The sequence below is a fragment of the Erythranthe guttata genome, chromosome 2, assembly GCF_056151865.1.
Source record: "Erythranthe guttata isolate IM_541 chromosome 2, IM_541, whole genome shotgun sequence".
NCBI classification, from domain to species: domain Eukaryota; kingdom Viridiplantae; phylum Streptophyta; class Magnoliopsida; order Lamiales; family Phrymaceae; genus Erythranthe; species Erythranthe guttata.
In genome coordinates, this window is record NC_142534.1 from 12,752,167 (window position 1) to 12,810,883 (window position 58,717).

The 58,717-nt window shown below is 33.4% G+C and overlaps 7 protein-coding genes and 1 long non-coding RNA gene across 12 annotated transcripts; 5 read left to right on the plus strand and 3 right to left on the minus strand.

Moving 5' to 3' along the window:
- The first annotated feature begins 2,286 nt into the window (after positions 1-2,286).
- Positions 2,287-5,323, plus strand: LOC105969760 (putative B3 domain-containing protein At5g66980). Its single transcript, XM_088811402.1, has 4 exons — positions 2,287-2,590; positions 3,384-3,789; positions 4,143-4,204; positions 4,783-5,323. The coding sequence occupies exons 1-4, from the start codon at positions 2,498-2,500 to the stop codon at positions 5,056-5,058; spliced, it is 837 nt and encodes a 278-aa protein (XP_088667528.1). The 5' UTR covers positions 2,287-2,497; the 3' UTR covers positions 5,059-5,323.
- Positions 5,324-6,108: 785 nt separating this feature from the next.
- On the plus strand, positions 6,109-6,693 carry LOC105969740 (small polypeptide DEVIL 15-like). The gene has a single exon (XM_012994512.2). The coding sequence runs from the start codon at positions 6,195-6,197 to the stop codon at positions 6,492-6,494; it is 300 nt and encodes a 99-aa protein (XP_012849966.1). The 5' UTR covers positions 6,109-6,194; the 3' UTR covers positions 6,495-6,693.
- A 146-nt stretch (positions 6,694-6,839) lies between these two features.
- On the minus strand, positions 6,840-10,286 carry LOC105969739 (SUN domain-containing protein 1). The gene is made up of 2 exons (XM_012994511.2): positions 9,073-10,286; positions 6,840-7,345 (listed from the first exon to the last, which is right to left on the minus strand). The coding sequence occupies exons 1-2, from the start codon at positions 10,096-10,098 to the stop codon at positions 7,052-7,054; spliced, it is 1,320 nt and encodes a 439-aa protein (XP_012849965.1). The 5' UTR covers positions 10,099-10,286; the 3' UTR covers positions 6,840-7,051.
- A 10,607-nt stretch (positions 10,287-20,893) lies between these two features.
- LOC148772374 (uncharacterized) lies at positions 20,894-21,831 on the plus strand. Its single transcript, XM_088814924.1, has one exon. It carries the CDS (start codon positions 20,920-20,922, stop codon positions 21,829-21,831), a length of 912 nt encoding a protein of 303 aa, XP_088671050.1. The 5' UTR covers positions 20,894-20,919.
- A 15-nt stretch (positions 21,832-21,846) lies between these two features.
- Positions 21,847-22,936, plus strand: LOC105969685 (uncharacterized). Its single transcript, XM_088815011.1, has 3 exons — positions 21,847-22,601; positions 22,670-22,792; positions 22,834-22,936. The coding sequence occupies exons 1-3, from the start codon at positions 21,847-21,849 to the stop codon at positions 22,934-22,936; spliced, it is 981 nt and encodes a 326-aa protein (XP_088671137.1).
- A 7,098-nt stretch (positions 22,937-30,034) lies between these two features.
- Positions 30,035-36,143, plus strand: LOC105969686 (protein ZINC INDUCED FACILITATOR-LIKE 1). 5 transcript variants are annotated; one of them, XM_088811434.1, is made up of 18 exons: positions 30,035-30,359; positions 30,458-30,609; positions 31,615-31,655; positions 32,270-32,330; positions 32,424-32,526; positions 32,616-32,718; positions 32,883-32,936; positions 33,019-33,081; positions 33,327-33,376; positions 33,464-33,539; positions 33,743-33,934; positions 34,485-34,572; positions 34,819-34,904; positions 34,983-35,090; positions 35,292-35,336; positions 35,475-35,563; positions 35,671-35,714; positions 35,845-36,143. In XM_088811434.1, the coding sequence occupies exons 2-18, from the start codon at positions 30,459-30,461 to the stop codon at positions 35,937-35,939; spliced, it is 1,449 nt and encodes a 482-aa protein (XP_088667560.1). In that variant the 5' UTR covers positions 30,035-30,359; position 30,458; the 3' UTR covers positions 35,940-36,143. The 5 variants fall into 5 exon arrangements, with proteins under 5 accessions (XP_088667560.1, XP_088667549.1, XP_088667567.1 ...); XM_088811423.1 differs by having other exon boundaries at positions 30,186-30,380; positions 30,454-30,609; XM_088811441.1 differs by having other exon boundaries at positions 30,186-30,380.
- A 3,211-nt stretch (positions 36,144-39,354) lies between these two features.
- LOC148772375 (uncharacterized) lies at positions 39,355-41,578 on the minus strand. The gene is made up of 2 exons (XR_016028993.1): positions 41,478-41,578; positions 39,355-40,110 (listed from the first exon to the last, which is right to left on the minus strand). It is a non-coding gene; the product is annotated as an uncharacterized LOC148772375 (long non-coding RNA).
- Positions 41,579-46,458: 4,880 nt separating this feature from the next.
- Positions 46,459-49,162, minus strand: LOC105969687 (uncharacterized). The gene is made up of 2 exons (XM_088815012.1): positions 48,620-49,162; positions 46,459-47,046 (listed from the first exon to the last, which is right to left on the minus strand). Exons 1-2 carry the CDS (start codon positions 49,160-49,162, stop codon positions 46,459-46,461), a joined length of 1,131 nt encoding a protein of 376 aa, XP_088671138.1.
- Positions 49,163-58,717: the final 9,555 nt, after the last annotated feature.

A 58,717-nucleotide genomic window follows, 5' to 3' on the forward strand; every position in this document is an offset into this window, starting at 1 on the left:
TTTCAATGATAAATTAAACTCTCATATATTGACGATGAATAATGGTAAATTCTATGAAGCTAAATGCTAATTAATATCTTGCTGATTTATGAAATTTTATTAGTACTTATCTCTCATCTGTTTTTTTTAACCGAAACCATAACTAATATTTTATTTTAGGATAACAGTTTTGGTACGAGGATAAATACATTTTCGAGTATATAATTCAGATATATTACAAGCTAAAATATCGTTCAAGAAAAGGGGGCATGATATCTCTCCTTTGTTGATCACAAGTATAACACATAACAAGTACCATCTATATTTTTTTTCCGATAAATTGATGAACCCTCAGTTACAAAAATATATCGAATTAACTACCATAGATTACACATTTTGATATCTCGTAACCTTTTCTTTAATGACATACCATCGACCAATTGAAGTACCTATTACTCTTATAGAATCATCCTAGTCAACCCACTACCGTCTCTCTCTCTTTATCTTTCACTCTCATATTCGAATTTTCGCCAAAAACCATGTAGTAACATATAGTAACATATGCATGTGATTGTTGGTTATTACGAGTCGACTACACATTACTATGATAACATGTAGTAACATATGCATGTGATTGTGTATTTCGTTATGAATTTGTTGGTTATTACGAGTTGATTTATAACATAAATATTTAAATTATGAATTTTGTTGTTGGTGTTAATGAAGTTTTTGTGTATATAAGTATATAAGCGTTGATATTCATGTATGTGCATAATCGGTCGACCATGACTTTCGGGTAAGAAAAGAGAATATAACTACAAATAACTATAGTCATTTGTAGTCCTTTTCAGTACAATAAACATATCGAAAATTTATATATATATATATATATATATATATATATATATATATATATATATATATATATATATATATGTATATATATATATACATATATATATATATATATATATATATATATATATATATATATATATATATATATATATATATATATATATATATATATATATATATGGATGTGATAAATGTCGTTCGAGCTTTAATAATACCGTTACGACTTCAAACGTGATTTTGATCATTTTTTATTCCAAATTTTGCAAAACCCGAAAAATAGAATTTGTAGTATTCTGAGTTAGTCTTTTAATCCAACTTGAATCACCAAAATTGAATGTCGGACGAGAAAGATATACATGAATCAATGGATATTGCCCACAACTTTGATGTATTGAGGTATCTAAAATTCAAAATGCGACTCATTCATGCATAACTTTGTCATACGACACCCAATTTGGCGAATTTAACTTGGATTAGAAAGCTAACCCAAAGGACTACAGTTTTCGTGTTTCGAATTTTGCCAAAATCAAAATAAAAATATGTCAAACTCAGGTTCGAAGTCAAAACGACATTAGTAAAATTGAAACGACATTTAACATTTCATATATATATATAAAAGCAAAATAAACAAACAGCATTTTATAAATTTAAAAATTAGAAAATTAACAAATCAGTAAAATGATAAATGCAGGTCCAAAAATGTTAAATACAATTGGTGAATATTGCATATAAGAGCAGCATACCACTTTCGAGGTACCACAAAGATTATTTTGGATTGAGTTTTTTTCTAGTTAAGTTCAGCACTCAACATTAAATATAAACCACATCATTACCATAGGATCTAGCATGAGCAATACATCGAAAGTCCGTACCCAACAAGGTTCCTTCGACCCTACACCCGGTGATAAACATCGGGTGGGTCTTCTGCTGCCACGTGTTCTTTTTTTTTTTTTTTTTCTAAAACCCCTAAAGGTAAACCCTAGCGGGAAATCTATTATAAAATACAAAAAAGAGACACGTGGCAGCAGAAGACCCACTCGTTGTTTATCACCGGGTGTAGGGTCGAACAAATCACCCAATTCGAGGAGATTGATTCCTAATTTCTTTAATAATTATTTAAATTCGGAGGGGTGACATTTTAGTAATTTTCAGACTTAGATCAAACGGTTTTAAGGTCAAATGTCTGAAAACCAACGGCGAGGGCCGCATTGAGACAATTTTTCAAGTACAGGGGGGCAAGTCGATGCAATTGAAAGTAGAAGGGGGTAAAGTGATATCGAATACTTATCAAAAAAAAAAAGTGATATCGAGCAAAAGTATAAGGGGGCAGATCGATGAATTGAGAGTAGAAGGGGTAAAGTGATATCGAACTAAAGTACAAGGGGACAAATTGATGCAATTGAGAGTTATATCCAATTCCACTATTTCTTTTGATGCATGATAATATATACACGTCAGCATAATATAGGAAAGAAATACAAAAAGGCGAATCCTAAAATACAGGCTTCCTTACTTAATTGTAGAGAGAGAAAATAGATGCAGTCACCTTCTTCAATCACGAAATTCCCAACCCCCAAAAACAAAAACAAAATCAAGAATCCCTCAAAAAAACAAAAAAAAAAAAAAAAAAACACACAGAGAGTTAGAGAGAGAAATTGAGATGGGGAAACGCGGGCGTAGAAAGAAGATTGTTTCTAGTGAGGATGCTGAGTTCTTCAAAGTGTTTCTTCCCGACCTCCATTCTCAACAACTTGTAAGTTTTCTTTTTACAATTTGATGTAAAAAAATAGGTGCTTGTAATTATTTATTATTCAACTCATGGTTGCCCTAAAGGCGGCTGTCTTTTTACAATCTTATTTGTCTCTCTGGTTATTCACTCGTGCAATTTTCTCTCTGGGTTTTTGTGCTTATATGATAAAATAAATCAAATACAATAAAATATAATATAATTAAAAAAAAACCCCTCTGTTTTTAGCTAATTTAAAAAAAAAAGTGTGATTAGTTTTTTTAATTTTGTTTAATTGATGGAATGTAGTTGCTTTCCCAATTTGGATCTGATGCAAAGGAATTGTTTGGGTGGTCCCAATTTATCTTGATGGTGTTTGATTTCTTTAAGGTTCAAATTTTTTTGACATTGAAATCAAATTCCGATTTGATTGTTTTGTTTTCGGGTGTACATTGAAATTATCTACATCGTTCGGGTTGAGTTCGTTTTCTTGAACTTGATCAATGCTCATTTAAGAATCATCGTATTAAAAAGTATACTCGTTAACGCACCTATTGCTCAATCGGAAATATGGCCCCAAATGCTCGTTTCGTTTGTTTTAATTCAGAAGATGTTCAACATTATATATCCAATCGTATTCAATGCTGTTATAGTATATACATATATATATTGGAAGTTCAAACTCTTGATCAAGAAATTCATTAGAATGAATATTATTTGGGCAAATGCAATTCTCTCTCTCCTTTATGATAAAGTTACGTTTTTTTTCGTGTCACGTATTTCGAAGCCAAATGAAGTATTAATGCTTTCTATTTTACAGATGATACCGCCAGATTTCATCACGTACTTCAGCAGAACAATACGAGAAAGGGTCATACTGAAAGATACAACAGGTGGCAAAATATGGCACGTCTCCGTGGATGAAAATCGAGACGGAGAATTTTTCCTCAAGAACGGATGGCCAAGCTTTGTCAACCATCACCGCTTGACCCTCGGTGAATTCTTGGTTTTCAAGTACGACAAATGCTATTCGTTTCTCGTTAAAATATACGGTATTAACGGATGCAAGAGGGATGTTTTCGCTGCCAATCATGACATCACCATCACACGCGTAAAAGTCGAAGAAGAAAATGACGCCGAAGAAGAGATAAACGCCGCAAAGCAGCAGACTAATTTGGGCAAACGTGCTCGCCCGCCGCGCAACAGAGAAACGGAGGTTTCGTTGGGTACTACTAACGTTTAACGAGTTTATTTCAATTGCAATTACTACCCCTATTTTATATCGAATTACTAAAAATACCCCATGTTATTTTATTGGCACGAACCCCCCTATGATTCTTATTTTTTTGCAATCAGTACCCATGATTAGGGGGTTGCGTGCTAAAAAAATTTGAATCATAGGGGGGATTTTGCCAATAAAATAACACGGGGTGGTTTTTTAGTAATTTGATATAACACGAGGGTGCTAATTGCAATAAACCCTTAATTTTAAGTTTTACATGCAATCGTTTCTGGTCGACTCTTTTCATTCTTATAATATAAAATCCATGGCATTTTGGATCGACACTTAAATGTGCAGACAATAGCTCCGAGTGTCCGTTTTTTATCTCGCATCTCACTCGTCCGAGCCAATATAATTTGGTGAGTGGTTTCCTATCTCATCAATAGAGAATTATAGATTTTATGGTTTTGATCATTGGCGTAAAATTACGAAATACTTTATGGTTATTGCATCCCCGTTTTACTAGAACAAGTTCTCGTGTATATTTGTTTGGTCAAGCTTGTGGACTCGCTATTGAAACATCCTTTGCATTATCTCTCTTCAATAGTGAGTCCACAAGCTTGACCAAAAGTCAACTTATTTCCCCAAAATAATTCCGAAAGTGTCTCTCCTTCAAATATGATTTGACTGTATGCGACGTTAATTTATTTTTCATTGAATAACAAAGAAATGTCAATTTATTATTAATATACTTTCTTCAAAAATATATTTTTTCAATAACTTCAGACATGACTTGGCTGCTACAGCGTCTTATGTTTCCTCTTAAAATATTAACAAAAAGTACTTTCATTCTCAAATTATTTCCCCAAAAACGAAATGAAAACGAGCCCCGAAGCTTTTCCAAACATTTTTTTGTAGTTTCTTTTTTCAGAATTAATTGTGACAAAAAAAAAAAAAAGTTAATAGGTGATGTTGATGAATTCGAAAACAATTGCAGCTTATCCCGGGACTATTGTTCAAGAGGCACAATGTCCATACAGAGCCGGAAATGGTGCTGCGTGATGCAAAGGGGAACGAGTGGGATGTACAAATTGGCACCTCAAAGGATGGACGCGTTCATATAGGAAAGGGTTTCTCCCAATTTCGCGTCGACAATAATTTGGTGCCGCCGAAAGATAGGTGCAAATTCACTTTCGGGGCTGAAAATTCGAGCCGGATTATCCGTGTGGAGGTTTTACGCCATGTACCGCCGCGTAAGAAAAGTAGGTGTTGATTGGATTTTCGGGCAGATTTTACGCGATGGTGTATCGTATATGAAACTAATGTAAGAGGAAAACCAAAATAGTAATTACTAGGGATGGAACTTGTGCAGATGGCATTGGGATTTGTATTTTCTGGAAATTTTCAAATTTTTCGGAAGCCAAAAATTAATTCCAATTCCGTTCTTAAAATTTCGAATATTGGAATGTAAAGACTTGTTCTGTAGTCGGAAATTTTTCAGATCCAAAAATATTTTGGAAATTAACATCGGATCAAAATCTTGAATTTAATATACATCCCAATTTCATTGCAAAAAAGATTTCAAAAATAATTTTGTTCCATAATCGAAAATATTCAGATCGGAACCACATAATGGGTTATTTCTATGCTACACTCGGTGAAGGTTACATTGGGTGAATTTTTAGTGTTGATCTACACACACCATTGTGTGGGTATGGCTGGTTGTGTGCTTATGAATGATAAAGATCAACTCAGTATATTGCACCCGGTGTAGCATAGTATAAACCCGAGATATTAGATGCTACACCTGGCTATTTACACTGAGTGGATTTGAACCGTAGATCTATACATAATCACATACACCCATATGTATGTGTGCTTAGTGAGTAGGTTTTTTAATCAAATCTACGCAAATTCACTCAGTGTAAATAACCAGATGTAGCATCTAATTCCATACAGAATGTGAGAATTATGTTATAAAAGAAATGAGTAATGAATTGAGAAGAAATCTAGGATGGTGTGAAAATTTGAATAGGATGAGCTGACTGAGCATATGATTCATGCAGCAGCAATTACAAGAAAAAATAAATAAATAATAAACTAAAATAATATACTAATGAGCATCAATCAAAGAAAAATGTTGGGGGTCCTATAATAAAACCAGATCCAGCATAAAAATATAAAGTCTGACGATTTTACACAAAACATCCACATGTGATGCTGCTAAAACAACAGTCCTCAACACCACCCACCATTCACCATTTTGTCCCTTCATTCTTTTACTTATATATATTTGTCCCACCTTCTTTAACAAACTCCCCCCTCTCTCTCTCACACACACACACACTCCCCCCCTCTCTCTCTCTCTCACACACACACACACTATCAAGAAAGAAGTAGTAGTCATCAATGGAGTATTACATGGATGAGAAGTGGAAGATACCGAAAGACGAAAACAGCATCAACCGGTATTCGAATTCGTCTACGAAGATATCGAGGAGCGCTTCGCAGAGGAGCTCGACCAAGAATCCGTTCAATCTATCGAGAAGTTGTTCCACTTCGTCAAAGTCGTCCTCTCTCTCTAGGAGTTGCTCGCAAAAGCGCCCTTCGGAGTTCACGCGCAAGTGCAAGGAGCAGAAATCCAAATTCTACATCGTCAAGCGATGCATCACAATGCTCGTCGGCTGGAAAAAGAATCCCGATTCTTGATCGATGGATCTTTGGCCTTCTTTTTCCAATACATCCAAGTTATTCGAAATTGTTAATTATTGCTTGGGAATAATCATTTTGTGTAAGATAGTTGTAGAATTCAAATTCATTGCAGATACAATCCAAAACATGGATCTATTCATTTCTTTATTGTGTGCAATCAATCATTCAATAGATTAAAAACTTTATTTATTTTTTATTTTATTTTTATCATTAATGCAATTTATGGTTTATTATGTCAATTATTTTATGCATAAATAAAAATCAAGATCCAAATAGTTTTAGCCAGGATCTAATTCATAGATAACCTTCACATATATATAGCACAATACAACCAATATTCAATTTACTTCAAACTCACAACATTTTTTTTCGGAATATTCGAATAAACATTTTTACATCAACCTCTCGAATACAAATCACAAATCAGAGGCAATAGTAGTTTGCATCAGCCATTACAAAGTTGACAACAGATAAAGAAACAATATGTCCTAGAGGAATACAAAACGAACTACAAATAAAATAAAATCAAGCTAAAGAAGAAGAAAAAAACGACATCAAGATTGAATTTCGAGCTTTGGTTCGTGACCATGTACCCTCAGGCGGTAGATGCATATGTGAGAAGGACTGCCGTGGTTTGATGTAACATCAAACCTAATAGTGTCGACGAGGCTTTGAGCCGACGGGTCCACTTTAAACGTCTGTGCGTTAGTCTTGTCAAGGTCGTACGTAAACTCGGTTAAGAGCTTCATCTTGTTCATACCGATTTCCAAATCGACTGAATCTGGTCCTTGCATCCATCCAGATACTATGCAGTGTTTTGGAGCACTTGACCTATCATACGCCACGCTCTGTTCCAACACATGGTAATGTTTTTAGTGATAGTTACAAAAAAAAGGGATGGGAGATCAAATTATTACCATCCATCTATACATGTACGAAAAGCGAAAATTACTTAACGCTGCGAAGAAAGTTATTCAAGACTATGAATTCAAAAGGAACAAACCAAATAATACATAATCTCTTGTGGGCTCTTTGTATTCTATAGCACTATGACATTGAATATAATACATGTATGTACACATGTACACATGGCTGAAGAAAGTAACTCGAATCTACTTGGGTGAAAAATACAACTATGCTTATTCGAAGTGTCGGGGTAAGTAAATTAAATGGACTAGTCACTAAAGTTGGCATTGGCATACATCTCTATTTGGATAGAAGGATTTTCATTGGCATTGGCCATTCTTTCTGCCGTTTCATGCAAGGAAAAAAAAATAAGAACACACACAAAAGCAAATGATTTTCTTTTCAAAACCTACTGACAGATATAATTCTTGAACCTAGAATGGTCTGAAACGTGAAAATGCGAATTACCGAGAAACTAAATGGGCTCTAAAGCCAACACTTACTAAATGCTTCTGATAATTGGTAAAATATATAATAGTTACATTTCTACTCTAAAAAACCTAAGAGAGTTTATGTTTTGGAAGTTATCTTAAAAATGGATTTAGATTCTACATAAGCAGCCGGACCCAAATAGAAGTTCATTTGATCAAAGCGAACTACTGAGAAAAAAATTGGCCATTTATTGCTATCTGACACATGTTGAAGATAATAGGAAGCAGTAAAGATATTATCATTTTTTCTATGTTTACGACTTCTTTAGAGGGAACTAATTACTCGAAAGTGTACTCTGCAGACAGAAACAGTTGATGGAGGTTACCATTAGTTATGTACGCATGTCGCCCAATCTTCTTCGAGGCAGAATTAAATCCATTAACCCAACAAGCAAAAAGTTGCTACAAATAACTAACTAATCTAAACATTCAATCAATAGCACGTAAAGTAAAGAGGTTAACCGTCAACTGACAATGCAATGATCGCCCTAAGGTCAAACGAATAATTGTTAATGGCACGACAGACCATTGATCAGGTCACATGGGGCTTACCCCTTCCCTTGAAGCTGCATCGCCTTTTTTTAAGCACTCATAATCATAAAACATTAGACAAGAAAAACATTGATCTTTCCTTTTGTTTTAGCCGTTCATTTGTGTATTTATTTGCCTTTTCATTCCCTTCCTCGAGCACACACATGTATAAAAAGCATCAAAAGTACAGTTAAACCTCTATAAATTAATACAGCCGGGACTAGGGGAATTCTATTAATTTAGCGAATTATTAAATTATCGAGTTAATAATTTAACACGTTTTCACCGAGTCGGAACCAAGCGAAACTATTATTTAATAGAGGTTATTAATTTATCGAGGTTCTACTGTAAAAGCCATGTATAATCAGACGCAAAAGTACAGAGCAAAATCATAAGATGAAAAGGAAGAATTGACCCACAGAAGCTGAAGCCATACTGAGACGCAATCTAATAAAACCAGAGAGTCGAACCCATGCAATATGCCCTTCTCACATTACAATTCACTTCGATAACACAATAAATATACTTACTAGAGACAAAGCACAGTACACAAAACATATCAATCTAACCCCTAATAAGAATCACTTATCCAAGAACACAAAAATAAAAATAATAATATCAGAAATAAAAGATTCGAGAGCATTTACCTTAGCAACATGTTCGAGAGTCACAGCTTCCGGCACAATGGCAGTCCTGAGCTTGATCACAACAAACCCACTTCTCCCTTTAAGAGGAAAGCATTGCCCTGGCTCCCCAAAGCTTGGCATTATCATCTTCTCCGCTGCGAAACTAATCTTGTTTCGATTTCTGAGCCAACTTCCACTCACACTCGTACCATCATGTGGCTCCGAATGCCTCACCACCCTCGCCCCACTCGATACCAGCGCATAATCTGCCATCCCCAATCCATCGGCACTGTGCCTCTCGATTTCCTTTTCGACAATCTGCCTTGCAAAATCCCTTATCTCATCTAAACTAACCTCGCCACCGTCACTTTTACCAGCCTTCTTGAATTCTTCATAGAATTCCGCAAACTCTTCCTTGGAAAGCAGACTCTTGCTCGAAAGCCCATCCATGAACTTCTCGAATGCATCGCTCCTTACGTCCAAAGCCTTCAACTTCAAGTCGGTTTCCTTCCCCTTTGTTTCGATTTTCTCGTCGAACTCCTTCCTCACGGAACTAATCTCATCCCCGAGTTTCTGGTCCATTGCGTTCACCTGAACCTGCATTGCCTTCACCGTGGTTTTGACGAACTTCTCCACTTCCGAAAACTTCCCGTCGAAATCCCCAGAAATTACAGAGAGATTGTCAACGTCGTGGCCTGAGTTCATAACCATCCATCGAATCATCTGCACAAACCCCAATAAAACCACCGCCAACGCTAGATTCTTGGTGATGATGCTGACCACGGTCAGCCAACGTGGCTTCGTTGATTTTCTGGACGATCCGGACTTTTTCGACTGGATCGTCGGCGGCGCCGGGGGGTTTTTCCTCGCATCCCTCAAAATTGCGGCGGCCGCTTCGCTGGCGCTGAGTCTGCCGTGTTTATTTTCGGACTCCGTGACGGCGGCGGCGGCGAAATCTGAACCGCCGTCTTGGGGATTCTTCTCGACGGCTCGGCGGCGAGTGGTGGGCCCTTGATTCCCGGTGATGGAAACTGTAGACGCTGACATTGGAGCTTGAAATCGGAGGGGAATTTTGGTTGATATGATTTTGGAAGTTGAAAAATGGAAAATGAAACCCTAGAAACGAGAGGAAATGCCTAAAATGGAATTGAATTTTCAATTTGGGGGAGAAAAGGTGAAGAGAGAGATTCTTTGGTTAATTTATAGTTCTTTTGAAAAGCCGCTTACTAATTCTCAAGGAGCGGTTCCAAATTCGAATTTTTTATTTTTTATTTTTATTTTTATAGTTCTTGTTTACTCTTTTTATCATAATGGCAAATAGGCCCATGACAAGGGCACTTAATTAAAAGAGGGACATTCAACTTTTTTGTTTTTCAAATAAATCCAGCTCATTCAAACTTATTTGCAAATAAGAAAAATCCATTTATATATACAAAAATTACCCCCAATTCATTAAAACTCAATTCAACTCCAATTTCATGTTTTACACCCCAATTTAGCTCAATTTCATCAATTAACCAATTTTAACCATAATTTCAATTTTGACCCCAATTTTGACCCGCCACCACCGGAGACCGCCGGCCGCCGCCGTTGACCGGCGTTGACTTTTTTATTTTTATTTTTATTTTATTTTTTGAAAAACTTTTTTTTTTCCTGAAATTTTTTTCCGGCCGGTCAACTGCCGTTGACCGCCGAGTCTCCGGCGTTGACTTCTTTTTTTTTTTTTGTTTTTTATAATTATGTTTTTTCTTAAAAAAAATATTTTAATTACTATTACTGTCTTGGCTGCTAAATTACTGTCTCCGGCAGTTATTTAACTGTCGGAGACAGTAATTTAACTATTAATTGACTTTTTTTTTCTTCAAAAATATTTTAATTAATATTACTGTATTCGTTGCTAAATTACTGTCTCCAGCAGTTATTTAACTGTCGGAGACAGTAATTTAACTGTTAATTGACTTTTTATTCTTAAAAAAAATATTTTTAATTAATATTACTGTATTCGTTGCTAAATTACTGTCTCCAGCTGTTATTTAACTGTCGGAGACAGTAATTTAACAGTTAATTGACTTCTTCTTTTTTTAATATTTTTTTAAAAAAAATATTTTAATTAATATTACTGCCATGGCTGCTAAATTACTGTCGCCAACAGTAATTTAACTGTCTTAGACAATAATATTAACAATATTACTGTTCGAGAAAATAATATTCATAATATTACTGTCCCAAATAGTAATATTATTGTCTGAGACAGTAATTTAGTAGTCAAGACAGTAATATTAATTAAAATATTTTTTTTCTAAGTAAAAAAAAATTCAAAAAAAAAAAAAGTCAACGCCGGAGACCGGTGGTTGACCGGCCGGAAAAAAATTTCAGGTAAAAAAAAGTTTTCAAAAAAAAAGAAAACAAAAAAAAAAGTCAACGCCGGAATCTGACCGGAAAAAAAAAACATTTCAGAAAAAAAATTATTTTCTGAAAAAAAATAATTTTAGGGGGTTAATGTGATATATTTGTTTAAATCCGGGGTCAATGTGTAATATTAAGGAAGTAAGAACATAATGGGTGGAATTGATAAGAATTATATTATGGAGGGTATTTTAGACTAAAGACATAGGGATGGGTTTAATTGAGAGACTGTTTTTTTTGTGGACCAAAATGCATTTAAGTCCCATGTGATTGGCTTTTTTGCCATTCGCCCTTAATTTAATTAAATTAAACAAGTAGTTGTGCACATAATCTATATTTTTAAGGGTGAATGGCAAAAAGGCTCATCACATGGGAATTAAATGCATTTTGGTACACAAAAAAAATAGTCTCTCAATTAAACACATCCCCATGTCTTTAGTCTAAAATACCCTCAATAATATAATTCTTATCAATTCCACCCATTATGCTCTAACTTCCTTAATATTACACATTGACCCCGGATTTAAACAAATATATCACATTAACCCCCAAAACTTTTTATTTTCAGAAAATAATTTTTTTTCCGGCTAGTTTCCGGCGTTGATTTTTTTTTTTGTTTTTTTTTTTTGAAATCTTTTTTTTTTCCTGAAATTTTTTTCCGGCCGGTCAACCACCGTTGACCGCCGGTCTCCGACGTTGACTTTTTTTTTTTTTTTGAATTTTTTTTTTCTCAGAAAAAAAAAATATTTTAATTAATATTACTGTTTTGGCTACTAAATTACTGTCTCAGACAGTAATATTACTGTTTGGGACAGTAATATTATGAATATTATTTTCACGAACAGTATTATTATTAATATTATTGTCTAAGACAGTTAAATTACTGTTGGAGACAGTAATTTAGCATCCAAGGCAGTAATATTAATTAAAATATTTTTTTTAAGAAAAAAAATTTATAAAAAAAAAAAAAGTCAATTAACAGTTAAATTACTGTCTCCGACTGTTAAATAACTGCTGGAGACAGTAATTTAGCAACGAATATAGTAATATTAATTAAAAATATTTTTTTTAAGAATAAAAAAGTCAATTAACAGTTAAATTACTGTCTCCAACAGTTAAATAACTGCTGGAGACAGTAATTTAGCAACGAATACAGTAATATTAATTAAAATATTTTTGAAGAAAAAAAAAAGTCAATTAACAGTTAAATTACTGTCTCCGACAGTTAAATAACTGCCGGAGACAGTAATTTAGCAGCCAAGACAGTAATATTAATTAAAATATTTTTTTAAGAAAAAACAAAATTAGAAAAAAAAAAAAAAAAAAGGTCAACGCCGGAGACCGGCGGTCTCCGGTGGTGGCGGGTCAAAATTGAAATTAGGGTTAAAATTGGTTAATTGATGAAATTGGGCTAAATTGGGGTGTAAATCATGAAATTGGAGTTGAATTGGGTTTCAATGAAATGGGGGTAATTTTGGTATATATAAAAGGATTTTCCTTATTTGCAAATAAGTTTGAATGGGCTGGATTTATTTGAAAGACAAAAAAGTTGAATGTCCCTCTTTTAATTAAGTGCCCTTGTCATGGGCCTATTTGCCATTACCCCTATTTTTAAACTATTCATAAGCATAAGCGGTTTTATAAAGGGAATTGTTTTTTGCGGTTTGAAAATTGCTATTTGCAATTTATAAGAAAACCCCCCAAAAAAATACTTTATTTTTCTAAAACCCCAAAACGTCTCAATAAAATCCAACCCCCCCCCCCCCCCCCCCCCCCCCCCAAAACGCGTAAAAGCCCAACTTGGGCGCCCATTCATGCAGTGCACGCCCAAGTTGGGCGACCAGTGCAAAAATTTTTTTTTTTTTTTTTTTTGTAAATGTTCGAGATGGGCGCCCAAGGCGTGTACGAACGCCCGGAATGGGCGTTCGTACACGCCTTGGGCGCCCATCTTGGGCGTTCGACCATTTTTTTGCGAAAAAAAAAAGCCTTACAAATCGATTTGTAGGGCTTTTTAACATGAAATTGGTTCCGTAATCGATCTACCCAATGCATATTACACATAAAAGAGTCAAAATTACATCGAAAAATCGAAGCCCAACCCTTCGTCAAGCTTGATTTCGAATTTTCGAATTTTTTTTTTTTTTTTTTTGCTATTTGCAGTTTTGGGGGGTTTTTAGATATTTTTAAAAGTTTTGGGGGGTTTTGTTATAAACCGCGAATAGCAATTTTGTGACCGCAAATAGCATTTCATTTTATAAATCTATATATACGCTACTTCAATCCATCTCTCTTAATGCTTCGTGCCAGCATTTTTTGCCTTTAAAGGTGAATTTGTTTATTAATTAACATGCAATATTATCATCAAACATTACTGAAAAATATTAAAATAGCGTTTATCATATCATTTGATGCAACATTGGTGCAACTTTGCTAGACTGCTAATATTTGGTATGCATTTTATATGTAAGGCAACCTTAGGGCATCTTCCACCCTTCACCATTTTCTATTTTTTACACCTAATTTAGGTGTTTTTAACCTCCCAACTTAAATCACTAAATCACCATTACACCTAAAATTATGATGATTTAGTTTTAATCTCTCAATGTGGTCAAAACCTATATCACCATACTACCAAATCCTATATTTTCACCAATTTTTTTGGTGAAGAAATTTGCATCTTCCACCCTTCCACCATTTTACCATTTTTTCCACCAAAACCTATTTTTTCTATCAAATATAGAAATTAAAATAGGATTTGGTGTAATTAACACCATTTTATAATTGGCATATAAAATTATTATATTAACTAATTTCATGTGATTACCAATTTATAAACATTTTTATTGAAAAATGTATTAGTGTTAACTTAGTAAAATAGTGTTCAAAAGATAAATACATTATTTTTTATTATTATTATTATTATTATTATTATTATTATTATTATTATTATTATTATTATTATTATTATTAAATAAATATAAATATGTTTGGCTCTAATAAGTTATATGTTTAAGCAATAAATATATTTATTATCAGAAAACAACAAAAAACATAACATTATAATGTAACATAATAAATTACAAGACAACTATATAAATAAAATACAGATAAACTACTTAGTTATGCATTAAGTTATGAAATTATTTTTATTAATTTTGTTGTAATATTTGTATGCATTAAGTTATGAAATTATTGTTTATGTGTTGTTTTATTATATGTATAATAATTTACGTTGATTTTCATTCATGTTTCAATAGTTTTTTGAAATTCATCATAATTTTAAGATTATATAATTAATAAAATTATTACTTATAATCGTATCAATAATCAATATTTTTTTTGAATTAAAATAGAGTAAAATTGATTAACATTAAATTTATACTTTTATGATATATTTGGTGAAATATCATGGGAGACCAAACCAAATGTTATTCTCTATAAATAGGAAAATAGTGAAATATTATTATTTTATTATTTGGTGTAAAATATGATGGAATTGGTGGGAGACCAAAAACACTATTTCTTTACCAAAAGTAGTGAAATTGTATAATGGTGTGCTAAGGGTGGGAGATAAACCCACTTTTTTATCACCAAAAATAGGATTTGGTGAAAAAATAGTGATAACGTTGGAAGATGCTCTTAGAAAACTTTAATTGCATCTTTGTAATTATTTTTTATTTTATTTTTGAAATTAAATAATATTGTATTAAAAGTTCAAAATTCATAGAGGGATCCTTTCAATTTCAATCTTCTATCTTTTAAACTATTTTTCTCTAGTTATTCTGTAATGAAATCTTTGACTTTATATCTTTCACAGAAAATCGAATAGCAAATGGTTATGGAATCCTAATCCACAATCAGCAGACGATTTTTTGTTTAATTATCTTTTCTTATTAATAGCATTCATCGACCTAAAGTCATATCCATGATCATAAGGAAAAAACGGTATCCTATATTATTTTTAAAATTTTTGATATTATATTGCTCATATTTGTATTATAAACTAATAATATTAAACAAACAAAACTTGATCACTAGCCAACTCTTGAACAATTACAAAGTGAGCATAATTTTTCATATTACAATAGTTATTGTCATGTATTTAAATTTTTTTTTATTTTTTTTTACAATGTTATCCCATACATCACAGAGGAGCAATACTAATTATATTCTCAAGAGCATAGTAATATGAATATCGTTTTATTATTTAGTTAGTCTTTTTTTTTTCTTTTTTCTTAACCTTATTATTTATATTTTTCTTCAAATTATTTGTTTTCAGTACAATTTTCATTTATAAACCTTCCCCTTTCTCAAGTTATATTTATTTTTATTCTCTTTGTTTATTCGTCAAGTATTCCTTGTAACATTGGACAATTCACTCAATTTCTATTTGATGAATAACTTAATGTCACTTCTACTCACAACTCTAGACAACGCAATAACTATGGTTGAAAACACATCTAGGAAAATATATAAACCAACACGCATAATAGTTTGTTCTTGACCTTTTTTTTTTAATTGTGATTGCAAATGAAACAATCAACGAGAACTGTTGTCTCTGAAATTTAATTGGCAAGTCAGAGTTCGATGATACATAGGTCATCTATGGAATGAAGACCATGTTACCGAACCAGAAAGAATCTTGCAGTTAAGAACACGATTGTCCATTCTAAAAATTTGAAATTTGATTCAATTGCACAATCTTCTAACTTTATTTGATGTTTCTTATTAGCATAAAATGAAAACCGACCTTGATTTTAATTGCGCTGAGAACTCTAGTATAACTTCTCTAATATTTGTTGAGATATAGTTAGTTTTATATTAATATTCAAGGAAAAAACTTTTTACCATAAATAAATGTTATTAAAATACATTTTACCAATCCCGAAATGTTTTCTCTAATCAATTAAAATAAAACCAAATAAACAGAATGAATTACCGTATATCTTTTTAGGGATGTCATTAGGGGTGGTAAACGAGTCGAGCTGACTCGTGAGTTCGATGAGCCGGCTCAGAAAAAACTCGAACTCGGACTCGAGTTTTTCGAGCTCGAACTCGAGCTTTCTACCGAGCCGAGTTTGATCCAATTTTTAGTTGTTCGTGAGCTCACAAGCCGGCTCGCGAGCCTTATATATATATATATATATATATATATATATATATATATATATATATATATATATATATATATATATATATATATATCAAGGTTGTAAAAAGCGGTAAATCGGGTCGGAGGCGGTCAGGGACCGACTCACGATTAATCGGTGAGGCGGTGATAAATCGGAAATAAATCGAGTTTTAAAATTTAATATAATATATTTGTAGATATTATTTATAAATACTCAAAACATAGATAAAAAATATTTAAATATAGTTATATCTCCATCATGTATATATTCTAATAACATAATAAAAGTGTAATAATAATAATATCAAAATACATAAATATTCTTATAAAATATAAATAAAAAGGCATTTTTTTGAATTTACATACATTCTTGGCATACATCATTAGTTCTTTAACGACAATAATTAACATAAACAAAATAAAGCATATACTCATTTTTTTTTTTATTAAAATCTCAACTTTTATTTTGATTTATAAAAAATAAAAAAAAATAAAAAAAAACCGAATTTTTTGCCGATTTTTGCCACCGAAGTTTGACCCGCCTTAAAGGTTTGACCGCCTCGGACCGCCTCAAACCGCCTCACAGGCAAAAAAACCGATTTTTCAAACCTTTAAACTAAAATCGTAAAGGTTTTGGACTGGCTCGGCCGGTTTTGGACTGCCTCGGCCAATTTATTGTTTATTTTGTAATTTTTTAATTTTTTTAATAATAATAAAATAATATTTAAAAAAATATTAAAGAAAAAAAAAAAACAGAATGAGCTTGGGCTCGAGCTCGAGCTCGAGCCAAAAAAGAAGGAACTCGACGAACTCAAGGTCGATTTCGACAAAATAAACTCGAGCTTGAGTCCGAGCCTGCAAAAGAGGCAGGCTCGGCTCGTTCACACCTAGGGGTGCAAGTTGGAACGGAATTTCTAATTTCCGCCGGTTCCGTTCCAAAAAGTTCCGATTTTGGAACAATTTTTTTCATTCCGACTTCCGAAATTCCGATTTCCGGATTTTTCCGATTTTTTTTGGATTGGAATTGGAATTATATAAAATAAATTTGGAATTTCCGATTTCTGATCCGATTTAATTCCGAAAAATTTCGATTTTTTTTTTCCGAAAAATATACTTATAAACAATATATATTGTATAATACTTATTTTCCAAAAAATACACCTATAAGTTTTGTTTTATGATTTTGACAAAATGAATTGTTGTTAGAAGTTTTATTGGATATTATGTTGTGTTTAATGTTTATTTATTTTTTTGAACTGAAATTTAGGAGTTATTAGTTTTACTTTTATCGACGTGGATGTTCTTATTTTTGAGAAAAATTAAAAATTTTATAAACTTTCGGCTAAGTTTTGAAATTTTAAAGCTTATGTGATTTCCGAAATTTCCGGGACTTTTGGAATTGGAATGAATTTTTAGATTCCGAAAATTTTGGGATTGGAATTGGAATTGATTTTGTACTTCCGATTTTTTTTGGAAATTTTCCGAAAATGCTAATTGCGACCCGATCCATCCGACTTTCACCCCTATTCACAACCCTAGATTTCATTAAAGAAAAATGGAAAGAGCCAAATTATCAAAATATTAAAGTCATTAAATAGTTGCTATTTCAAGGAACACCGAAGAACACTGTTAATCTAATTTCTTTCTTTTACTCAAGGCCTATCTGTCTTGGGCTTTCTCTTGTCTTGGGCCTGGCAGGATATTCAATAATGAAGATTAAAAAGAATGAAGCATTTTCGTTTTAAAAAAATACTAGATTTTTGGCCGGTGCGATGCACGAGATTGAAGTAAAATTAATACAAAGTAAAGTTCAATTTAAAAGACAAAATTGAATTTTCAATTCATTTTGATGCTTTGCTATACTGATGATAATCTCCCTTCCATAAACTTTTTTTTGCATATTTATTAATTTAATTTTATGTTTTTAATGTAATATGGTTGTATATTTATCTTATCTCAGTTAATGTAGAAGTTTGGTGAATTTTCTTCTTTATCACCCATAACAGGACTCAGTAAATCAACGATGTCATTAACTCTTAAAAGTTTATCAAAAGCAACTTTACTTTTATTAATAAGATAACAACTAAATATTTTTCTAAACAACTAAATAATTTTCTCATAAAATTAATAATAAGTAAAATGACATTTTTTTGTGGGAAAAGATACGTAGATATATTTGGGGTCAAAAGATCTGGATACTTAACGGATTTACTAAACTTGATTATATTAAATAAAATAAAATAGTAAAATTAATTAAATAAATAAATGACAATTATAACTATCAAATGAGCGGAAAAAAAATTATAGGGTTTAGCAGGAGCAACATTGCTTTATTAATAAGACTAAATAAAATAAAATAACAAAAATAATTAAATAATTAAAAAAATAAATGGCAATTATAACTATTAAATGAGCAGGAAAAATTTCCTATGGTTTAGACGGAACAACCTTACTTTTACTAAATTTGATTATATTAAATAAAATAAAATAATAAAATTAATTAAATAAATAAATGATAATTATAACTATCAAATGAACGGAAAAAATTTCCTACGATTGACCAGGAGCAACATTGCTTTATTAATAAGAATAAATGAAATAAAATAATAAAAATAATCAAATAATTAAACAAATAAATGACAATTATAACTATTAAATGAGCAGGAAAAATTTCCTAGAGTTTACAAGCAACCTTACATTTAGCAACATTACTTTATTAATAAGATTAAATGAAATAAAATAATAAAAATAATCAAATAATTAAACAAATAAATGACAATTATCTTATTAATAAAAGTAAGGTTGCTCCTGCTAAACCCTAGAAAAAATTTCCCGCTTATTTGATAGTTATAATTTTCATTTATTTATTTAATTATTTATTCTTATTACTTATTTTCATTTAATATCTTATTAATAAAATAAAGGTTGCTCATGCTAAACGCTATGAAATTTTTCCTGCTCATCAAATGTTAGTTATAAATTATAATTGTCATTTATTTAATTAAATAATTTTATTATTTTATTATATTTATTATAATCAAGTTCAATAAATCCGTTAAGTATCTATACTTTATGGCTCCAAATTTACATATCTTTTCTCACTAAAATTAATATTTTACTTAATATTAATTTTATGGAAAAATTATTTAATTGTTTAGATAAACATTTGGTTCTTATCTTATTAATAAAAGTAATATTTTCTCACTAAAATTGTCATTTTACTTAATATTAATTTGATGGCAAAATTATTTAATTGTTTAGAAAAACATTTGGTTCTTATCTTATTAATGAAAGTAAAGTTGCTTTCTTATTAATAAAGGTAAGGTTGCTCCTGCTAAACCCTATGAAATTTTTTTCGCTCATTTGATAGTTATAAATTATTATTGTCATTTATTTAATTAATTAATTTTATTGTTTTACTATATTTAATATAATCTAGTTTAATAAATCTGTTAAGTATCCAGACTTTTTCGCCCCAAATTTACGTATTTTTTCCCACCAAAATTGTCATTTTTACTTAATATTAATTTGATGGAAATATTATTTAATTATTTGAAAAATATTTGGTTCTTATCTTATTAGTAAAAGTAAGGGTAAATTACAAACACCCCCTGAGGTATGGTCAAATTACAAAAAACCCCTCTTGTTTGGATAATTACATCTACCCCCCTAAACTATGAGTTTTTCTTAGACCTCCACCTTTATGGTGCCAAATTCAACATAGTCATCTAGATTCCGTGAAATGTGCTCTAGTTTGTACTCTTTTTGTGTAAAACATACAGTTTCTGATGCACCACAAACTGATATATACAAGCTAAAAATTACATATTATGGTCATCTTGCTTCATAATGTAGAGTTTGAATGGGATAAAACGGGTACAAAAGTGATAATATTCCATATAATCTCGAAGATTCCACTAAATTTGACGAGTTGAGGGGGTGGTTGTAATTATCCAAACAAGAGGGTTGTTTTTGTAATTTGGCCATACCTCAGGGGGTGTTTGTAATTTACCCATAAAAGTAAAGTTGCTCCTGATAAATTTTTGAGATTTCATGGCATCATGGATTTCCAGTAAATTTACTGAGGTCTGTTATGAGTGGTAAAGAAGAAGATTCGTCAAACTTCAACATTAACTGAGATAAGATAAATATAAAACCATATTACATAAAAATATAAAGTTAAATTAATAAATATGGCAAAAAAAGTTTATGGATGGGGATAATAATCAATATCTATATAGCAAAATATCAAAATGAATTGAAACTTCAATTTTGTCGTTTAAATTGAACTTTACCATGAGTTAGTTGCGGTTACACAAGGGTTTTCTAATATGGTCTTTGAAGCGGGGCCATCGAGGCATTCTTATCAAAATCTTGGGGTACATATTGGGGAATCAAGTGGCATGAGAAATGCTCATGAAAATTTTGATCTTCCTAATGAAACTCGTCATTGTGATAATAATGATGACGATGATCCTTTCGGAGACGCACATGGGCCAAATGTTCGAAGCGACTCTGAACCCTCCGACCATGGAGACGATGATGATAGTGGTGAAGAGAACAATGATGAGAATATCGAAGCCGTTGATGACGTTGTACAAACAATATCGCAGCCAGAAATTCCATCAACTTCCCATGTTCATGTCAGCAATCCATCATTTGCAGAACCTCCTACTCAGTTTTATGATCCACCTTCGTTCTACTCTCTGTCATTTCCTGAAATCCCAGCCGATTCCATTGATGTTCCGTCGGGTATGTGGTCAAAATTTTATGATAGCAGCAAAGGTACTCTCGAAAAGGGGATGATTTTTGATAGTAAAGCAAGGGTCATTTCAGCCGTTAGAGACCACTCCATTCGATTTGCCAGAAGAGAGTTTAAAGTTATCGAAAGTACAAAAAGAACTTGGAAGGTTATTTGCAAACACGACACTGAAGCAAGACCTTGCAGATGGAGGCTAAGGGCATCAAGAATTGGGGATAGAGGAAAATTTAGAATTGGGATCTACGATGGCGATCATAGTTGCGGTATGCAAGGGATGACAAATAATCATGGCAACTTGAACATCAATTATTGCGCCGCAATTCTATTGAAAAGTGTTCGTGAAAATCCAGTTTGTGAGATTTCAAAGGCAAGAGAGATTGTGACCGCGCAAATAGGATATGAGATATCCTACATGAAGGCATGGTACACTTTGAAGCGATGCAGAGAAAATGTATATGGAACATGGGAGAGTTCGGTCTAGAAGTTGCCAAAATTTATGAAAGCACTGCAACAAAGGAATCCAGGCACATCTGTTGAGTGGGAACATCACGCGACAAATCATCCATCGAAATTCATAATCAAATACGTCTTCTGGGCCTTCAAGCCGTGTATTGATGGTTTCAAATACTGTAGTCGGGTGATCAGCGTCGATGGAACTTATTTGTACACTAAGTACAAACATAAGATGTTGCTTGTTGTGTGTTTGGATGCGAATCAACAAGTTTTACCACTTGCGTATGCAATTGTTGATGAAGAGACCGCAAGTGCATGGAAGTGGTTTTTCAAATGCATTGACAAACATTTACTTTCGGGCATATCAGATGGTATTTGTATAATTTCGGATCGAGGAACCGGTATTTTAAGTGCCATCGATTCAATGCCCGAGTTTAGGCCCCCTCGCATCACCCATCGATTTTGTTTGAGGCATGTTTGTTCAAATGTCAACGCCAAGTTTAAGAGCATTGTGGTGAAAGATTTTTGTTACGCTGCTGGAAAACAATCTCAGGTTTGGAAGCTGAACCGGTATTTGGACAAGATTGGGGAGGAAAATCCCAATGCACACAGATACTTGATGAACATGGATCGAGAAAAGTGGACTTTAGCACATGATGGAGGGTCTCGACGCGGTCAGTTGACGACCAACTTGTCCGAGTCCATCAATGGTGCTTTGAAAGGTGCTCGTAAACTGCCTGTCACAGCTATTGTGGATTTTACATTTCATCGACAACCATGTCAGCTTCATTCAGACTGGTGCACATGTTCTTCGTATTATTATCTTTATTATTATCTTTAGTTTAATATATAATAATATATCACAGGTGGACCAACCATGTCAGCTTCATTGAGACTGGTGCACATGTTCTTCGTATTTTTAGGATGATGTTGGATCAGATGCTCCCAGATCAGTTTATATGGATGCCATATGATATGGATGATCAGGAGTATCAGGCTGTAGGTGGTGATTCGGATATCATATGTTCAGGTATATGCGTATCGAGAGTCCCCCTTATATGCTACGCAATTGTGGAGATGCATCGACCAGACAGAGTAGTACGTCAGTTCGGGATGGTACAACCCATACCTGAACCTCCTGAAAATACTGAGACAGATTTCCGGATGCACGTCAATGCTTACCGTACAGGTGCTACCAACCGAGACTGGAGTCTTACACATGTTTCGCATGTTACCGCTTGGGATAATAGGCTCAATTATACTATTGATTATCCATATGCCAGTGACAGTCAGACTACAGAAGATGGTTATTTTGAGTGGTATGAACTGCACACACGTCGTTTCATATCACCGATTACCCCATCTGATCGTACAGGATTTCAGGTTGGAGGTCAGATTTCAATGGATACAGTGGTACGTATTCAAATTTATTTATTATAAAATTTTGTGTATTTTATAATTTTTATTAATGTATGTCTTCTAAAAATAAAATATTTCTTATTACTTATTTCAGATTCAGCATCTTCGATCGTTGATTGTTTCTGTTGATGGCGGAGACATGCCCCGGGATGGCTATCGTTCGTATTTACCGACTCTCAGAACATGTCTTAATGTCTTAGAGTCTCGACACGGACCTTCAGATAGGCCTCAATCTGAGATGCCTTATACTCAGACTCACCCTCAGACTCAGACTCAGATACCACTGTCTCAAATGCCTCAGTCACAGACTCAGATGTACGCTGGCGAGGCAGAAACTTCTTCTCGTGCATATTATCCGGCATTCGATAATTATACAGATCCTAGATCGCACGGGCATCCATCTGGTATGTTTAGTACCTTTGATTTTATTTTTAATACTATTTATAACTGTGAGTATAATTATAATCTCGTTGATGCAGATCCGTACACCCCATACCCCTAGTTTAATCCGAATATGAATTCGGAAGACCCAGTTCATTTGGGGTCTACGCATCAGTTTTCGTCTTCGCGACCAGTAGATCATCAGATCACACCTATTCCTTATTCTCAATCCGCAAATTCTTCGAGTGATGAGGATGAACAAGTTGGTAGAGGGCACAGGACTAGAAGGCCCCCGAGATGTGGCACCGGAGGTCACCGTCATTGGTGATATTATTATTGTAGTTTATGTTGGTTATTTATTAAAACTTTTTAGTATTTTAGTTATTCAATAAAAAACAAATTAAATAAACTAAAGGATTTAGAGACAAAAAATATTTCCCAATAATTAGGCATTTTATTTTTATTTAATAAAATATGGAAATCGGACGGAATGGATCGGAAATGCCTTTTTTGGAAATTTTCCAATTTTTTCGGAAGTTAAAAATAGGTTCCAATTTACGTTCCAAAAAAATCGGAATTTCAAAATCCATTCCAATTTCGGAATACCTCGGAATCGACGGAATTTCAGAATTTTCGGAAATTGCATTAATTCTTAATGTTTTGTTCCAAAATCGGAAATAATGGTAATGTTTAGTATTGTTTTTTAATATTTTCATAATTTTCCGGCAAAAGGCGAGAATTCAAAGCAAAGTTCATTCAAATAAAATTTAAACACGTGTAAAAACAACATAATTGATTTATCAAAGCAACTATAATTCTTGCAAAACATCAATAGAAAAATAATTCAAAAATACAATATATATATATATATATATATTTCCAACATGATTATTTCAAACATATATATATATATATATATATATATATATATATATATATATATATATATATATATATATATATATATATATATATATATATATATATATATATATATATATATATATATATATATATATATATATATATATATATATATATATATATATATATATATATATATATATATATATATATATATATATATATATATATTTCCAACATAATTCAAACATGATTATTTCAGAAATACAATCGGATCGGAAATCGGAATTTCCAATAATTTTATATGTAATTCCAATTCCGTTCCAAAAATAATCGAAAAAATCAGAAATCGGAATATCGGAAATTGAAATGAAAAAAAATGTTCCAAATTCGTATTATTTTATAGTGAATTATAAAATAAATTGCATAAATAAATGAAGGAAAATTTTTAAAATACAATATCTAATTAATTTAAAATTAAAATTCAATTAAGTATTCCAATTTAACAATAAAAAGAATTAAGTAAATTTAAAAAACCTTAGCTCAAATCTAGCCGTTGATATAAACACAATTCAACGGCTGGTAAAAGGCGTCATATTAAATGACGCTGTAATCCAGTGTGGCGGGTCAAAGGGCGTCGTTTTGAATGACGCCTTTTAACGGCCGTCCGATTGCCCAGATTAATCTCTGGCCGTCAGATTAAGAAGACAAGATAGGAGAGATCTGGCCGTCAATCTCAGCTCAATCCAACGGCCCGCAAAGCACGTCGTTTTAAACGACGCTTTATTGTATTTTTGTAAATAATTACAAAATCACCCCAATTCTCAAAAAAAAATCCGAAATATTGTAAAAAAAAAATGTCCCGGTTTGACCACAATGGGAGATTAAAGCCAAATCATCATAATTTTAATTGTAATGATAATTTAGTGATTATAGTTGGGAGGCTAAACACATTTAAATTACGTGAAAATGGGATACGAGGAGGATGGAAGATGCCCAAATAAATTTGTTTATTGCGAATTTAAAATTTCTTCCTAAAATTCTTCCATCCAAAAATGCATTATTGTAAATGCAATTGGGCAAATATATACATATTTATTTAGCTCTTTTGGAAATTTTCATAAGATCTACAATTGCTCTTGTACGAAACTCGTCGTTTTTAAGTAATATATTTGTTGTTAACTTGTTTTCCTGTTTAAAAATAAGAAAAAAAAAAACAAAAAGATTAGATGCTAAATTAGTCAAATCGACAATAAATTAAACGACAAGAACTATACAGTATACAGTCAATGACAGAGATTCGAGTCCGATCATGCTTTAAAAATAAAAAATATTAAAAAAAATGATTTATTTATTTTTATTTTATGGAATAACTCGAATTTTATGCAATGACGCAATTTTAGATAGGTGAGGTTTAGTTTTGCACGGGCTCTCTTAAATCGGCGGCGGCACGGTTGCTATTGCTGGGGTTGTGTTGGTTTTTTCAGAGTCTGAGTTTGTACAATAAATTGTAGGGCTGGGCAAAAATTATCAAATACCGATTACCACGGTATACCTATCATAAGTTATCGAATAAATACCGAACTATCGGTTACCACTACATTTGGTACGGTATCGGTACCGTACCATTGTCTTACGGTACGGTAGCGGTATTGTATCTTCAATACCATGGTAATACCGTACCGTACCGCAACTTTGTATTTTTAAATTAGTTAATATATTCAACAAATATTCAACTTTATACTTTATATTCAACTTTAGATAAAAAAAAATATAGTCAACAAATATTATAAAGAAAATAAAAAACAAGAATAACGATATGATACATCATATATATATTATATATACATAATTATAATTTTTTTATTATCTTCATATATTTATGCAAACTCAATATTATCTCTCGTTAAAGATGTTTATGTCACGTACTTCTTTAGTTTCAAAGTCCAATTAATCACTTATTGGTGGAATATTTTTTGCCATATTTTATTCTCTCTTTCTCTCCCCCTGAGTTCCCAGTCTTCTGTTTCATTTGCATTATTGCAATTTTTTTTTTTTATTTCTCTTACTTAAACCATCAAACTTTTTTGTTCATTACAAGTTTCTACAATTTTTCTATAGATATCTTAGTAAGCATTAGTTAACTAAAGCAACATATGCTACTACGGTTGTATAATGTATATTCATGTAGATTGCTTGATCGATCACCATATTCATTTGCTTAATTTGTTGTATTTATGCATTTATTTAGTATTCATCTTAATTATGGTATCATCCGACTTCATCAAAAAAATAATGTACGGTAGATTACCACGTAACGATCATACCGTACCGAAACTTACGGTATACCGAATAACGGTATACCGCAATTATTGGTACGGTAACGGTATAGAATTTTTCAATACCGAAAGATACGGTAGGTACACGGTATTGAACAAAATGTTCGGTAACCGTACCGAAACCATCCCTAATAAATTGTATTGTTTTTTTTTTACAAATTAATTTTATTTTTTGTTAAAATTTGGAAGATAAAGGTATGGAGTAATTTGATTTGGTAGAGAATGTTTTGTGATTTGATTTAATTAAAGTTATTTTTAGCCTAATAAATATAATTAATTTATTAAAATATAGAAATTTTAACTCAGATATATTCACATAAAATAAAATATAGATAGACCAATAACAAATTGCCCTTTTTTATTTTTATGTTAACCAATCTCTTCAAACAATCACCCAAAAATACACAATGATATTCTTATTAAAATTGAATTTGTATTTTTATAATTAAACATTTTATTATTATTTTGATTTTTTGTTATTATAATCTAACTATTTTTTAATAATAAAATTTAAAAATTAAACAAGAAAAAAACCCAAATTGAGTTTGGGCTCGAGTTCCAGCTCGAGCCGAAAAAGAAAAAAAACTCCATGAGCTCGAGCTCGGCTCTTTCAGACCACTATATGAGACAATATACTCTCTATATATTATTAAAGGCTAAATTCAGGTCACCCCTTTAGATAATATCAGATTACGAAAAAATTCTTTATGTTTGGGTAATTGCAGCCATCCTCCTCAACTAAAAAACTTCTTACACGTCCATTCTTATGGTGTCAAATTCAACATAATCTTGTCGATCCCGCGGAATGTTCTCTAGTTTGTACTCGTTATGTGTAAAAATACAGTTTCTGATGCACCACAATTTGACATTTACAAGCCAAGAGACATATTTTATGATCATCTTGTTTCAAAATGTGGTGCTCGAATGAGGTAAAACATGTAGAAACTGAAAAATATGTCACATAATTTAAAAAATTCTACTAAATTTAACACCGTAAAAATAAACGTATAAAAAGATTCGTAATTGAGAAAATATCTGTAATAACCAAAACATTAAAAAAAAAAAAAACTTTATAATTTCATGTTACGTGAGGGGTAGGTAATCGTAATTAACCCTACTAATTAAACTGAGACTTGACATGGTAGGTCCAACAAATTAAATTGCAGTTGTCAATTCTTTCTTCGAAAAAAATCTTATTTTGTTTTGTATTTATCTATAATTTATATAAGATTTTGAAGAAAAAACAAAAAAATAATGGGTCAAAGTAAATATTTACAAAAACATTGGGGGGCTAAAAATAATATTCAAAAAATTTAGTACCAAATATCTAAAAAAAAATTTTTGCTTGGGGGGTCAACGGCCCCCCATGCCCCTATTAAGTTCCGCCACTGACTTCATGACATGGCTTATACGGAGGTAACTAATCTTTTGATCTTCATTACAACCACCCCTGAGGTATGGTCAAATTACGAAAAACTCGATCCTGTTTGAGTAATTACAACCATCCCTCAACTTTTTCGGATTGCAATTTTTCGCAAGATCTACAATTGCTCTTGTACGAAACTCGTAATTAAGTAATATATTTGTTGTTTTCCTGTTTAAAAAAAAGAAAAAAACAAAGAAGATTAGATTAGATGCTAAATTAGTGGCACGTTATTCTGCATGTCTGAGTGATATAGCATCTTCAAATTGACAATAAACTAAATGGGTAAATTACAAACACCCCTGAGGTATGGTCAATTTACAAAAATACCCCTCTTGTTTGGATAATTACAACCACCCCCTCAACTCCTCAAATTTAGTGGAATCTTCGAGATTTTATGGTATATTATCACTTGTGTACCCGTTTTATCCCATTCAAACTCTACATTATGAAGCAAGATGATCATAATATGTGATTTTTAGCTTGTATATATCAGTTTGTGGTGCATCGAAAACTGTATTTTTACACAAAACGAGTACAAACTAGAGGACATTCCACATAATCTAGATGATTATGTTGAGTTTGGCACAATAAGGGTGGAGGTGTAAGAAAAAATCGTAGTTGAGGGGGGTAGATGTAATTATCCAAACAAGAGGAGGATTTTTGTAATTTGACCATACCTCAGGGGGTGTTTGTAATTTACCCTAAACTAAATAAAGGACAAGAACTATACACTCAATGACAGAGATTCGAGTTGACCATAATTTAAAAAAATATATATATTAAAAAATTGGTTTATTTATTTTATGGTATAACTCCAATTTTATCACGACATACATATGCAATGACGCAATTTTAGGATTTGTTCGACCCTACACCCGATGAAAAATATTGGGTGGGTCTTCTGCTAACACGTGTCTTTTTTTTGTATTTTATAATAGATTTTTCGCTGGGTTTATCTTTAGGAGTTTTAGAAAAAAAAAAAAAAAAACACGTGGCAGCAGAAGACCCACCTGGTGTTTTTCACTGAGTGTGGATCGAAGTAACCCAATTTTAGATAGGTGAGTTATAGTTTTGCACGGCCTCTCTTAAATCATGTCCAATAAAAATAATATTAACTTTTGGTTAGCTAATTTTGTTTTTGGAATAATTGGCTATACATCTTTTATGTAAAATTTATATAAGTGCAACCTCATTTTATTAGATGTATATAGGTTGAAGAAATGTTATAAAGAAGAAAAAGAAAATAGAAGTTTTATGTTATGAGATGATATCTTGGTGGAAGAGTTAAAATCGAACAACAAAGAGTAAAAAAGTGGGATTTTTTGCTACTATCACTGTATTTATATGTAGTGGAGTCATAATTTATGTTTGCATTTTTTAATTGATTTTGCTTCAACTATCACTGTAAATCAATCGCAAATTGTAATCTGTAATAGTAATTTTTTTTGCAAACTGCACTTTTTCATTGAGGGAGTAGTTTATAATTTTATTGTTGTCTTTTGCATTTTGTGATATCTATTATCTTTTTATTTTTTATTTTTATTGTTATTATTTGCATTTAGATGTTGCGTATCATATTTTTACTTTGTTGTCAGTAATTAGAAGGTACTGATTTTTTTTCTTTAGTTTGATATTTGAATCTTACTAGTCATTGGCGGCTGTAAGGGGCGGACCCAAGGTATGACTTCGGGGCCCTGCCTGGAGGATTTTTATTTAACCTCTTTATTATTATTATTTTTTTTTAATATTTTGTGTTATTTTTCAATTAATTTATACACTTTAGCTCCCAAAGTTAAAATTTTGTATCATTTTAGTCCAAAAAAATATTCTAGCTCCCCTTCCCAATACTTCCTGGGTCTGCCCCTGACGGCGGCTACAACGGTGGTGGTTGTTTAGAATCCGAGTTTGTACAATAAATAATATATATGTGGTTATTTTATTTTTTGTTAAAATATGAAAGAGAGAGAGATATTGGATAAATTTGATTGGGTAGAAAGATTATTTGGAATTTGATTTGATTAAGTGTACTAGAGAAAACAAGATACAATTCCGAGTTTTAATATTGAAGTGACAATTAAAAATTGGGCTGCCATTTAAGCCTGACATTTCATCAACCACCTTGCGCTCGTAATAAATATTTCTCTGCATGTATGTATATGTATATATAGGTGTCTCTCTCTCTTTCTCTCTCTAACTCTCTCTCTCTCACTCTTGAAAAAAGGAAGAATGGGCGAAGAAGAGCTTGTGGAGAAATTGCTGAAGAAGAATGAGTACATCGAGGGTTGCCCTGGATGCAAGGTTGATCAGTATAAACAAATCCAAAGAGGGTTACCAATTAAACAAGTTCTTATTGTTTGGATTATTGTGCTCTCCACTGGTAATTTTATTTAATTCTCCATCTTTTTTTTTTTTTTTTTTTTTTTTTTTGAATTTCGATTTTTGTTTTTTGGGGTTTTGTGTGGATTCATGGAAGATACGGTGGCGTTTTGTTATTTGGGGTTTCGTTTTCCTGGTTTTTTTGGTTGTGCATTAATGCTGTTTGTTCTTCACATCCTCTGTTTCTTGTTAAACTCAATTCATTGGTATGTTTGTATGTATGTATGTATGTATGTATGTATGTATGTATGTGTGTGTATTGTATGTATGTATGTATGTATGTATGTATGTATGTATGTATGTATGTATGTATGTATGTATGTATGTATGTATGTATGTATGTATGTATGTATGTATGTATGTATGTATGTATGTATGTATGTATGTATGTATGTATGTATGTATGTATGTATGTATGTATGTATGTATGTATGTATGTATGTATGTATGTATGTATGTATGTATGTATGTATGTATGTATGTATGTATGTATGTATGTATGTATGTATGTATGTATGTATGTATGTATGTATGTATGTATGTATGTATGTATGTATGTATGTATGTATGTATGTATGTATGTATGTATGTATGTATGTATGTATGTATGTATGTATGTATGTATGTATGTATGTATGTATGTATGTATGTATGTATGTATGTATGTATGCGTAAGAGCTTAACCAATCAAAAGTGGTGGCATGGTGAAATTGCTTGTAAAACATTAGCAGAAACAGAAGCAGTAAAATTCTTGCAAGATTCATTTTGATTGTTGACTTAGTGTTCGATTAGCATCATAGATATACATACATACATACATACATACATACATACATACATACATACATCCTCTGCGTCTTCGCATTTTACCATCTTTTATTCTTTGTAAAACTGCCAAGTATGAGTAATCATTCCTCTGTTTTACTTGTAATATATTCATTGATGTTGATCTTGCGTTTTGCTCGTTCGCGCTTACGCCTTTTTTCTCTTCTGTTCATTTCGACAGCTCTTACAATATCATCGCTCTTCCCATTCCTTTATTTCATGGTAAGTTTTTCAAATCTTCACTCTATATATAGAATAATATACTTTCGGAAAGATTATACAGTTAGGCCTCGTTTGGTTGCCAAGATAAGATTAAAAGATCTAATAAAACCCAATTGTATTATTAGACCTTGGAAGATCCAATAAAAAACATTCCTAGAACGCAAGATAAACCATGATAATATAATAGTTACTGGTCGACCCGGCAAGTTATTGGGGATACCAAACATCAAACAGAGTCCAACTATTTAGTTAATAATTGCTAATCTCCCCTACCAAACGAGGCCTTAATAGATTGAAAGGATCTCAGTTCCTCTGTTCTATAGGAAGTTCAGCTTTATGGAACATGGATAAGAACAATGAAGCTATTTGATGCAAAGAGATATTCTCAAGTGTGAAATTGAAATATCGTTATGTAGACCATTTAAATTAACTCTGTTCTATATATTTCAATCTTATTTGCTTATTAAACATTTGCGTGTAATATGATTTTTTTTTCTGAACTCCATTTTAATTTTCTTGATTCAAAATGTCGAAACAACTGTTCTTGTTCTTTAATTGTGTCCCTTTAATTTCTCTGTTTGTATGTTATTAACATTGACCTTTTTTTATTGCAGATACGGGATTTTCACATTGCAAAACAAGAAGAAGACATTGGCTATTATGCCGGTTTTATAGGTAGGACAACTTGTTTACCCTTTTATTTTATACTTTTTTTGTCACATGATTAATTTATCATTGTACTCTATCAAAAAACTTCGACCTGTGAAGGGTCCTCGTATATGTTTGGAAGAGCTTTAACATCTGTTTTCTGGGGAGCTGTATCCGATAGATACGGCCGAAAGCCTGTAATAATTATCGGCTGCGCAACAGTGTACGTTTTGTTCGCCTTTAAGATTTTTACGTACACTCATTTCTGACTTGTAATAAATATAACCGATTGGGGTTAATTTTGTTTGCCAGTGTTGTTTTCAACACTCTGTTTGGATTTAGCGTAAACTTTTGGATGGCCATCACAACAAGGTTTCTTCTTGGATGTTTCAATGGTCTACTCGGACCAATTAAGGTATTCTTATTCTTTTTTCTTTTTCTTTTTGAATAAGATTTAATGGTAGCAATTTTTGTATAAGTTTCTCTTTCAACTTTTCTGCTCACTAAAGGATTATCCATATTATGATTAGTGTTTTTTTTTTTTTTTTTTTTTTTTTTTTTTAATAATTTAATGGACAGGCGTATGCATGTGAAACTGTTCGTGAGGAGCACCAGTCCTTAGGATTGTCTGCGGTAAACACACATTAATTTTTAATGTCTTATATACCATTTTTAATGTCCTTTTTTTTCTGAGAATTTAAATATATTTATTTAGGTTAGCACCGCGTGGGGTACAGGATTAATCATCGGACCAGCTTTGGGTGGCTTTCTGGCTCAGGTACTTGTATATATATATATATATATATATATATATATATATATATATATATATATATATATATATGTATATATATGTATTCCATCGTCATTTTTTTCTTGAAGGGATTCCATCTGAATGTTGAGATTCTGAAATATATGACCCAAATATATGCGTTATATAGATATATATGTGTGTGTCTGTGTGTGTGTTCCTCTGCGTTTATTGTTTCGTCTGCTTTTCTCACGCAAAATGTCTGGACTAAGCCTGCAGAGAAATATCCCGGAATATTCACGCAAGATTCTATTTTTGCAAGGTACTATTCTATACATATTACTGTTTTTCTTACTTGTTTTGCATAACTATCTTCAGATTCTGAAACACAAGTAAATTATTTCTGTAGATTTCCGTACCTTCTACCCTGTCTGATAATCTCACTCTTTGCTGCTGTTGTAACTGTCGCTTGCTTCTGGATCCCGGTACGTCCTTTTGTACCTAAGTGTACTTTATGTGTCGGATATGAAATTTTGATAACGCTGTTTAGTTTTCTTGTCTATATAATGTTTCTTTACTTATTTAAAAAAAAATACAAAAAACTGCATCCGAAAGAGGGTGGGGGAATGATGAGTGTCTGAATTGTTTTCGGTGCTGATTGATTGGCTATAATTATTGAGAAATGCAGGAAACACTGCACACACATAAGTCGGAGAAAATAGCGTCTCGAGATTCGTATGATGGTTTGGAGTGTGGAGGGAAAGAAGAGACGGAGGGGCAAAAAAGTAATTCTAAAGAAAACCTTTTAAAGAACTGGCCACTAATGTCATCCATCTTCGTATACTGTATTTTCTCACTTCATGACATGGCTTATACGGAGGTAACTAATCTTTTGATCTTCATAATAATAATAAGGGTAAATTACAACCACTCCTTGAGGTATGATCGAATTACGAAAAAACACCTCATGTTTGGGTAATTACAACCACCCCTCAACTATAAATCTTCTTACATGTCCGCCCTTGCGATGCCAAATTTTTTGGAATCTTCTAGATTATATGGAATATTTTAAATTTGTACCCGTTTTATCGCATTCGAGCTCCACATTTTGACGCAAGATGATCATAAGATGTGTTTTTTGGCTTGTATATATCAGATTGTGGTGCATCAAAAACTGCATTTTTGCACGAAAACGAGTACAAACTAGAGAACACTCCACGGAATCTAGAAGATTATGTTGAATTTGACACCATAAGGGTGGACGTGTAAGAAGATTTATAGTTGATAGGGGTAATTGTAATTATCCAAACATAGGGTTTTTTTTTCGTAATTTGACAATACCTCGGGGTGGTCGTAATTTACCCTAATAATAATAATAAAATTTTGACCTTTTCAGTTTCGATTTACGTTCATAATTATACTTTGAACAGATATTTTCGTTGTGGGCTGAGAGTCCAAGAAGGCTCGGAGGCTTAAGTTATACTACTCAAGATGTCGGAACAGTTCTCGCAATCTCGGGTATATATATATATATATATATATATATATATATATATATATATATATATATATATATATATATTTGGGCCTGCTACATTTTCGTCGTCGCTTGTAGATAAAAAGTGGCACTAGAATTCAGTTAAATCTTCCGGTTACAAGCAAAAAAAATCGTTCCCCTATTTCTTACGCGCATTTATTACGGCATATCTCCAAATGTTTAGGACACTTCAAACCATTTAATTTACGTTTTGTTTCGAATTTCAGGTTTTGGGCTTTTAGTTTTTCAGTCTTCGATATATCCAGTTGTGGAGAAAATCACGGGCCCTATCATGCTCTCTCGAATTTTAGGGGTACAAACTTCAAAATTCAGATAATCTATATAGTATGTATTTTATTTAAAAATTAATAAGGTTCGCTCTCGAATGCAGATCATTTCGATTCCTCTATTAACAAGTTATCACTACATCGCCATGCTATCCGGTGTCACACTCTCCATAGTCTTGAATTGTGCGTCTCTCATCAAGAATGTTTTCTCCGTAAGTTTTTATTTTTCTTTAATTTCAATATATATATATATATATATATATATATATATATATATATATATATATATATATATATATATATATATATATATATATATATATATATATATAGATATATGTGAGCCAGTTAATTTTTTTTGGTTGCTATTTTAGTTTCGGTCGTTGATTCTAAATTGCGTTTTTGTTAACCAGATCTCTATTGTAACGGGGCTGTTCATATTACAAAATAGAGCAGTGGTAATTCTTCGACAATCGATCTCCTAATTCTCCTATATATATATATATATATATATATATATATATATATATATATATATATATATTTCCACGTTTTACGCGATTAAATTAAATACATCCATAAATTAACGAGCACAGGACCAAGACCAAAGAGGAGCTGCTAACGGTATAGCCATGACCTTAATGTCACTTTTCAAAGCTGTTGGTCCAGCTGGCGGAGGAATGCTGTAAGTTTCGACCCCTTTCGTAAAATTTAATTTACTTTCTTCATCTCAATTAATAGAATAACTTAAACTTGTAAATATTTTTAAATATGTAAACTCAATTCATGCAGATTTTCGTGGGGGCAGAAACGCCAGCATGCTAATTTTCTTCCAGGTATATTTTTTTTCACTAAAGTTTATTGCAAGTGATGCAATATATATATATATATATATATATATATATATATATATATATATATATATTGGCGCAAGATGCAAGATTTTAAATGGTTCTGTCGATGCAGGCGATCAAATGGTTTTCTTGATCCTAAATGTAATCGAGGCAATCGCGGTTGTGCTCACTTTCAAGCCGTTTTTAGTCGAACGAAGAAATAATTGATCGATAAGTAAGCAATAGATATATAATAATTTCATGCAATAGATATATAATAATTTCATGCAATAATTGCATGGTCGATTAATTGAGGAGCAGCATTCTTTTTAAGTCGCCGAGTTGTTGTGCGTATAGCATAGGGATTATACAGACTGGTTAATCTGCGATTCTGAAGTTATATAATATTTGTGTATCATATCATTGAAATTGTAATATGGAATAAACTTTTGTATCATATCATTTATATTGTATGTCCGAATTTGATCCTTACTTTATTAAAAAATATTATATTGACATTATATTTTTATTACTCGAAATACTCGTATCACTAAGTGGTAGACATGATCACGGTTTGGTTCCTGGTTCATAATTTTTTGTTTATTTAACTGAAAAAAATACTTTAAAAGATGCTTAATTCTTTTTTAAACAGTGAAAAGAATACTTAAAATACTTAATTTTTTTATTAAAAAAATACAAGTTTTTTTAAAAAAACTTAAAAAAATATTTTTGTATTTTTAAAAAAATTGAAGAAATTAGTTGTAATTTTAAAATTTAAAAAAGGAAAAAGAAAGAAATTGAAAAGGCTTATGAAAAGACAAAGGAAACATTAGTTGTGTTTATAATTAATATGTAATTTTTTTAATTTCTTTTTCTTTTTTTTTTTTAAATTGGTTTGATCGTTCTAAATGGCGTTTAGCTGTGACAAAAATGGGGAACTGGAACTGAGCCGATTTTTTCGGTTTCGATTTCGGTTCCGGTTCCGGTCAAACCGATTCCGATTTAGTTAAAAAACCGTTGACCTCGGTTTCGTTCGGTTCCATATTTTAGGAACTTTGGTAAAAAACTCAACACCAATGGAGGTCCTAAAGAGCAATGTTGTTAGAACCGGACCGAATCGGTCGGTCGGACCGGTTCGACCGTGACCCGGCAATAAAGTGGTCCGGTCTGACATCTAAAACCGGAAAAATAAAAAATCAGGGTCAAATGACCAAAATCCGGTTCGACCGGGTAAAACCTGAGAACCGACGAGTCAGTCAAAGAACCCGGTTTTCGGCCAAAACGTCTCGAATCACCGCTGAGTTAGTTATTTGTGGCTAGATTTGAACGAATCTTCACAGACTTAGTAGTGGGTGGCCGGATCTAGTCATGAGTGGTCGAAGGATTGTATGATCAAGGGTGATCGAATAGGGGTGGCCGATTGCCGGATTTGAAGAATAAAAAATGAAAAAATATAGAGTATAAGCAATAAAATATAGTAAAAAGTGAGGTGAAGTAGATAAAAGTGAAAATAATAAGTGACAGATTAAAAATATAAAGAAAATAATATTTTTAAAATATTAAAATTAATAAAATAACGACATATTAAAAAAAAATTAAAAACCTGGTTGAACCGGTTCGACCCTATAAACCCATGATCTAAATAGTTGTCCGATTCTATAGCCGGTCCGGATCTGAAAACATTGCTAAAGAGTCTCTAAAATATAGACTATTACTAAACTTTCCAAATATTTTCCTATAGGGGTTGGTTATATGCAAGCCCAATTTTTTTATTAGTTCAAACCCATATAAAGATATTTATTAGTTCAAGCTCGTAAATTAATCTAATTTTATTACATTAAGACCAAAGATGACGAATATACAATTATTCACAAATAATACCCAAACACAAATAAACCCTATTTTTAATTTGTTCAAGACCAAAAAATAAAAAAATAAAAAAAGAAAACACAGGACCGCAAGAATGTCGCACGCCCACCGCCGCCAGACCGCCGGCGACGATCAGCAACCCAACCACCGCACCATCACCACCACCGCACCACCTCCACCACACTATCACCACCACCGTACTACCACCAACAAGTAAGTCCCTTTTACTAAGCTTTTGTTTGTAAATACGAAAACATCAATCGAGCATCGATTCTTGATAAATATGCGTGGATGAACATTAATCTATACTTATTTCTTGTTGGGTTGCAATGCTTTAGCCGATTTTGGAAAAAAAATTGAAATTGAAATTGGTTTTTTTTTTATTCTTCATTGGTTTCGGAAAATCGGTTTACACAGACCGATTTATTAAACGAAAATCGGCGTCATGATGCCGACATTTGTTAACCAAGTCGGCTAGACAACGTCGATTTTATAAATCAAAAACGGCGTTGAAATGTAGATTATTGAGTACAAAATCGGTTTTAGTATATCGATTGTTTTCGGTTTTTTTTTCCTTTTCCTTTTTTTAAATAATATATTATATATTTGATCAATTGATTTTTTTTTAAAATGTTTTGCAGTGGAACCTCAACCTCCTCGTGTACCGCCGACCCGTTTCAAATCGTAAACGAAAGGAAAATGCTCAAAAGAGCAAGGTGGAAAAGCCAAAAAAAAGGCGTACCCCTTTTAATCCTCCCGGTCGACGCACTCGGACTGATGAAGGTCCTTCTTCAGCAACAACTACAGCGGCCCCTGCACTCGCTCTACCTCCCCACCGGCCTCGACCGTGGAAGTTGGTGCTTCGAGTAGCCAACCGAACGCACCACAAGTCCAAAAATAGCAGATTTGATCCCAAACTTCTAGGATCACATTTCTTATTGTATTCTTTCCGGAGACGAGCGCGGAGATTTCAAAACCCATAACCACATGAGAATTTGGTTAATTGGGTGTGCGCGCCGTTCATTTCCGAGGCTGTCTCGAGGGCCGGTTTGATACCACTTGTCACTTCGTCGTACAATGCTGTAGATGGATATCTATTGAGGGCATTTGTGGAAAGATGACATCCTACCACATGCACGTTTTATTTGCCTGTTGGGGAGATGACCATCACTCTCGATGATGTCATTACACTGATAGGGCTTCCAGTTGTTGGTCGTGCGGTAGCTTCGTGCGACAATCTAATACGTCGGGAAGACATATGTTGCAAAAATGCTAGGTGTATACCCTGATTAGGAAGCTATGGGAGCTGGGGAGAGGAGACTGAAATTGGGATGGTTACATCGGACCTTGGGCAAGATTACCGCGAGGGACTGTGAGATGAAAAGGTTATATGCTACTAGGGCGTATCTTTTGTATCTCTTAGGTTGCACCATTTTTGTGGACAAGACGGGCTTGTTGGTTAGCATTGAGTGGGTGCAGTTCCTTGAGAATGTGGATACTATTGGTGAGTATGCTTGGGGAACCGCGTGTTTATGCTTCTTATATCGTGCATTGTGAAAAGCGTCGAAGGCTACAACTGCGCAACTGAACGGATACTTGACGCTCTTTCAGGCGTGGAGTTAACGTTACGAGCATTTCCCATCCTTCAATACAACATTTCGGCCACAGTTTGAGGGGTACTTGGCCAACCGGTGGGTGTATCCAAAGAATTCGACGACAAATGTTGAACGAGCACGGCATTTGCGTTTAATGTTAGACGAGTTGAAACAGGATGAGGTAAATTATCAATTGTTTGTTAATAATTTTTTTTTTCGATTTTTGAAGGAGTTAATAGTAAACATATTCGCACAAGTTATATGTTACCCATATTTCAAACTTCGTGACCGTTTCTCGATGCTCGAATCGGCGTGGTTCAGCGGAATGTTATGTTGCTTGGACTTCCTGCAGCCATACCATCCAGATAGGGTCTTGCGCCAGTTTAGTCGGGTCCAATAAATACCGGGGTGTCCCTACATGTCCGAAACTATGGCGAAGCAATACATGGTAAAGAAATACAGGTCACGTGATAATTCTGAAATGGCGTTTGTCCCATTCCACGATCGTTTATTCGATCGATGGGATGAGTGTTGCTTGGATGCCGAGGCGAGATCGACTCCAGTACTTGATGGGCAACCCGATACGTCTTCTGCGTATATGGATTGGTTAAGAGAGCGCACTCTTACTCGCCTTAGTACCGCTCAGGCATCTCGGCCACATGCACCACGATCCAATGCAGCTCGATCACCGCAAGATGTTGGGCCGGATCCACCACAATCAAGGGAAATGAAGATCTTTGACATGGTTAAGGGAACTCTCACCTACGTACGTCAAATGGACATTAGTGATGCTCATAATGCAATGTGGACGACGTTGAATGAGATCGTATCATTATTTGATGAGACCCCATCGACCGTCCTACCATCCTCATCAGCTTCTCCACCGACATCTTCACCACCGCCACCATCGGCACCATCTTCGACAGCGGCCCCACCTGCAGACCCACCACGTAAGGTATTTCGGAGGAGGGCGGCGATGAAGAAGTAGTATTTTGTATTTTGTAGTATTTTGCGAAGATAATTTCATTATGCATAGTATTTATAGGGTTTATTTATTTTTTTTGGACTTGATCAACTGGATTGCAAATTGATTTGTATTTTATTTTGTTGGTTTTATTATGCTATTAATGGATATATTACTCGCACATGATAGTATTCCTACATTGGGAAAAAAACTAAAAAAAAAAAACAAAAAACAAACAAAAAACGGAGAGATATCGGTACTTGAGAACCGATTTTTCAATACAAAATCGGTTTTCAAGTTCCGATATCTCTCGGTTTTTCCAAATTTTTTTTAACGAAAAACCGAGAAATATAGGTTCTTGAGAACCGATTGTTGATTAAAAATTCGGTTCTCCAGTACCGATATCTCACATTTTTTCGTTAAAAAAAAAAATTGGAAAAACTGAGAGATATCGGTACTCAAGAACCGATTTATCAATGAAAAATCGGTTCTTGAGTACCGATATATCTCCGTTTTTCGTTTTTTTTTAAATGAAACATTGGTTGTCACGGTACCTTTGTTAATTCCTTTTAAAAAACCGTGAGATATCGGTTGTAAGGTGTGATACAACTTTAGAGGTGTGCTTCATAACTATATATGTTACGAGCAATTGTAATTAATGCATAATAATAATAATAATAATAATAATAATAATAATAATAATAATAATAATAATAATAATAATAATAATAATAATAATAATAATAATAATAATAATAATAATAATAATAATAATAATAATAATAATAATAATAATAATAATAATAATAATAATAATAATAATAATAATAATAATAATAATAATAATAATAATAATAATAATAATAATAATAATAATAATAATAATAATAATAATAATAATAATAATAATAATAATAATAATAATAATAATAATAATAATAATAATAATAATAATAATAATAATTTCATATTTACTCCCATGGCTCTGATACCATCTATAACCCAGAAATTATAAAGTTTGTGTCAAAAGCAATGAAACAAATCAGTTGCTTAAATATACAAGAAAAACCCAGAAAAGTCCCAACAACGCCTGCGTCACTTCTGGACATGATGGCAACAAGGACAACGGGCACGAAGTATATTTAACCAAACTTATTCATTCAAGCTTCAACATGACTTTAAATTTTTGAATTAAAATGACATTATTACCATGTTAGCAGAAACTATATTTAGTCAAGCCATGATCTAGCACATATACAATCTAGCCGACCATATAGGCGGCAGAAGCTGAAAATAAAGTAATAATAAAATTTAAATACAGAAAATTAAAGTACTTACAACGATATAGAAGACCAGTAGCAAGCTTTTATTTATAAAACACAAGGTTTTTACAAGAGGGAGGTTTTGGAGAGAGTAGAAAAGGCAGAAAACTGAATGCCTTTCCAGAATGAAAGACAAGCCTATAAATAGAGAAATCGCGGACATGAAACCCCGGATTTCAAAATAGAAAATAAAACTAAAGGTGATATTTCACCAAACAAGTGACTCAGAAGTCAAAAAGGTGAATAATTACCACCACAAAAAGAAATGACTCAAAAGTCAAAAAGGTGATTAGCAATTTGTCCACTATGAAAGACAATAATGCTCATACTTTAATAATGCTCAAACTTTAATTTTTGTCGTCTCCTTCATGACTTTAAGAGAGAGTCTTTAAACTCTTCAAATGCATTATCAATGTCTGGGAGGTCTTCAATCTCATTATCAATATCATCCTCCGGATCTTGCGCATCTTGCAAAGGATTGTTTGACTTGGTAAAACTTGACTCGGAGTTCATGGAAGCATCTGATCCTGAGCTTCTCATCTGTTTAGATATATCCTTCTTCATTTGCTCGAGGAAAATATCAATAATTTTTTCCTTTGGATAGATCTCAGAATATTTCTGAGCAAAAAGTTTGAAAGGACTAGTATTCTCATCTTCCTCTCGTTTTTCTTGATCATTTCTATAAATACTGATTTTTTCTTTTATTTTTTCAATGGTTTCGGAGCCAAATATTTCTCCTGTTTCTGTATCAAGGCGCATGAGTTTTTCCCAGAACTTACACATGCTAATTCTCCATAAGCATGGAGCTCCGGAGTTGGTATAACCAAAAGTTGGTTTCCACTTCCAAATCCATGGAATACCAAATTCAATAAAAAATATGCAGGAAGTTTTTCCTTCAATGTATTTCTCATTATTTTGAATGCTGGGAGAAATGGCTACCCATTCTTTCATAAGACTGCTGAATTTTTCAGGCAAAATGTTTGTTGATGGTCCAAAAATTCTCCACCAAGAAAAGAACCAAGTAGGGATTGGTTTGTGAAAAATATTTTCACATATCTTAATAAACCAAGAATGCCTTTGTTTTTTGTTTTCAAAATAAAAAGTTTTATAAAAACTTTCTATATAATCAAAATAGTTGAATTTGAAATTCGTATTATTTTGGGAGAACATCTCTTTCTCACTAAGGGGAGAAATTCCCCATTCTTCAAAAGATATAATCTTTTTAATAATGATTTTGGAAAAGCTATAATTTCCTTTATCTTTTTCATTTCCTGAAGAAAAATGGTTGATCTCAACACTCTTCATATGAACGAGGATATTTTCATAGAATCCTCTTGGCTTGTATGAACCATATGACAAAGAGCTATTACTCAAATATCTCTCCATGATTATCCATGGGTTATCTGCCCATTGTGAGTCCTTTTCTTCTATAAGAAGAATGATTTCCTTATTAAGACTTTCAATGTAGAGATGTGAATCACCATCATCTTTTGCAATATTGGCATACGATGTATGTGAACTTGACTCAGGGATATTACCTTCCTTCTGTTGTTTTTGTTTCAAGAATTCTTGGAACTCATTATGAAGTGGATCTTTTGGATTACTAGAAGTAGTACTTCCAGAAAAGCTTTGAGCTATAAGCTTCTTCCTCCCATGCTGAAGGATAGTGTTTGAAGTATCATTTCTTCCATCGTAATTTTGATTAGGGGGTTTACCCCTACCACCTCTTCCTCTATAAGAGGAAAGATAACAACGTCCAGGTGTACTCATTCCTGAAGATTTAGACATGTCAGGTATTCACGAGTTAAGAAGTCAGGAAGATGATTTTCTTCCCCTCGTTTATAGATAATTTGAAAATCAAAAGGTGCTAAATGAGCTTGCCATCTAGCAAACATTTGTTTTGAAACATCATGTTTAAAATCTTTTATAAACATGAATCTTGCAGACTGACAATCTGTTTTAATAATAAATTTCTGATTATATAAATCATCCTGAAATTTAAGAACACTTCTAACAATGGCAAGAATTTCTTTTGCAACAGTAGAATAATTCTTTTGTGCATTGTTCCATTTACCAGAATAAAATCTAACAAGATATTCTTGTTTATTTTGGGGATTAATCTGTTTGAGAATTCCTCCAAATCCAATATCAGAAGCATCAGTTTCAATAATTTTTTCCCATTGGGGATTAGCAATCATTAAGCAGGGGAGATTTTTAACCTTCTCTTTGATTTTCCTAACCGCCTCAGTATGTTTATCAGACCAAGGTAAAGGATTTTTCTTTAACCTATCATAAAGAATAGATGAGTCTTTATTGAGATTTTCAATATAAGGGGAAATATAATTCAGACTTCCTAAGAATCTTTGTAACTGGGTCTTATCAGTAATAATATCAGGGAATTTTGATGCAAATTCAATGCTTCTTTGAATAGGAATAATATTTCCCTTTTCAATGTTATGACCGAGAAATTTAATGCTTGTTTGAAAGAGAACCATCTTAGGTTTTGAAATGACAAGACCATTTTGTATAACAATCTTTTTGAAAAGTTCCAGATGTTTGAAATGATTTTCAATGTCTTTAGAATAGACAAGAATATCGTCTATATAGACAATGATAAAATCACTATAAGGGGTAAAAATGTCATTCATAATTTGTTGAAATTCTGAAGGGGCATTTTTTAATCCAAAAGGCATAACATTCCACTCATAATGTCCAATAGGAACATTAAAAGCCGTTTTATATCTGTCAAATTTATCAATCTGAATTTGCCAAAATCCAGATTTTAAATCAAACTTAGAGAAGATTAGGGCATGGACAAGTCTGTCCAGAAGATCCTTTTTATTAGGGATAGGATGCCTAATCCATTTTAAAACTTTATTAAGGGGTTTATAATTAATAACAAGTCTAGGAACCCCTCTTTCTTGTTCAGAATGTTTATTAACATAGAAAGCAGTACAGGACCATGAGGACTGAGAGGGAGAAATAAGTTTTTTGTCAAGAAGGGATTTTATCTCCTTTTTGCATAACTCCAAATATTCAGAATTCATTTGACAAGGTCTAGCCTTGGTAGGAATATTTTCTTCTTTAAAATTTTCTTCGTAGGGAAGGGAAACAATATGTTTCTTTCTTTCCCAAAAAGCATTTGGAAAGTCATTGCATATTTCAACAGAGAAATTATTATGGATAATTTTAATCTTATCCTGTAATTTGGGATTTTTAAGTTTTTCATCAATAGATAAAAAACTAATTTCTTCTTTTAAAGAATTAATATGGAATTCTTTTCTGTCAATATGCTCTTGTAGTTCATTAAGAATTCTTTGTATATGTTTTGTTATAAACTCAAAAATTATAGGTTTTCCTTCAAAAGTACCTGTGAGACCTTTTGAATTAACAGAAGTCAAAGGATATATCTGATGTAAAAATGGGAGACCAAGAATGAGTTGGCTAGAAATGTCTTTGGCCAAAAGAAAGCTGGAAGGAATACAACTTTTATCCTTACATATATAGACTTTAGGAAGTTTATAATTTATGTTTAGTGGTTTTCCACCAGCATGTGACAAGGAATGAGAAGTTTTATGAAAATATTTTGTAGGGATAAGACCTTCTTGTATAACATTTAAATCGGCACCACTATCAATCATGGCAATAAATTCTCTAAATAATAATAATAATAATAATAATAATAATAATAATAATAATAATAATAATAATAATAATAATAATAATAATAATAATAATAATAATAATAATAATAATAATAATAATAATAATAATAATAATAATAATAATAATAATAATAATAATAATAATAATAATAATAATAATAATATAATAATAATAATAATTATAATAATAATAATAATAATTATAATAATTATAATTATAATAATAATAATAATTATAATAATAATTATAATAATTATAATAATTATAATAATAATAATAATAATAATAATTATAATAATTATAATAATAATAATTATTATTATAATAATTATAATAATTATAATAATAATAATAATAATAATAATAATTATTATAATAATAATAATAATAATAATAATAATAATAATAATAATAATAATAATAATAATAATAATAATAATAATAATAATAATAATAATAATAATAATAATAATAATAATAATAATAATAATAATAATAATAATAATAATAATAATAATAATAATAATAATAATATTAATAATAATAATAATATTAATAATAATAATAATAATAATAATAATAATAATAATAATAATAATTATAATAATAATAATAATAATAATAATAATAATAATAATAATAATAATAATAATAATAATAATAATAATAATAATAATAATAATAATAATAATAATAATAATAATAATAATAATAATAATAATAATAATAATAATAATAATAATAATAATAATAATAATAATAATAATAATAATAATAATAATAATAATAATAATAATAATAATAATAATAATAATAATAATAATAATAATAATAATAATAATAATAATAATAATAATAATAATAATAATAATAATAATAATAATAATAATAATAATAATAATAATAATAATAATAATAATAATAATAATAATAATAATAATAATAATAATAATAATAATAATAATAATAATAATAATAATAATAATAATAATAATAATAATAATAATAATAATAATAATAATAATAATAATAATAATAATAATAATAATAATAATAATAATAATAATAATAATAATAATAATAATAATAATAATAATAATAATAATAATAATAATAATAATAATAATAATAATAATAATAATAATAATAATAATAATAATAATAATAATAATAATAATAATAATAATAATAATAAAAAACAATGATTGTACCATCTATCTTAAACGATTGTACATTAATTACATTGTTTCACGGAAAATCTTTTACCATCTCGTCTTCACTTACATAAGTTAAATCTATGAAGGTTTCTTGCAAGGCTACTTCTTGACCAACTATTTCCTAAACATTGTAATCCTTGATTCCATATCGGAAGTTTTCCAACCATCCGCTTTTTCATCATGGTAATGTCGCCTATTGTCCGCCATAGGAGGTATAGGACAATTCTTTTTCAATACGAAATGTACGAAGTGGTTGTTGTTTATGTAAGCTAGTCCATGCTCTCGTATGTTATCGGAGGGCAGCGGTTCAATGTTTAAGGGAAGGAAAGTGAGACATTGTTGTGGCGCTAAGTAGACGAGCACAATATTGTACGTAGAGGCAATGATATGACCCATATCGGGTAAGGACATCCAATACTCTCTTGTAGCATATTCGTCCAAACAACATAGTCGCGTTTCCAACGCACAAATGTTTTCACGACGACGATGCATCTTCATGTGTATTGCTTCGTTCTTATATAGCTCATTAAGCATGTCTCCTCGTACATGCTTCCAATTTTTTTCTCCGAAACCCATCAACGATGCAACCGCTCGAAATCCACAATGACCATCCGAGTCAGCATTCTTTATGATTTTTACATAAGTCTGAAACATTGGATGGATTTGGTCAAGAAACAAAGCCTTGTCGTTGACTTTTCGACCCTGACAAATTAGAAAATGAAAGGAGTTTAGAGGGACAAAGAAATTTAGCAAAAATAAAGAAGACGTTCAAATACTCACTGGCAACTTTCGTAATAAAATGGTTTTAGCCGACTCTTGTGACGGCACTTTGAATTTTCCCAGCCCAATAGGCGGCATTAAATCCACTTTCATAGTTCGTGGAATTTTAGGACAAACCAACGTCACGCCTTCGAGCTTAATTTATTGACAACGTATTCAAATTAGCAATTTACCAAATCAACATCAACAACTCCAAAAATTGAAGATAAGTAATCGAATTTACCTTAGGAGAACAACTATCTTGTGTCGATGGTGGATACTCATGCCTCGATAGGTTGCGACAGGTTGATTCATCAACCACCTTTAACTTTTTTCCCGGTCGACCTCAAGTGGCGGCCTTTTCCGATGGTTCCATTGTAGATGTTCGTTGAGGATATACAATGTAGCTGAACTTATTAAGCATTTCATTCCTTTCATCTACATCGGCCGACGCAAACCGCTTGTGCCACCCTTTCATGAGTTCTTCATCATTTGAAAGCTCTCATTGACCAATAACCGGCTCCATACTCATATGCTTCCAAATGGAGCCTACTAATGCAAGTGGAACATGAGATTTCTTCGTGACAAACTCGCGAAGCTCGTAGTAACATGGTAGATCGTGTGTTGAACGGATAGCACATTCACATAGCATGTCACTGTTTGGAAGCAACTTTTGTGCTTTATCAAGCTCAATTTTAAGATGGTCAAGGGCGCATTGCGAGACAGCTCCTCGAGGCTCACTATAGATTGGTTTCTTGAAACAACGGAGGCATGTATTCTTGCTCTTCTCAAATGATGCCCTTATGTGATCATGTTGCGTTATAATACTACTGTTGATATGTTCATACACCTGAACAAATGTGCCAAGGCAATTTCCCATATCGCTCTTCAGCCGAGAATGCGCACCCTCCGCCCGGTTTGAAGTGTAAGTACCGAAATGTTGATACTTTTTAGTCCATACCGATATAAGCCTCTCCTTGTACGGATCCAACCATGATTTGGTAAGTTATGCTACGGCATCCGGATAATCAACAAAAGTCCGTTGCATTTTCTCTCAATATCTATTGAATATCTCTTCGGACTCCACTTCAATAAGAGTCGCTCAATCTCTATTAAACTGATTCCACAACTTGTCAGATGAGAACATCGCCTTACAGGTGGAATATATATTCTTGTTCACATGCCAACGACACAACAAGTGATGACTGGTTGGATATAAATCCCCAACCGCTTTCATTAAACTCAATTCCCGATCAGTTACGATGCAATTAGGCGGAGGACAATTTCCGAGTATCTTCTCCAAACTTTGCAATGCCCAAACTTAGTTCTCCGTCTTTTCGTACTCCAATTAAGCAAAGACAATGAAGAACATCTTGTGCGTACATGTAAAGCCAGTAATCTCAAGTAATAGGAGTTTATATTGATTGGTTTTGTATGTCCAATCCATGATGAATACGTACGGATAGCTACGAGCTAACTTAACACAACTCGGATGAGTCCACACCATATCGATTACCTCTTTATTATTGTTAACTCTATGGTAGAAGGTATACTTATCTTTTGTCAACCTCGCCAACAATTCTTGCATTTGAGTTCTTCCAAATCTCTCTTTCAATTGCAACTTCTGACGGTGATTGTAAATTGTCCTCATTCCAGTTACATTCGTCTCGTCCCTTATCTTCAATGATTTGAGAATCGCCTTCCCCTTCGCCTTCGCCATTGCTTTAGACATACCTTCAATAAGTACCATCTCTTCTTTTGTTAGTCTCCTGGCATAAGAGTGGCCGTGCAAGTTCTCAAAATCTGTGTGGTTATGAGTACCCCATTCAACTTTTAAATCCCACCCAACATTATCAGTATCCTTTCCTCGCTTTGTCCCCTTTAATCTAAATGCGCAATTGCATTTTTTAGAACACCTCCTCCCATTTCCCTCTCCTTGGTCATCCTCACGGGCTTTCTTCTTCCCACGATATTCACCCGCGCACTCACATGCGAGTACAACATACGGTCTTCTACGCCCTTTCAATCGCGGTTTTGAAACAAAAATGTTTATCACCATTCTGTGGCGTCTACCAAATCTCACGTGTCTCAAATATTTGTTCGGTAGCATATTCATTCAAATAATTCTCCATCAATCCCCTAGGTTGCTGCAAGAAAGTATGGGAAAACGGTCTTAAAAAAACATAGATAATAAAACTCGGTACTCAAAAACCGATTTTATGTAGTCCAAGTCGGCATGATAATACGGATGATAGACAAACAAATCGCCATTGTCATGCAGCTTTATACTAGAACAATCGATTTTTGAGTACCGAGTTTTATTCCAGTAATCGGAATGTGGTTGCTCGACTTTCGTAAGAAAAATAGGTTTATGAGTACCGATTTTTGGTATCGTCGACTTTTTTTTTCCAACAAAAAGAAAACGACCCAAAAGCAAAAATAAACGGTTAAAACATACTTTATTGTGTTCTCCACCCTTGTAGACCACCATATCATTGTTTTCTGGCTCCATCGTGAATGTTTGGTGTGTATTTGATAATTTCGGTGTGTAGAGTTTCTTAGTGGGTTTGTGAAGGAGAAGGAGGAGATTTTTAAGTTGTGAAATAATATAGGGGGGTTTATGGGTTCATGTATTTTATTTGGTCTTGCACAAAGGAAATTTTTTATTTTTTATTTTTTTAATGTTTTGTGTTTTTTATTTGGTTTTGAATTTCATTAAGGGTAAATTAGTATTTTTATGTTGGAGGTCTTAAACTAATAAAAAAATGGGCTTGCATATAACCGCCGCATTTCCTATATTTGGGATTGTATATAGAGACTCTAACTTAATGTTGTCACACGGTAAATTAATAAAAAAAATTAAGAAAATTAAATTTTTATTTTTGTGGTTGAAATATTTATTTTTGTTACTTGAAATATTTATTTTTGTTGTTGAAAATACGAAAACAAAAAAATCATTTTTTTCCCTAGCTGAGATATGTATTAAAAAATTAAGATAATGTAAATAAAAGCTAACTATCGAAAATTTAATGTACAAAACTAAGCTATAATCTAGTCATAATAAGAAATAAATTATAAATGAATACATAAAATTGATTTTTTAGAACTCCTTGTTGGGGATGAACTTTTTTTTTTAGATCCATTTTACATACTCCATTGGAGATGCCCTAACTAAACATAAGACTAAAAAAAAGCACTATTTTACTAAGACGAAAATAAAGAAATGACAAATATGTCCATTACTTATATTTCTCTTGTTTTATTGTTGCAACACAAAAAAGACAAGTTATTTCTGCAAAATCAGGAAAAAAAAAATAATTCAAGACTAGACACAGCAAAACCAATCACCATCAGAGCAAAACTTGCTGGCAATGTGTTGCCGTCGACGGAACCGAGCTAGTCACCGGAGCAAACCGTCCAACACCGAAACACCCAAGCAAAATCTTCAACAATTTTAGTTTTCGATATTTCCAAAAATTGGGAAAAATCGAAAGGATTTTTGTAACAATAGATTTTTTTAATTTTTTTGTCAAAATGCCATTAAAAAGTCACTATGAGCACGTAGTTGTGTTATTATGTTGAAGAATCAACAATTTAAGGATACAATGAATGATTTTCTTGAAAACTATCGAACCCAGAAAATCGACATGCAAATGTTGATTTTTTGTATGGTTGGTCGACATTTGTTGATTTTGTGGGTAACTTTTCGACATGTTGATATATTTGCTACTTTTCTCGACATTAAGATGACTGTTCCTTTTTCTTTTTATTTTGACAATACAATCAACATGTAGTTGTAGATTTTTCATTTTTGCGACAAAAATCTATGTACGAATGTCGACTCCGGTTTGCGTGGAATTGTTTTTAAAAAACAAACAAAAATGGTCACATAGCTAAAAAACACACATTAATATATGTTCTTATGGGTTACTCTACTGTAGAATCTTTCATTTTGATGTTTTGTTTATGTAGATAAAGGAGAGAGCATTTGTGGATTGTTGGAAGAAGAAGAAGATGGTTTGTGGTCTTGTACCCTTTTGCCTTTTTTTTTTATATTTTATTTTATTCTTATTTTTTCTAAATTGCGGTGTTATAGTATATTTACATCATAAATTTTGACTGGTCTTCCCTTTAGTGAAATTAGTATTACAAATACTCACGGCCTATAAAATATTATAAACTTCAGAACTTAGTCACCAACAAATAAGGTACTAAACTAGAGTTCTATTTAGAACAAGCTAGAAACTGCGACAGTTTTAACATTTTTAAAAAAGAAAAAACATTAGTCCCTTATTTATATTTTTACTATACACAATTTCATACACTCTTACTAAATTCCTGAATTCCTGCAATCTTATTAAATTCTTGAATTCTTGAGTTCAAAGTTTCTTACAAGCCAAAGAAAATTGGTTCTGAATTTCAGTTCACTATTATAACATTACTACATTAAGAAAAAATATGTGATTCATATGTATCCTTGGTTCCTATCAAATTTGATAATGTTTCACTTAGTTGAACAACTAACTGATCAAGAAGTTGTGAATCTTTCTGGTGGAGACATTTCTTTTCTTAGCTCCTTTTTGTCCCCCCCCCCCCCCCCCCACGATAGCTATGTTAGCCTCCCAGAATGTGTTGTGAACGCTAAGTGATGGAGAACGAGTAAAGAACTTAAAAGAAGAGAGCTTTGTAGGAAAATACGTGTATTGCTTGAGTGCTTACAATAACTTAGATTTCTTGGATGCTTACAAATGAAGTCCCTACTCCTATTTATACTAGGTCATCTCCTTAATTGATGGTGGAGATCTACTTGATCTAAGGGCTAGGAGTTGTTCACTAGAACACTCCAAAAGAGTTTCTACAAAATATCTACAAAGAGAGGGGTTCTAGAAAGTTTTCCAGAATCCACTAAGAACCTCTACAAAGCCGGCCAACTTGGGCCTAACCCTATATAGACTATATTCGGACTCCTTAACCTCCCATATCCAAGGGAAACTGGCAAAGGGTTGGGCCAAAACTGACGGGTATTTTTGTTTTGACAAAAAAAAAAAAAAACTTTTATTTCATCAAAAAAGGGTCTCGTTAAAAACTTTATTGGCCATAACAATAAAAAGAGCACCCCATGATTACATATATTCGCTACCTAAAAATAAAGCAAAACATCTCCAATATGTCTTAATGATATCTGCTTGAGCTACCAAGTTTCACGAAAGAACCATCAGCTAAGGGCGAAAAGCCCAAATCCCTAACCTATCACCATGAATAGTTGTCCAAGCCAAAGAAGGCAACAATTGACACCTCGAAAAAACTCTCTTTTGTACGTGTGTGTGTAGCCATATGTGAAAGCCGATGAACATGACCGATCATTACGTACTCTGAACAAGAACAAAGTAATCTACGTACCAATATTCTAAGTCCATGGAATCCGTTTGTGCAGACATAATGAATTGAGTACAAGTAGGAATCACTCTCAATCATTACATGTGTACTACGAGACCATTAACGTTTTAAGCCTTCACGAAATGCCATGATCTCAATTGTATTATTATTAGAATTGAGAAGAGTAATAGAAAACTCTCATAACCTATGGATTGATTTGCATTGATAGATTACATAAATATAAATATTACAAGGTAATAAACTATTCTAGGTAATTGAATCATAACTAATCTAGGTAAGATAATCATACTAATCTAGGTAACATAATCATAGTAGAATCCTAATATTACAAGAGTTCTATAATATAATATACTTCAACAATTATTCGAACCAAAACTATAAAAAGAATGGAAAATCCGGTAATAATATTGATACACCTATGTGGGCCCCCAATTGACCCACCAACTATTCTATTATATTAGGCCGAAATACTAATATAATGGGCCCACTAATTATCCTACCATAATAGGCCGGAAACAAGGCCCAATAGCTCACCAGATAAAGGGTTCGAGCCATTTATATCATTTCAAGACCTAATTAGAGTTTAATCTAAGTTCAACTAGACTTATACTCTAACTAGGAGTCTACCTTTAATTAAGTATAAATAGAACCCATGGCTCTTTAAAAAATGTATGTCCAAAACTATTCTCATAAGTCTCATTACTTGAGAATCTTCAACCCTATCTTTTCTCCAAGCATTTTTCTTGAGCATTGGAGGGATTTTCGCCGGATCAACTCCCGATTTAATTCACATGCTTAAGTCTTGCAGGTTAATACGTTTTGGTTCCTGTGTGATTAGGTCATCTAGTCGCGTGCAGAGACCATCCCAATAATCTGATATAAATCAATCAAGGTAATCTTTACACCATCATTCTGGCGCCGTCTGTGTGAGATGTCAACCAAATCATCGTGACGTAGACCCTTGATCAAGACAATCACAAAACCGCCACCTCCGCTGCAACTAACCAGAAGAGGAATCCTTCACCACCCCCTATCGCGGGTAATCGAATGTCGCTGAATAACATCGATGCCCCTCCGCCTCCACAAAAAAAAAAAAACATCATTGCCCCTCCTCCTCCACAAGACAACATTGCTGCCCCTCTGTCTCCAAAAGACACATCGTTGCCCCTCCGCTTCCACAAGACAACAATGGTGCTCGTCAGCCCCCTCAAGACAATCATGGTGCTCCTCCGCCACCGCAAGATGACACTAGGCCAGACCCTCTGTGCATCGTCCAGATAACTGAAGAGGCGACTTATGATCGAGGAGGTGTCTGTTGGGATGTGAAGCCCATGAGCCAATGAAATCCGTGTGAGGTTCTAGATTAGCCAATTTTTGTTTTTAATTGGCATGCATAGATTTGATTTAGTTAAAGTGGAATAAATTTAATCCATGAACTTACTTTTGGGAGGTCAGATCCAATCTATCTTCGGCGCAAGAACGATGACCTCTCACCACTCATTGCTTCTCAAAATTTGCAGAGCTTAAAACCACTAATCTTCTATTTGTATATCCTGAATTTATTTTTCTATGATTGTGGGATCATGCCTAGAAAAATATATAACTCCATAATCTAAGAAAATAATGAAAAAGAAGAGAAAATAGTTTTGCTTATTTTTTTTTTCTCGCAAAAATCAGCCACTAACATGTTGTGGAAAAAATGATTTTTCTCTTGGATCAAGTACTATATATACAAGGGTTTAGAAATAGTTGCACTATGAGAAGTATTGAAGAATCAAATCTTCTTCCAACTCTAGCTTGAGACCTAAAGGACTCAAACTTTCTTTCATCTTATCTCTAAAGATTCTTGAAGGAGTTGAAGTAGGAAAAGAGTCCAAGGAAAAATTTATTCTCCTCCCTCTCTTGATATGGTCGAAAATTAGAGGCTAAATTAGCCAAATAATTTTCCAATTTATCATTCACCTTATTTACTTGATTTAGTTCTCTTTTCTCAATTGATTAGAATTATCCATTGGGCTACAATAGGGATTAGAGGAGAAAATACAATACGGGCAATTTAATTAATTAATTAATTTCAAATTCTAAAAAGAATTCATTTAATTAAATATTAAATAATTATTTATTTTCCACTACCAAATAATTATTGACTCCCGATTATATTCTCAAAATTATATTTCAAGCTCTCGTTAATCATTGTTTAATTTCTCCTCGCATTAAGATAATCAAATGACCACCAATTAATTTATTCATTGAAAAATAAATTAACTTGGCATATTATCTTGAATTTTTTCCGCTTAACTTATTTATGTATGTCGGATACAAAATCCACTCAGCCGAGTTTCTGACATACACAAACTCATAAGTTACTCAAGGGTTATTAATATTTAAGATATGCGAATTCATTTCTGATGATGCTAGAAATAGATCACCTTAGATAGTTGATGTAGGATGAGCTGGAAGAGAAGAGTGGATCACTGGCTCACGAGCTTGATGACCTTGAGATACCTGCGACCATAAAACACGTGAACTATGCCGGGGGTTGATCCGGCGGAAACCCCTCTGACGCTCAAGTCAGACGTGCGGATATTAATCATAGTCCATAGAATACATGTTGTAGTATTGCTCAATTAATAAGACGTACTTTAAGGAATGAGTTCAAACCTTTATTTATACCTCATTGATTGGGCTGAAGTTTAATTAGTTGAGATTATCGGCCCAAAACCTTATTTGAAGGTGATTGGACCTCGGTAGTAGTGGTCTTCAATATTGGGCTTGTGGCCCAGTAGGCAAATAAATTGTAGGCCTATTGGGTTGGTCCAATTAGGCATATCATTAAGCCCCCCACTCTCGAGTCGATGTGGGGCCATGTCGAAATGGGTTCTTGATCGTGTAGAGAGTAAAAATTGTAGTGGTCACTCATTGGCGTATGGCCTGATGGTGTGCGAAAACGTGTTGGAGCGTGTGTCGGAGGGGCGTGAAGGCGCATTGGTGCGTAGCGCGACCAAGTTGTCGCGATGTAAGTTACTTGAGTCGTCGGTGTTGTCCCGCGACGATGTAGTAGCGAGTTATCTCCTCGTGGGAGTTGTCTTGTCGCGGGGTAATAGAGTTGATCGAGTTATCTCCTCGTGGGAGTTGTCTCGTGATAATGTAGTAGCGCAGAGCGAGTAATCTCCTCGTGGGAGTTGTTATTTATTGACATTGTCAATGTTTCGACGCGTTGCTTGTATGTGTTTACATATAGCCTTGTGCGTGATGTACATGAGGAGGGGATCAAACTCTCAAGATTTTTTTATGGGGATCGTGCCCCTTGTTAGACCTCGTAGGTCGTAAGTATGTTAGGACCGTGGCCACGTTTTAATGAAGGACCCATCGAAGACATGTAGAGAATTTTGAGTAATCAAGCTGGCCAGGCTCTATAGATTCCCATAATATCTCTAAGTGTTTCTAGGGTTGTAATCGTGCTAACTTGAGCTTGTTATTGTGTAGTGAATTGTGAGCGAGTTGTCTCGCAGCGAAGTTGTTTGAGCGTTGGATGACGCGCGACTGAGGAGCGTGCGAATTGAGATTGCTTTGAGCGAGTTGTCTCCTCGTTGAAGTTGTCTCGCAACGAGTCTTATTACCGAGCGAGGTTGCTCCTCATGGGAGTTGCCTTGCAACGGGTTCATAGTGTCAAGTGAGTTGGCTCCTCGTGGGAGTTGTCTCCCTGCGGGTTGTAGTAGTGAGCGAGTTGGCTCCGCGTGGGAGTTGTCTCGCTGCGGGTTCGTAGTACCGAGCGAGCTGTCTCCTCGTGGGTGTTATCTCCTTGTGGGTTCGTAGAACCGAGGGAGTTGGCTTCTCATGGGATTTGCCTCACAACGGGTTGTAGGACCGAGCGGGTTATCTCCTCGTGGAATTGTCTCGCTACGGGTTGTAGTACCAAGCGAGTTGTCTCCTTGTGGGAGTTGTCTCGCAACGGGTTCGTAGTGCCGAGCGAGTTGGCTTCTCGTGAGAGTTGCCCTGCTGCGAGTAGTAGTACTACCGAGGGAGTTGGCTCCTCGTGAGAGTTGCCTCGCAATGGGTTTGTAGGACCGAGCGAGTTTGCTCCTCGTGGGAGTTGTCTCGCAAGCCCCCCACTCTCGATTCGATGTGGTAGCCAAGTCAAAAAGGATACTGGATCGTGTCGACAGTAGATCGGTGTTGTGGTGTACCATTAATCGTTGGCATGGTGTGGAGAAATAATAATATTTATTTATCCGTTTGAGAGCATGAGCGATTTGGTGAGGCGCGCTGGAGAGCTCGCGCAATTTGGTCGAGCGCGTTGAAATTCTCGCACGATTTGATGAAGTGAGGTGAAATCGGCTTGCCATTTAGTGGACTGCGTTGAAATTCTCGCGCGATTAGGTGAAGGGAGGTGAAATCGGCATGCAATTTGGTGGTGCGCAGTACAAATTGCGCGCGATTGGGTGACTAGGAGAGAGGCGCGCGCGAATTAATGTGGTATGGGGAGTCGCGCACGCGATTGATGGGAGCTGATGCATGATGCAGATGAGGACAATGATGTGATGGGTGAGAGGCCCGTGCTGTGCTGCTGCTCTCTTTCTCCTTCTATCTATTTTACCTTTTCTTTTTCTTTTTCTTTTTTTTAAGTGGCGCGCGCCCCTAGGTAGAAGAAGGCTTCCCATGGGGCTGACGCGCCATGGATGGCGCGCTGGGAGCCGCGTGGCGTGGAGGGAGCCGGGTGCTGGGAGGCGTGCGGGCGGCTTGGAGGGTGCACGGCTTGGCTTGGCTAATATTCTGATTTTGATTTTTTTTTTATGTTGTTGATGCGCGCGCGACTTTGCAGTCGCGCGATTTGCGCGTGTATGCCATGCGCGCGTGCCTTGCACGCGTTTTTCAAATTTTTTTTTTGGTTGGATTGCGCGCGCTACACGTTCCTTTTTCTCTTCTTTTTTTTTGTTCTTGTTCTTAGGTCTCGCCCGTGCGGTTTGAACCTTTTTTTTTTAGGTGGTTGGTGTCCACCCCTTGGGGATAATGTTATATTTTTTTAGTAGGGAAACCATATCCGGCTCTTGAGATGGGATGTGAATTAACCCACTTGGGGTTGAAAGGTAAGGGTGATGTCCAACCATTGGGATGAGATGCCCAACTTTAGGGTGGGATAGCCCCCAACTTAGGATAAGGCGATCACGAACCATTGGGATGAGATGCCCAATCTTAGGGTGGGATAGTCCCCCAACTCAGGATGAGGCGATTACGAAAACTTGGGATGAGATGCCCAACCTTGGGATGGGATAGCCCCCAACTTTAGGATGAGGGGATCACGAAACCTTGGGATGAGATGCCCAACCTTCGGATGGGATAACTCCCAACTTTATGATGAGGCAATCACGAAACCTTGGGATGAGATGCCCAACCTTCGAATGAGATAGCCCCCAACTTTAGGATGAGGCGATCACGAAACCTTGGGATGAGATGCCCAACCTTCGGATGGGATAGCCCCAACTTTAGGATGAGGCGATCACGAAACCTTGGGATGAGATGCCTAACCTTCGGATGGGATAGCCCCCAACTTTAGGATGAGGCGATCACGAAAACCTTGGGATGAGATGCCCAACCTTCGGATGGGATGCTACATTCGAGACCTATGGTCTGAGGTGGATGCGCACGGTTATGCCATTGCTTCAGTGGCAACATGAGTTGAAGCTTCCGCGGTCGTACGCTGAAGGTCCTCATCGGTTATCTGAACCGTTAGAGGAGCAGGTAGAAGTTGATCTTGTTGAAGCTTCGGCGATCATACGCTGAAGGTCCTCTTCGGTTATCTGAATCGTTCGAGGAGCAAGGAGAAGTTGATCCTGTTGAGGACCCAGTGGGGCCTCGCGAGGATGAACTTGTGTTGGATCTCGAACACGAGGAGGAGGAAGTGGCAAGCCAGAGCCTCAACGAGGTCGGAGGTCGTTAGCAGTGTCACACTCACCCTGGGCAAATGTCTCAAGGTCATCATGTGCGCTACGTGATTATGTTTGCCTTCCCACAGACGGTGCCAAAATGATGATGCTAGAAATAGATCACCTTAGATAGTTGATGTAGGATGAGATGGAAGAACAGAGTGGATCACTGGCTCACGAGCTTGATGACCTTTAGATACCTGCGACCATAAAACACGTGAACTATGCCGGGGGTTGATCCGGCGGAAACCCTTCCGCACTCAAGTCAGACGTGCGGATAATAATAATAGTCC

Excerpts from the sequence above, each read along its gene's own strand:
- LOC105969739 (XM_012994511.2), bottom strand. The coding sequence starts at position 10,098 with ATGTCAGCGTCTACAGTTTCCATCACCGGGAATCAAGGGCCCACCACT. Across the intron at positions 7,346-9,072 it reads CTCTCGAACATGTTGCTAAG|AGCGTGGCGTATGATAGGTC; the intron begins GTAAATGCTCTC and ends GTGTTGGAACAG.
- LOC105969685 (XM_088815011.1), top strand. The coding sequence starts at position 21,847 with ATGAAAGCACTGCAACAAAGGAATCCAGGCACATCTGTTGAGTGGGAA. Across the intron at positions 22,602-22,669 it reads TGTCAGCTTCATTCAGACTG|GTGGACCAACCATGTCAGCT; the intron begins GTGCACATGTTC and ends AATATATCACAG. Across the intron at positions 22,793-22,833 it reads TATGATATGGATGATCAGGA|GTATATGCGTATCGAGAGTC; the intron begins GTATCAGGCTGT and ends TCATATGTTCAG.
- LOC148772374 (XM_088814924.1), top strand. The coding sequence starts at position 20,920 with ATGGTCTTTGAAGCGGGGCCATCGAGGCATTCTTATCAAAATCTTGGG.
- LOC105969740 (XM_012994512.2), top strand. The coding sequence starts at position 6,195 with ATGGAGTATTACATGGATGAGAAGTGGAAGATACCGAAAGACGAAAAC.
- LOC105969687 (XM_088815012.1), bottom strand. The coding sequence starts at position 49,162 with ATGGTGATAAACATTTTTGTTTCAAAACCGCGATTGAAAGGGCGTAGA. Across the intron at positions 47,047-48,619 it reads GAGTTAACAATAATAAAGAG|GGTCGAAAAGTCAACGACAA; the intron begins GTAATCGATATG and ends CTAATTTGTCAG.
- LOC105969686 (XM_088811434.1), top strand. The coding sequence starts at position 30,459 with ATGGGCGAAGAAGAGCTTGTGGAGAAATTGCTGAAGAAGAATGAGTAC. Across the intron at positions 33,082-33,326 it reads TGGGTGGCTTTCTGGCTCAG|CCTGCAGAGAAATATCCCGG; the intron begins GTACTTGTATAT and ends GTCTGGACTAAG. Across the intron at positions 35,337-35,474 it reads TATTACAAAATAGAGCAGTG|GACCAAGACCAAAGAGGAGC; the intron begins GTAATTCTTCGA and ends TAACGAGCACAG.
- LOC105969760 (XM_088811402.1), top strand. The coding sequence starts at position 2,498 with ATGGGGAAACGCGGGCGTAGAAAGAAGATTGTTTCTAGTGAGGATGCT. Across the intron at positions 2,591-3,383 it reads ACCTCCATTCTCAACAACTT|ATGATACCGCCAGATTTCAT; the intron begins GTAAGTTTTCTT and ends TCTATTTTACAG. Across the intron at positions 4,205-4,782 it reads GTCCGAGCCAATATAATTTG|CTTATCCCGGGACTATTGTT; the intron begins GTGAGTGGTTTC and ends AAACAATTGCAG.